Below are 72,089 nucleotides of genomic sequence, written 5' to 3' on the forward strand. Positions count from 1 at the left end.
TGGCACACGCTATGAACGTGCAGTACAAGAAAACTGTAAAAATGCACACCTTACAATTGCTGGAAGACCAGCTTTCGAGGAAAAACGGCAGACACACCAGTACGCCAAACTGTGCACACACCAGCCAGCATGGAAACCAGGCACCAGGAAGAGGCAGGAATATAGATATAGCACTGTAATTAGGTAGTAGGCAGTATTTAGGGCACAGATGAATCATTGAATCTAGCCTGGTGACAATTTAGTGGGCCAGAAGAAAGGAAAAAAACCTAATCTGCCACATAAGCACCAGGCATATTTTGAATTATATGCATAAGTATTGCAATGTCTGTAAGTGGAGACTTTCCAACACATCATGTAAACGAGAGGAAAGAGTTGAAAAAATGTGTTCTGCATTAGATTTCCCCATGCTTTGCTTCAGTGAAGCCTGGTGACTGTGTGTAAGCTGTGACTTAATTGTGGTGTAAAGGGATATTGCCAGAAATGTGGTTATTAAGTCTGTTGCACTGAAGAGTAAACAATTTACAGTTTAGTAAAACATTAGAGGATTATTTTTCTTACCACTGATGAATCAGACTTCCATGCATTGCTCTAACCACAGTATACAGTGAATAATTTTAATCTCTATTTCTAATAAATCTGCTCCATCAGTGCAATTAACATTTGCCATGAAAAGAAATAAAATAAAATGAACAGCACTGAAGGTTGTGCTACTTTTGGCATAAATCATAACCTGCACTGATTTTGTTTGTGTTAAGTGTAACCTCAAAAAAAGTCTTGTGGGCACAGTAATCAGTTCCACCCCATGGAACACACTGCTGAGGGTTTCTCTCACAAAAATATGGTATGGTAGTCCTGACAAGTCATTTATGCAAGGCTTGAGGTATAATATTTACAGAGTACATTCTTTAAAATATCATATCTACTTCACTTTAGCAAATAGTGCACCGTTTGAGACTTGTTCACAAAAAAAAAGAAAATGGTGTTGGTAGCATTAGGAAATCTAGTTGTTGGTGGTGTCGCTGTGAGCAACAATTTAGCAAAAAGGATGAACTTCAGTCCACCACCACCAATATAACTGTCAACTTTGTGTTCTTTATTCCTCCGCTGCAGCAAACATTGTTAGTTTGAAGAGGTGATGTGAGTTGACAATATTCTCCCTCCTCTCTCTTCCACTCCGGCCGCCTCCCCAACCCCTTATCCCCACCCCTCCGCCCATTCTTTGTCTCCCCCAGAGTCTCCAGGAGCTTGATATGGAGCTTATGGGGAAAAGGAGGAAGATCAATCCTGGTGTCAGCAGCTCAGCGCACATCTCTCCCAGTAACGGCAGGACAAGTGTCAGCTGGAGGAGAGGCAGCCGCCATGCAGAGAGAGAGAGAGAGAGAGAGAGTGAGTGAACGAGGGGGGGAGGGCGGGGGCATGGTGGTGTGTGTGTGTGTGGGGGGGGGGGGGGGGGGTGGAGGGGGTGGGGTGGGGATGAGAAAGAGAGCCCTCTGCATGGCAGCCAAGCGAGTGAGCAAGCGAGCGGCCCAGCCCAAGGGAGTGCACCTCCAGTAGACAAAAGATCAATTCTCTCCATTTCACTCTCAGCTCCTGATAACAAGCAAAAGTTCAGCAAGCCCAGGAGCTGTCTTGCCTTTGAAATGTGCATTCTGGTGTGCTACACACATGCAGTTGCACAGTTACACTTTCATATAAGTAGCATACACACACAAACACTCACACGTTTAAATTGAGAGGCCCAGTGGTTTTAAGTGTAATTATAAATAACTGTTATATATTTGTTTTGTAGACATGGGAGACAATTAGGAGTAAAGTCCAGGATACAACAGCAATGTCTAAAACAGATTTTCATTGGATTTAATGAGCACAGATAGTCGGTTTCTTTGAAATTCTGGAGTTACAGTCATTGTTTCCTTGATGATGAGAGTATGTGTTCTCCAAGTTTGTCATCTGCAGTGTCCAACACTTTTGATATGTTTCTAAATGCCCTTCCCACAGCAAAAACAGCATCCTTTTAGTTTGCGTTTGGTTCAAGATAAGAGAAAACAGCACTAGACAGGAAGCTGTTGCATTTGTTCAGAATCAAAACATAATTTATGACAGTGTGCTGTGCCAAGGATGTGTGGTTTGGATCGTGATTGCGGGTAACATTGTTATTGGCAGAGGGCTACGGTCAGTCAAATCAGAAACATGCATCTTGAAGAGCTTCATTTTGTTTTCCTGCAGACACAAGTGTTATTGATAACATTCTCATTTGTGGGAGTTTATGGAATATATTGTTTCCTTCCTGTTTGTGCTGGTACTCAAGTCACAGCACTTGTTTTTGTTAAATTTTAAAGAGTTCCCTCAAAACCACATGTTTGTGGGTGAGCCGTTGGATGTTACTCATTAAAAGTAACAACTTTTTCAAACTTTAAAATTATTGAAATAAATTTGTGATGAGATGTCACATTTATATACGCAATTCCTTGTCCAACACTGACATACTCTTTAAACACTGTATGTCACAGTCTGAGCATCTAAACCTTCTGTATTTTTTCCAGTTCCCATAAAACTCTCCTTAATCTAGGTCAAGTAAAAAAACTTCTGGAACACATTGCCAAGGTTCTAGTACTTGAAAGTCAACAACCAAATTTCACGCAAAAGTGGCCAAAGTTTATCTCATTTCCCTGTTTGGTGTTACTTGATGAGTCCTCATTGTCTATTTTGATCGTTACCCTGCCTATGAAGGTCTAGAAATCTCTGCTGAATTCCAGAGAAGCTGATGTTGTGTGACAGTTCTGTAGCTGGTACTATTTAAGACAACCACAAACAGAGAGCAATTCTGTGGAGGTTAAAACCTTGCCACTTCTCATCAGAGTGAAATCCAGAGAGAGGGTCACTCTGTGTAGGTATTCAGGACAGGCACTGACCCTCTGTACCATTGTGGATTCTTCACACAGAGACTGTGGGGCTGCTATTCAGCAAATGTTGATAGAGCTTGGAATTAGTGTTATTTTCATCCCCCCTTACAGTCTTCCTTCGTTTGGATTCCAAATGTCATAACAGTGTCTGTGTAATGTACCCAATGATTAGGTTTCTCTCAGGGACCCCTAACCATGGCCTCCAACAGATGGCCTGCACCTCTTTGTATATGCAGATTTATTCACTGGGAATGTTTACAGATATCGTCATTACATGGACATCCATAGCTAAATAGGCAGTAATTGAGGCAAAAGCTGTCATCCAGTCAGTGTTGTTTTTGTCATGTTCTGGCTGAAAGGAACAACTTGCAGAGAGGGACAGCCAGTATCACACAATTGACCTTTTACATGATTTTCAATTACTGGAGAGAGGAGAGAAACGGAGGGGTCCCTGTAGTGCAGCTGTCTCTGCTGTCTCCTCTCCAGAACATCTGCCCATCGAACGTGGCAGCGGCTTTTCTTTCTCCCTGTGAGGTCGCCTGCCCTGCCCAGGATGGGCAGGTGTGAGCTGGGCCAGGCCCCTCTGTCATTAAGCAGCCCAGCTGTGCTGTCACGTCTGGCATAGAGGCGGGTGTCATCCATGACCCTGTCTCAGCCCCCTCAGAGGGGCATACACAGACCTTGACAGGGCAGCTAAGGGTAAAGCCATGCATGGAATATCTATGAAGGACGACCATGTCGTCCCCTCCTCGCACCCTGGTGGGCGCCACCTCCGCATGCTTGCCTACCCTCCTGCCAAAGTGCAGGATGGGCCCTCATCAGCCGTGTCAGTCAATAAAAAGAGAGAACATCACACCTCCCCTCCTGCTGTGTCCTGTGTGTCTTTTCAAAGGAGAGTTGCACACTTTGAAAGGAGGACAGTGTGGTGGTAGACATTTTCACTGATGCAATGAAGAAATAAAAAATTCAATAACAACCACATTTACTACTTTTTATGAAAATAGGCTCTTTACTTTACTACATATTTTTCAAACCACTTTATATGATTTGAATTGTTAATAAATCAGATGACAACAATACATAAAAAAATTGCATCACTGTAGATTATTAAAATTGGGTTTGTTTGGTTTGTTCCTCTAAATTTATGTAGAAAACACTATATTCATTGTCACATCCTCAAAAACATTACGCAAAGCATTTTTTCTCTTTTTTAAAAAAAAGAAAAAGATAGTGACGTGATATGTGATATATGAGTTGAACAGTTGAGCGTATAGGTGTATACCAGTGTTGGCAACTGATAAAAGAAACTTGAGAAGATGACAATTAAACACACAAGCAGCGCTGAAATCTACTGATGATAAACTAATACCACTTAGTGTAAGTGCTGCCTTGGAAATGAGCCCCTAGTTTTGCAACCCAAGCTTTCTTGATTGATGTCAGTCAAGTTTCAATCAAATGCTACAGTATGTCTGGTGCAGGTTGCAACTTTTCACAGATTAGTCACAGAAAGAATGTAGAAAAAAAATGATATAGTATGAAACAGATGATGATACCTAGAAATCCACAGTTTGGAGTCATTGGTGAGCTGTTGCAAATGTTTTTTCTTTAAGGTAAAACATGTCAAATGTTGCGTGCTCAGTAGCCGCAGTGTGGTCGGATAATTCAATTTAATTTAGTTGGAATTTGTTTACCTGTAGTCTGTGTCATATTTTGTTTACCTAGTTTTCCTGGGACGAACATGTTATCAATCACATACATACTGACATGCTTCAAACCTGTCTCTTGATTCAGCTTCTACACGTATCATAGAAGAAAACCAGCATCCCCAGTTAGTGAGCCGTTTGGTCCTGTGAGCTGATGGCCCAGCAGATCTGCCTGCCCAGCCTGCTTTCCTGCATTTAAATGTAAGGACCTAATTCACCTCTGGTCAATGTATTTATTGACTCCTTATGTACTGACTTGCTCATTCAGCAGCAGACTGGTAATTCCATTTGATTTCTTTGGCAGAGGAAGGGACAGATATTCAGGGGAGATGGGAAGAGAAAAGTTAGAGATGGTGGACAAGAGAGAGAGAGAGAGAGAGAGATTCAGATATACACTGCTGACCCTAGTGGTCAGCAAACAAGACAAGAAATCTGTCCATAAGTCCATCAGAGTTTGGAATATGGAGTTTTAGTGCCACACTGAAACACAAAGACATTGTGATCAGAGCTGTGGTTTGAGCAGGAAAGGAGATCAGATGTTTTTAACTGATACTTGGAAAGAGAAGAGGTGAATTTGTATTTAGACTGGCCATGTTGCATAGTCACAGCTGTGCCAAAAGCTGATTCAGAGCTCTCAAATTTTTAAAGGCAGTAATGTTTTGCAGAAGGAGGGGCAAACAAACCTGCTTCTCATATGCCTAATCACAAAAGCAAACATGTTTTGTGTTGCATTATACTGTATAGAAGCAAATTACAAAGCATTTTGTCAGAGAAAAAAAAATTAATTTCTATGGTAGCAGTATGTCAATAAAATATAAATGTAATGTAAACCGTGATAAGATGAGTTCATGACAATTTTACACCATTCTGCACATGTCTCCTTGAGGGCATTTTTTTAAAGGAAAAATTATAATTATTTTGCATGAATGAGTGTAGAAAAACAGTCCCCTTCTTTCTATACCGTAGCTTGTGATCTACATCATGCTGCCATTTCCCTGCTCCTTGAAATATACATGAAATTTAAATAATTAGAGAATGTTATGGCCCAGATTATTTGATAATCTGGTATTTCTGTGAAGTCCTCTAGACTGTTGGAGACAGTAGAGGGACACATACGGGGGTTCTTCACAGTGGTCTTATCAAACTAAGCAAATATTTTCAAAGGCAGCTACAGTTATCTAAAGTGAGTGGGGTGAAATAAGTGATCATTATTAAAGGTCACTCTTGAATGTTATTTGTTTCACATTGTGGCCTAGCGTCAAAGGGGAAGCCAGTTTACTCGTGCAGGTCTGTAGGATATATGCTGAATGCAACAACTGAATGTTATTTACTGTATTTAGATTATCTCCATTTTTACGCAAAACATTTTAGTGTGCTAGCTTAATGGTAAAAAATGAGATTCTAAGAGATTCTACCAGTGCCATGACTTGCAGTTTTTCATTCCAATGGACACTGATGCGTTGGTGATGTTCAGTTATATTTGTCTTTTAAAGTAATCAATCTGAATAGTCTGGCCATCTCCAAAGTACTGCTGACAGTTTTCAAGTCCTGCTTGTCTAATATTTTGCAGCTCAGGGAAAAGAACTCTTTGCCCTGCATATTCCAAAGATTTAATTAATTATACTGTGGTTAGTCTGTCTCCTGATGTCAAGAAAGTTGCCAGAACTTCAGGAGTTATCTTTGATGGCAATCTAAGCTTGAATAACTCATGCGGATTAAGTTTTGCTTTTTCGTGCTGAATATCGCTAGAATAAGATTTCTCTCGTGTCTGCAGCTACCTTCTCTGTCAAAAAAAAAAAAATCTCTTGTGTCTACAGCTTGTGCAAAAGCCTTTTGTTAGTGCCCAGAGATGAGACATCACTTCCATCACAACATTTTTTTTTTTTAATTTTTGATTAGTTTATAGTTTAAAATAGACCTCACATGCAGTATGTTACTTTGATACTTGTTCTGATTTGTGAATTAGAATCTGTTTCTCCTTAAGCACAACAGCCGAGAGATAGACTGCAGTGAGATTGTCATCTAAAGACAAATCTGGGAGATGTTCCATTGTCAATAATAGAACAGCTCCTTTTGCACTATGACAGGATGAGAGACAGTTTCTGATTAAGAGCTGGAAGTCTTGAGATCAGATTAAAGTCCTATAGAAATTTAGGGATGCAACTTTAGAGACCTTAAATTTCTATTTCCAGTGGCCACATAGAGCTTCATAATTAAGTTCACAAATGTTTTTAGTCTTGAATGAATGTCATGAATTTCAAAAATCAAAACCCCTCATGTGCAATTTGCTGCATTCAAACCAGGGTGCGCACTGAATCTTCTTTTGACCAGCAAGAAGTCAAGAATGTGGTATTTGTTTGGTCATTTTTGAGTTATTGGATTTTTCTGTGTCAGTAGTGTAATTCTCAGCCTCACCTACAGTGTATACACACACACGTCTGGTGTTATTGGCAGCGCGCCTTCATCCACCGACACCTCCAGCGTCCCTGGTGGCCTTTGTCACAGAAGAAAGAGAATGATCAATATCCCAGTTAAACTAGACTTTCAAAGCTGATCGTGGGGCCTCGTTCTGGGGCCTTCTTCTTTAATGAATTTTCTTTCATTCCACACAAGTTTTTAAACATCAAACAATAAATCGGCCAGGGCACAGTAAAATATTTAGATCTATTGACTGTGTTTGAAAAATGTAGAGGGCAAAAACTCTAGTGGTTTGATGCTGATACATTCTGAACACTTTAATCCACCCGAGTGTTTCCTTTTATCTGCTTGGGTTTCTCCAAAAGAGGGGAAAAGGGCCTCAAGAATGTTCTCAAAGATCCAGCAACTCTTTCTTAAAAGCTCCTTACCTTCAATTGCTCTTTTCTAACTCAGTGAGTCTCAGTGTTCTTGGTACCAAGGCACACTTGAAAAAATATGCACGGCACATAAAGTGATTGATTCTGTGAGAGGTTGAGTCAAATCTTTGAGTGATCGCTCACCTTAAATGACATTGGGTACAGGAAAAAAATATAATTGTAAAGTAAATAAGTAAGTTAAGTAAATTCTGTAGATAATTGCCCTCTTGTCAATAAAAAACAATGCCATGCTGGGTACAGCATGGCATTGTTGAGAACATCTACTATTAAGAATTGGCAGTTTATTGTAGTAGCATAGCATTTCATCATCCCCACCCAAAAAAACTCTTAAAACAAACTCTGAAACAAAGAGGTAATAAAAATAAAGGGCTGCAACTATTTTTTATGATTTAGATTATTAGATTATTTAGAGTCAAAGGTGACGTCTTTAAACGTCTTATTTTGACCGTCCAGTCCAAAACCTAAAGCTAATCAGTTTACTATAATAAATGACAAAGAAAAGCATTAAATCATCACATTTTAGAAGCTGAAACCAGCACATTCTTGGCATATTTACTTAAAAAATGACTAAAATGATATTTTGATTATCTAAATAGTTGCAGATGAATTTTCTGTCAATAGTCAATTAATCGACTAATTGTTGCAGCTTTATAAAAATACGTCTGTGGTGTGGAGGCATATAACTTAATTGCTGGAAACAAGTTTTGACAAAATATCTTTATTCTGCAATGAAAGGTCCCACAAAAAGGCGTTCAGGGGGGAGTGCTGGGGTGGAGTTATTTAAAGTACCTTCTTTCTTTCAATTTTGAAGAGATAGTACAAGCCTGAGATCAAAAAGAGTGTCTTAAAATACATTATGCTGTAGAAACATTTCAGTGGGACTCAGCGAGTTTGACCAGACTACACTTCAGAGTGTTTATGTGTATTTAGTGCATTTTCCCTTCCTATGAAAACTTCAGGGTGAGTGAAATCTTTTTTTTTTTTTTTTTTGGTCAAAGTTACATCAAGGTGAACATCAGTGCCTTGATCTGACCCCTTGTGGAGCCACTCTTCCTAATAAATTGTACTGTGTGTAAGCATGTCTTTGCATAGCTAGGATGTGTGTATGTATAATGTGTGTGTTTGGCTGGCGTGACAGCCTGGCCTTGACGTTAAACATCTGTTGGGTGATTCATTCGGCTGCGGATGTGGAGTGACACCAAGGCACATCTGCCGAGGTGCAGGCGATCCCTGCAACCTGCCCCTCGCAAGGCCCCTGCTTCACCACCCAAACCACTTTTCTGATGATTGCGTCATTTTCCCTTCTCTCCACCGTGGCTAGTTCACAAAAGTGACATCCTGCTTCTTTCCACAGTTGTGCACGTTGGAGAGCAGCAGATGCATAGCCTTGGGGAGATTTAGAAATGGCAAACATAATGAAACTCAAGAACCTGGGAAAAAAAACCATCCCAGGGAAACTTCACTTTGTCCTTTTCTTCCACGGCAGCGTTAACATAATGTTATGTTTTTTTTGCATTTTGAATGGACTTAACACATCAGAATACAGTGGGCAAGATTATTTTTTATTTCGGCTCAAATTAATCATCAAAATACACCATATACTGTTTTTACTTTAGACCTGTATTCAGTATTCAATGAGCGTTTTCTTCAGTGTACTTTAAGAAAAGCCATGTTAGAGTCCGGGCCCATGATAAATTTATTCCACTGAATGGAAAGATTGAGAAATCATTTAAGTGACAGATGCTTCTCTTCACTACTGTGCGGGGCATTGTAATCACTTGAATGAATACAGCTTGACTAATTAAGGTTATGCAGTTGGCTGGCTTTCTCCAAACAAAGCCCAAGTAATGTGGATTGTGTTGTAGTGCAGCCCCCATAGTATAGTACAGATGAGAGTGGAGTTGATATGTTGTTCAGTCTGATGTGTCAGTGCTGGAAAGATCAATCAGTCTAGCACTTGATTTTCAACATCACATCCATGTTTCCACTTAGCTAAAGATATAATTTTGTTGTGGGATAATAAGCTCATAAATTGATTTACTGTACTGTCTAGCTGCACCGCTCTCAGCCCTGCTGTTACCATGACAAAAACACTGAGGAATATGACTGTAAGAAATCAAACAGAAATAGCTGATGACTAACAAACACAGCCAGCGCAGAGGATGATGACTGAAATGCGTTGGATAGTCGTTCTTGAGCTTGCTGTGCATGTTTGGCACAGATAGAGTCCAAGGACGCGCAAGGCCTTTGATCCTGTCTCTGGGGCGTCCCAGATGTTCCAGCGCAGGGCAATGTCAAGTCTGGTTTATTTGCAGAGGTAATGCCCAGCCATTATATGTACAACTCATCCATCAAATAAAAAGGAACATTTCAGGAACGCTTTTTTCTTTGCACGACTGAGCAATTGAGGTTTGTCAGTGAAGGCAGTCTTGATAGACCGTAACCACATCTTCAGCTACATGTGCTTTAAAGGGCCCAGGACACGATGTTTAGTCGGGGCACACATGGGACATTTCCTCTCCTCGTTAATGCAGATGTCTGAGGATATTATATATCATTTGAAGTAAAACTAAATGTAATATTTCATCTCCATACATATCATTGAAGTAGATGCTGTCCTTCCTGAAATCACATAATAATTTTAATCATAAGGAACTCATTTGAGTGCACTCTTACTGATTGAACATCTTTGTGAAAAGTCTCAACCAGTAGGTGGCAGTATGATACCTGAATCTGCAACTTCCTAAATCAAGACTCATCAATCATCACTAAGAATAAGCAGCCTGACTATTTGACAACTTGAAATATACAATAAAATTTGCTGCAGTTATTATATACAAGGTGATATATTTAACCATTATTATTATTTTCTGCTGTTACAGATCAAACATCTATATATGCAAAGTGTGATTTTGCATTTTTATCACAATATAGAATTAAAGCATTCACATTGCAGTTATGATATTTTACTGAGCAGTAACTTCAGGTGTAGCAATAAATCTAAAAAGCAAAGGGAAAAACATAAATATAAAATAAAATACTGTAGCACCTGACTAAAAGATCAGGCTGAATTTTTGGATCCATTGATTAAATTGTGAACAACATGCTCCAGAGTGTTTTCCAGTCAGCTTTATATAATATAACGAAGGTTAGTGCTCAGCTAAAAACCACATTCGTCTTTTGGCTTAATAACTAAAATATAGCATCATGAGATACTGAAGATATTAAGTATGTTTTTTGATTTAGACCTCTATTGTTTTTTTGTTTTTTTAGATTTTTAAGAGATTAAGAAAAAAATCTTTGTTCTCTTTTTAAGGAAAAACAGTAAGAAAAAAAATACAAAAAATCTTAAATACACCTTACTAATATCAGAAAAATATTCACTGATCTCAAACCTTTTGCCTTCTATCAAATGAAATTACTTCGGCAGTTCATCTTCATAATAAAATATTTCCAACACTCTTTTCCACTTTGCAACCCCAGTGCAGTATTTATACTTAATGCTTGAAATCTTTTGTAAATGCTTTTTTTTTTTTTTTTTAACGATATTGACAGTATCACTCTCCCAACTGGCAAGGTGAAGGGATAGGGAGTTTGTGTAACGCAAATGTGACACCATTTCCCCTCTAACTATAACTTCAATCCCCACTGAAAGCAATTAAAAGGTAGCTGAAATTCAGAGGACCTAATTTCTGAGCTTGTTGCTTCAGCAGTCCTAACACAATAAATTCTCTTTGTTTGTTTAGCAACTGAGCTCAAGGTGGACTTTATATTGACTCTTGTCGAGTCGCAAAATGATGAAACTTTGTGGCTGCACTTAAAACAACAGGCCTGCTGGATCAGGTGATATGAGAGGACACTGAATATTTTGTAGCTTATTAAGTTAGTTCTCAAAATGTATTTCCTACAGTTTTTTTTTTTTTTTTTTTTTTAAAGGAAAGTGGTTGCACAATCTGCTACATTCACTGCCTCTACTCAGAATTAGAGATTTATTTTCTAAGGAGGAAAAAAAATCAATTAGTGCTAAATTTATTCATGGATTTCTGCGATCAATGCAAGTCCACTCAGAGGGGCTCGGTGGGACCCAGTTCATCCCAGTTAATGTGTTTGAAGGGGAATTACCATTGATGTTGTTTTCTCTTCCTCTCAGGTCAAAGAGCATCTTGGAGCTGTCACGGCCTGCCTGCCACACGGGAGGAACCTCCAGTCCTCACTGTTACCCACAAGGCACCTGGACAGGAGGGAGTGGCGGTTGATGTGAGGGAAAGACAATCAGGTTGGTTGGCTGTACTGAATCTAACATACCCACTGTCAGGGAGTCTCTTACTAGAGCTAATTGTGAATCCAATCAAGGCTGGGAATACTGCCTATTGATTTACCCCACTAAACACACACAATAAACAAATACAGAGGGAATACATTATGTGTGAATTAACTCACAAATGGCTTTCACGTCCACAGAATTTTCATATAATCTACAGTAGCGCTCAGTGCACTCCTATTATACTGGTCTGCTAGGTTAAAAAACAGCTGTACCTCACTCTCTCTTAATTGGCTGCAACCACTGTAATTTTAATTCACATGACCTTTCATGACTTCTTGATTGTTTTCATAATTCTTGCATACTTCACAATGCTGCTCCGAAAGACATGCGGTGTGATCCTCAGAAATGTTCCTTCAAGGATATTCTTTTCGCTCTTCGTATTGATTTCAAACAGTTCCTGCACACAGGCTATATTTCAGGTCAATTAGACATATTTGGGCATTTGCAAATCATTTTTTTCTCTCAGATCCTGGGGCTCTAAAACTGCACTTTTGGCCCTAACAGCACTGCTCAGATTCTCTGTGGAGCTTGACATTTTGATCCGCAACAGAGACTAAATGATAACCGTTTCCTTGTAAATACTGTTGCCTGCGGGGGAGGGTTTAAATAGACCAAGAAGGACTTTTCACTCACTCACTTGTTTATATTCACAACTCATCTAAATATGGACAACTAAAGCATTTAAAATATAGTGTGCATTACATGCAGCAGTGAGAGGCTGCTGCAGAGAAAGTAGTGTGAGGGGAGACCCATAATTACAGCAAATTATTGTTAGTAATTTTCTAAATTCCTCAGCTTTTACGCTTACAAATTATGTAATTATGGCCATTTCCCAAAAAGATAGCAAATAGGTTGTGATTGTTCAGTTCAGACTTTCTTTAACAGACAATATAATTTCACTATCTTTCATTCTGCCACTCTCTTCTTTTTGTTTTTCTTTAAAGAGAATATCTTTAAAGTTTTTTTTCTGTTCATGTATGAAAGAACAAGCTGCCTTTGTTTGAAGTGTTTGGTCTTGGCATCTGTGATCACTCTCATTAGGGCTCTCCTCTCACTGAAAGCAAAAACACTCCAATTCATTTATTTTTATTTCAAACATATAATTGACTGCTGTCTGAGCTTGCATCCACATCTAAGAGAAAGTATTTATTTGAACCTAACTAACACCCCTTTCTTCAGCAATTTTAAATATAAATGGAGGAGGAATCGATTAGTCGCTCACTGATTTTTGTATGTTTTTCCCCTATCTCCAAAAAAACATAATATGAGTAAATAATTCCTTTTACCAATAAGTGCGGAGATTGGATTGAATATTTATTTTGCCTTGAGAAAAAGTCAGCGCTTAAGTTTGACCCCTGCGTATTGTCATGACAACCTAAGGTCTCTGACACTTCATGGCTAGTAGATGACAACATCCTCCTACTACCGTGTACATGTTGAACCGGCATCGCCCACACAGGGGGAGATTGACATAAACACTCTTTAATTGAGCTGCAAATGTTGTCATAAGATGGAGTCATTATTTTATCATCCCTAAGGGGAAAATCTGCTCGTGCAAAAAGAAAAAGAAATGTATAATTAATACAGCCAGTCACATTATGCCCGATGTGAAGCTGCACAGATAGGATAATATTACATTTTTACAGTGGCGCTCTGAGCCTTTCCCAGATTGCTGATAGTGTTCAGTGCTCAGCAGCTGGCTCCAGGGAAAGATTGCTCTATGTCACATCCTTATCAAAAGAGCGTTTTGTTCCTTCTTGCACACACAGTTCTTATTCCACAAGAAGGCCTGTGATCTGGTATATGTGTGTAGATCTTTCTTCAGCATCCCCCCCCCCCTTTTCTCAATGCTCTGCTGAAGATCAATTGTGTTTGTACTGTATGTGAATGTGTATCAAAGAGTCCCCACAGTCAATGCCTCCACTTATAAGGTAATGTACTGACACGGGAGACTCCACGGGGACTGTACCGAGAGCTCCATGTACAGAAGCTGTGCAGCACAAGGAAGGGTTGGGAGGAGGGGGGAACACAGCAGTCATATAGCGTGGGAGGAGGAAGCTGGATTGATAACACACACTACTTACACAATACTATCTTCAAGTGGAAAGCAAATATATACCTACATGCACAGAAATGCAAACACATATGTACAGGCAATGTTGCCAGTGGCTGGTTTCAATACCAAGGGCTCCCGACCTGAGTGCTAGCCATGCGCATGAATCTCCCATCGAACACCTATTCTGTTTCACAGAGCCACGGGGGAATACACTGTCAATGAGAACTTTCATAGCAGCAGAAACACTCACCCAGTTGTTTTATTAATCCTTCAGACTTATAAAGGTAGCTGTCCACACAGAAGGGGAATTATTCCCATGCATTTCAATATTATATTGACCTTATAACTAGCCAAGTTTAAGTCATAAATCCATAGTTGCTCTTGTCTGAGAAGTGGGCAGACGGGTGCTCACCAGCTCCTCCTTCTCGCTCTCACTCTTTTACAGCTGAGGTGGGAGGCAGGTCAAATACAAGGCTGGGGTTTTGCTGGATTTAACCCAGCCAAAGGAGCGGAGAGGGAGCATGCACGTGATGGTCTGTGCTGTGTGTGAATGTATAGGTATTTAATAGCAATAGGATGGCGATACATTGTCCTTTTGATGTGTTATATGTGCTTCTCTATGTGTCTGTAAGAATATGTGGATACATAAGCAGTGACAGAAGGTGACCCCTGTGTCAGTGCTTTATTATGTCCGGTTCATTTGCTAGGCCAGATTCCATTGGCTGTCAGTTTTACTGCCTGACTGTGTCAGCTGGACAGTGTTAAGTCTGATGGAGTGTTTTTGCCTCTGAAGCCATCCTGAACAGAAAGGCAGGGAGAGCTATATAACAGGCTCAGTGACAGGTTCTCAAAACAGGCGGGCCATGAATATGCAAGCTCTTCCATAAACATCCAGGAAAAAAAACCCCGCTTGATGTGGCTGAATCTGAAAATAAGCAATTTTGCCATATTCAAGCAGCAGCATTGACACTTTCAGCACATTTCTCTGAGAGTCTCACTGTCTCTTCAGTTTTATTTCCGCAGCAAGAGTTAGAGTTTCTTGCCTGTTTCATCACTAAATATTAAATAATGTTTCACTTTACTGTCACAACATAATGAAAACAGGAGAGGCATGTGCGATGGGATAAAAAGAAATCATAATTGGATATTTTTGAGATCTTATGATATTTGTGCATTTTTTAATTATGTGATTTTGCACAAGTAACATGTCTTGATTGATTGGGATAAGGACCTCCTCTTAGCTCCAAATGTGCTTCCAACCTCCCCTGTTTAATGCAAATTAAGCGAACATGTGCCTTTGATATTGAAATGATCTTACTGCATTCCTACAACTATTTCAGCAGATGAAGTGGAACTGTGTGTGCACTTTCTTACTGTAAGTAACATTTACCTTACCAGGACCCTGAGCTTCATTAGGACCCAGACTTACTATTTGTTAAAGAGTAACTGATAGTACAGCTACAAATTAAAAACAGAATAATATAACAACTACACTCACAAATACATTGAAATTTTACTGTTGGAATAAACACAACACGATAAGTGAGTAGACTGGGGTAGTGTTTGAAATTTTTAGATACTCTTGCTGATATGATATCTGAGTGTTGGTACTTTATTATCGATCTATCTTTCAATTATTTTCTTGATGAATCGGTTGGTTTTATAATATCAAAAAATTGTGAAAAATACCACAATGCAATTTCCCAAAGTCCAAGGTGACACCTTGAAATGTCTTGTTTTGTCCGACCAACAGTCTAAAACTCCAAAATATTTAGTTAACTATATTAACTATATTAACTATTATGAGACAAGGAAAAGTAGCTAACTTACACCTTTGAGAAGCTAGAGCCATCAAATTATTGTTAAAAATGAACTGATTATCAAAATATTTGCAGATTAATTTTCAGACTTCAGTGACTCATTGTTTCAGCTATAAAACTAAATACGTTTCAATCAATTACTTTGAGGAATAAAAATGTTTTTCTAGAGCAAAAACCCTTTTTTCCTTTAATAAAGGAAGACAAATTCTTAAATATTAAATGTCTGAACACAATCAGCCATATAAGACCTTTGCCTAAATACAATAGTCTTTTTTTTTTTAAAAAATAATTTTTAAATCAGAAACTGAAAATTAGACATAAAGAAGAATAAGAATATGATCAAGCATTTGATTGCAGCTTTCAGTACTTGACAGTTTTTGACACTTGGTGTTGTGCACACATTTACTGAAAGTGTTGACGTTTGATAACCTCCCTACAAGTGAATCACTCCTTATAAGACATATGCTCAGTCCAGGGAATTTACCAAAGTATGCATATGCTGGGGTTTGGAAAAGCTTGAATTGAGTAATATTTCCAGTGGATGTGCGCGTAAACAAGACAAATACAGTGATTGCATCATATATGTAATAATATGTGTGGTTCCCAGGAGTCATAGCCTTGTGTGTTTTTTCACGCTTAGTGTCTTTTCAGGACATCATGTTGTGTGGCCCTTGGGGTTTTTGTCTGAGGTGATAACAGGACGGTGTGTCTCTGTGTGTGTGTGAGTGGATAGAAGTGTCTTTGTAATGCAAGGACCCCACATGAAAAAATCCACACAGGCCCAGTGAGAGTCTCATTGCAACAGACACAGCACCTCCAACCTCACGACTGAAAAAAATCAACCCACCAACTCACTATTTACCTGCTTTTGTCTGAATATTGGCTCGTCCTTCCCACAACTGTCTGCTTCTTATGTTTTATTTCGCCTTGTTCATATATCCTGCAGATAGCAGGCAAGTAATTTGCAAACAGGCTGATATTTTCATATCTCCTGGCAGGTGCTTTGCAGAGCACAACTTTAGGGGAAATCTCAGGAAATCAGACATTGTGTTGGATATTACTGTGAAAAGTGTTGCGGACAGGATCAGATTGGCCCACAGTTAAAGTTCTGCTGGTCTGGCCACCGTTCTGTAGAAGGGGAAAGGGTGGTGATGCTATTAACTGTGCTCCTTTCCTGTTTAGAGGAAGGGGCTGTACATTCCAGGACACACACACTCACACATGGGCACTTATGAAAACATTCTTGTACATGAGCACAAATACTTTATGCATACCACCTAAACAAACTTTACACTTAGTATACATTTTACTTCATACACACGAGCGTGTACTCAAACATCTAAATGCATGCACACGCCTTCCTACTCCGACACACTCACTCACTCAATGACTCTATCTTCCTTTCGTACTTTGTCTCTCTCTCTCTTTCTCTCTCACGCTCTTTACGGGAAGGCCACTCTGATAGGCCCCCTCATAAGGCGAGACACACCATCCCAGCTGATTCCAGGGGGAGTCCTTCAGAGGCAGCACTTCCAGTGGCTTCAGCGCATTAAAGCTTTTACCTTTTGCTTCTAAAGGCATCGGGACAAAAACAGGCCGACCTCTTTCTCTCCACCAGGGAGAGAGAGAATGCATTGTCTTGTGAGGACACTGATTACTCAGGAATCAGTCATCAATTATTCAAACGATGGCATACTGTATTGCCTCCACCTTTAGCGACAAGACGGCCTTTCAAGGCTGGGAAGTGCAGAGACACACCCTGCTCGGTCCGCAAGAATCAATACAGGCCAGGGTAGTTTGCTTGCTCGCTTTCGTTTTGGTCTGTCTTTTCTTCATACCAATGTGAGTTTGGGATCCTGGCTTTAGACAGTAAGGCATTTTGGAGACCTTGAAGTGCCAGCTGCTGAGGAGGCCACAGGGCTAAGGCAGGCCACCATGGAGGCCTGCAGGGTTTGGAAACATGCCCTTGGCATGTCCCTCAGTCTACAGTGCTGCCCTTTTGTCAAATTCTGCCCATTCGCATTGGTCTCTGCAGTGCCTGTTGTCTTAACTCAGCTGATTAGCTGTAAGTGAGCCTGATGAATGTCCGCAGTTCATCCACAACACCTGGTTCTCCAGAGAGTGGAGGTTGAAGTTGCCTCAAGGATGGAGACAGACAAAAAAAGGGGACTTTCTCTTAGACCAGTCCAAAGATGGGACCACCCAGGATTTGCATACTTGAGGTTTTTACTTTGCTTTTCTTCCTTGCCTCTACTCTACGGTGTTGCCGAGTTTTCCCTGGACCAGACTTCTGGCACACCTCGCACTCCCGCTCCTTAGTCACTGTCACTGAAACACAAAGACCGCAACACACAGCCCTGTGTCCTGTCCCAGACTGTCTGACCTCCCCTCTCTGGAAGCCTTCACCGCCTTGCAATGTTTGCTAATAGAATATCCTCTTACTCTGCCTCGGAGCCAGAGAACTTATTTTGAACGACCACAGACCGCTAAAAAAGGTCAAGCACCGCAGGCCAAAGAGCCAATTAAACAAATGAAGTGTAATTCACACCTAAACAGTTAAAGTGGATGTCATTCTTTCTTTGTTGCTTTTATTGTCATGTATTTCTAACATGTTGGTATTCAAGAGAGCTTTCTCTGACCTTCCTGGTTGTGTCAAGGTCAGTCTGCATGCCAGTACATGCTTATTTGTGGGCCATTTGGCCTCTTAAAGTATGCCTGTGTTGCAGCTTGTGACATGAAAGAGTGAAAGAAAATGTGGAGGGGAGAGGAAAAATCATAAGGGTGAGGAAAAGTTTGGGAGGAGCGAAAAGGAGGGAGGGAGAGGGAGAGGTTGGGAGGGTCGCTGAAGGAGTTGGATAACAATGGCTGGAGTCCAAGGTTGGCTAATAGTATCTGACACACTGCAATTTTGAGGCTTATATCAACATTGTTTTTACAGCTGTAATTAAGCCACCTAATCAGAAGCACATTGGTCGGGACAGTCTGGGGCTGTGAGGGGGCAGACACACAGTGAGCTGTGTTCAGCCCTGCGGCAAGGCAGCAGCACCGCACTGGGCTTGGGCTAGGTGGAGGCCAGCCAATGGAACTGTGGGTGGGAGAGCATCCTGAGTGTGACACACACATATGCACACATATACACACAGATGTACACAAGGGCTATGCATTATGAACCAGGGCCACACTGAATGAGTGCAGATATGGGGAGGGAGCAGTGTGTATGTATGCATGTATGTATAGAACTATATATATATATATATATATATATATGTGTGTGTGTGTGTGTGTGAATGTGAATTCTTGTGGTAAAACATCTGTCCAAATTCTGTGGCTGTGTGTGTTGCAATAGTCTCCTGGTGGCGTGCATATCTGTGTTTATCAAGTGCTCAATTATGCCCAAATCTTACTTATGCACGCATGTGTGCTCAAGTGCATTTCCATGTTTGTTCAGTGGACATTTTATGGTGTGCGTCTGTGTGCAAAAAGAACAGCGTGCAAATGTGTATATGAAAGAGAGAGGGAACATGTGCATGTGTGCGGTCGCTTCAGCCCCACAGAGGTTCACCCCACCCTTGTCAGGGCCCAGTGCCGAGTCACCCAAGTCTCAAATGGCAACAGCACACAGACAGGCACACACAGACACACACATACAGAGCAGGACGCGGAGCTCAGCTGGGGCCAAAATCAACAGATGAGCTGGTCTGAACTGGCTCGCTGTGTGTTCTGATTGTAAATTGCGCTGGTGATGATTAGAGAACTCCAGCACAGGATGTCGACTCTTAAAACTGTCCAGAGAAAATAATTTTCTACTATGTTCAGGAAACTTTTTTTTCTTTCTCTCCTTTACACTGCTCCCCACTCCAACCTGCCCTCCCTCCCTCCCTCTTTAATTTAAACATCATGGGGCTGTATGTGAGGAGGTGGAAGGAGTTGGTGTGTAAATTGGTTTAAGGCATCCAGAGTAAAAAAGGCCAGACAATGAAGGCTGTTTAGAGTTTCATCGCATCTATGCAAGTGCGCACACAGGCCCATAGTTGTCTATATGCATACATACCTATGCATGCACTTGCAAATATCCCTAAAATATCACAATTTATTTGTGTGGACATCTGCATGCACTTTGCCTGATCAGTGTATCTTTGAGAACAAGACATTACCGTGTTATTTTATTTTGTTAAAGGTGCAATGTGCAGAATTTTGTGGCGTCTAGTGAAACGGAGTTGGCAGAAATGGAATATAATTTTCATAAGTATGTTTTCTTTAGTGTATAATAACCTGAAAATGAAAATCATTGTCTTTTCATTACATTATAATGAGCCCTTTATATCATAGGGAGCAGGTCCTCTTTCATGGAGGGAGGCCGCCATGTTGCACCGCCATGTTTCTACAGTAGCTTAGAACAGAGCAAACACTGGCTCTAGAGAGGGACTTTCGCGTTCTTCGCAAGTTTCACGGCCACCGTAGGTACTCTTACACACTTGGAAGTGGTTATTTGTTTTTTGTTGTTAGGGGTATTTAGATGGTTGCAATCTGCACCCCCACCATTAGATGCCACTAAATCCTGCACACTGCACCTTTAAGGTATGTGTGCATTAACAGCATTATCTAGTTGTTTATTCCAGTGTGGCTGTCAGAAAGTGGGAAGTAAGATCAATGAGGGTGTGTGTAACAGAGCCAGAGGTTGATGGGGATGGATGATTATTGTTCTGCTCTTTACCTCCTACTCACTGTGTCATGATGTCATCATCCTGAGACACATAATCCTGGGCCAGCCCAGCTTGTTGTTGTTTCCTCCATCCCCACTAAAAACTTTTTGACCCATCACTTACCGACATTACACTGGGCTTGTCTGAGACACAATCTCTTTCTGATGGACTGAACAGAAAAACAAACCTTGATGGATGGATCCCTTTTGATGTTTCTGATATTGATTACCAACACGAGTGCTTATATGCTGGCATTATAGGTATCTGTGGTTCTTCTTTGATATGAAAAAATATTTTGACATCAACCTATAATGACAAGCCATTAAAGGCAATATATGTGACTGGACACCTGAGTAGAGTTTGCTGAACTTCTTGCAGTCTGTAGCCAGCCGGCAGATTTAGTCCCACATTCCTGCACCCCTGCTGCGTCGCCCAGCTCGGTGACCATGAATGTGTTAGCAACTACTGAGTCCTCTCACCACGTCCTTCTGCCTAATTTAGATTTATGTCCTTTTTAAAGACTTTGCCATTCCCTTCTCCTACAGATGACATTTTTGCCTCTCAGAGTCATATAGTATATACATTATTTTTCAAATGGAATGGAATGCTTTGAGAAAATGAAAGAACGGATAGAGGCAAGGGAGGGAAAGACACGGGGAAGAAGACAAGTTTGTGTGACTTGTCTGGAACAGTGCGTCGCTGCTTGCCTGAAGTTTGGCAGTAGTTACAGTCTCCCTCTCTTGTTACTCTCCCTCCTTCTCTCCCACCTCCACAGAAATGTCCAGCTTGATTTAATCAGGGAGGCAGAGGGGAAATCAAACTGGGCGTGGGACCAAAAGCCTCCATATGGGGACAGGCCTGGTCCTGCGACCTAATCAACCCCGGGGGCAGGCAACAAAGACAGTCAGTGAGTTTGTGAAAGAGTCTGTTTATATTTGTGTAATCGTGTGTCTGTATGTGTACAGTATGAGTGTGACTCAAGGAGGGGAATGAGGCTGGCGGGGAGCAGGGAGGATGTTAATGTGTCCCTCAGGTGGCAGCAACAGCACAGTCGCACACAGACTTGTGTTTGACATGAAGAAGGTGGGGAGAGTATTTCCTATCCCACCATTCCCTCCTCCTCCTTTTCCTGCTGTGCGGTTCAGACGTTAGAGCCGGCATTAAATTCCTGTCGACAAGCTCTGGGAGGGAAATGGGCCACGTTTGCCATCGCTGTGCCCCCAAACCCTGCAGGAGAGTCGCTGTCTTTCTCAAACATGCTACACCTCTGTCTTCCTTTTGTTCCTCCAGTTTTTTTCTCCCTCCCCTCCCTGTCTTCTCTTTTCTCCCCTCCCTCGTGTTTCATGACTGTTTACGCAAAATGACGGTTCCTCCTCAGCTCGCCGGCTTGTGGTTCACTGAAACAAATAAATAAATCCAGGAGGACACACATCCATTCACAAACAGTCTGTGCTCACCCCACAAGCACATAACAAGATGAGAGATGGAGAGAAAATGTAAGCTGTGGGAAGAGAAAGTAAATTAAAAACAAATCATGGCATGACTATGGAATACAACTGGCGGATAGCGGAGACAAATAGCTAAACGAACACGGGATTCTCTGGCTCCCTCATCTATGTTAAACAATAATCAGGAATAGTCTAGATTAAACCCTCCTGCAAATCACTCTGAGTGACTCATGTGTCTCACTGTAGTAATGATGACATGAGATTCTTTATTTAACTTAGCAACATGGAGGACAGTTTAGAGAGGACCAACACCTTGTTTTGCTGAAAGCATGTTATTATAGTTTTAATATAACCCAGTCGAGGTTGGCTCCAACAAGGACCCGGTAGTGTGCAGTATGTATTCAAACTGCAGTCATAGGTCCCAAGGGACTTAGGGCTTCTCAGTATGTGTGTATGTGCGTGTGAGTTCAGTGTGCAGGAGAGGGACTTGGATGTGAAAAGACCCAGATTTATACGTTTTGCTCTTGGAATATCCCAGAGATATGTTAGAGGCAGCAGGGGGATTTCATAAAAGTCTTCTCCGGTTTCTCTGGTTCAGCATTTTGTCGTAGTGAGGACATTACGTGGTGACAACAGGCATTAAAATACTGCCCCCCTTCCTCTTTTCCCATTCACACCCGTCTGTCTCTCTTCCTTACTCAGTCTCTTGCTTAATTCTTTTCCAGACTGCTATTTCTTCCTTAAAAGCAGGGTTGCTGCCAAGTTGCAGTCAAGCTATATAAATGTCATTTTTTTTCTCATATGTAAAATAAAGTAATTAACCCAACTGGACTAAAATGACATTTCATGCAATGGATGAATTGAGCAACATGATTGATGGGAAACCCTGAGATCACACAGGAAAACACCTTACTCTCCTGATATGGTTCTTAGCCACAACCCGCTCCAATGAATAATGAGTCTCTCCCTCTTAGATATGTTGCTACTTCTACTATTACAGCGAGGGCTTCATTTCAAAGGCTTTTTCCTTGAAGCTAAATACTTATCTTATTCTAATGGTACTCCTGAGAACAGACCGCTTATCCTGATATGAATTGAAAATTCACTGAAGGAAGCAGCCATGGCATGGAATTTGAAACATAAAACATAAAATACTTGAGGGGCTAATGCAGAAATATTTACGCTAAGTTACAGTTTTATTATTAATATACATACAGTATGAGCAAGGTTCACATATTACATGTTTGAGAGTCTGAGAAAGGCTTGAAGAGAAATGCAGTCAAAACTGAAATGCATAGGCTACCAGAAGCATATTTCATTATGTGACTAGTGCTGTGTGTGTGTGTGTGTGTGTGTGTGTGTGTGTGTGTGTGTGTGTGTGTGTGTGTGTGTGCTTGCTAAAGACAGTTCTGACATTCAGCCAGATTAAAACCCAATTCATGACTCTGGTTGCTGTTTCCACAGTCCCATAAAGAAATCATTTAGGTCAGAGGAAATGATTAAGTGTTATTAATATTGTGCCAGTGCTCTCTTTGTGGATATGGATGTTAAAGTGAACTGGAAGACCAAAATGGTCTGTTTGGGTGGTTGACTAGATGTGAAACCGCATGAGTGTCCTTGGGACTAGCTGGTTCTTGTGTGTTTGTGTGTGTGTCTGGGCAAGTGCGTGTGTAAGTATGTGTATGTGTGTCTCCACCAGCTCTGGCAGGAACTTGGGAAACCACTGGGAGCTCCTCCAATAGTACCTAGTGTGGACTCATTTGTTGACTCAGTGATGGTTAGAGGGGCAAGTGTTGCCATCTTAACACCAGCACAGCCGAGTGGGAGAAAGACACATACACACACACACGTTTACTTAGGTCACTTTTAGGGACATTACATAGACGTACATTCATTTCCTGGAGACTTACCTTAACTATAACCACTACTTGCCTAACCCAACCGTTACTCTAACCTTAACCTAACCCTAACCTTAACCACTAACCCAAAAATCAGCTTTTTCCCAATTGGGGACGCAGTTTTTGTCCCCAACTGGACAAGCTGTCTCCAATTAAATGGTCTTGAGTCTGAAATCTGTCCCTGAAAGTAGGCCAAGTCAGACCACACACACACTGAAAAAACAACATAAAGTAGTGCTTTAAGAGGCTACAATATATAGCTGGAGTGCAGTTTGCATCTTCCTCATGTAAATCTACAGTTGTTTCATACAATTTGAATGACAAACACTGGTAGCCAAAGGGCCAAAGGGTTGCATCTGGTTGAGGAGAGGAGAGAGACTAGGACCAGCACTACTCTGCAGCTCAGGTGTGCTGTGAAACTCTAGATGAAACCACATGCCTCTTCTCCAATTGCTGTCCTGGACTCTGGGCCTTGAGAAAGGACTTTATTTTCCCTTACCTAAAATGGTCTGGGGTGCAAAAGAAGCTCTGATTCACACATAGCTGGCTGTGTTATTTTTAATTTATTGGACAAAGCCTCAGCTGTGGAAGTCATCAGAGAGATTCTGGCGGTTCAAGCGTACTCTAATGCAACCTGGACTGTGTATTAATAGTTAAAACTCAACAGCACAATCAGATCACCAAACCAAACAACACTTAGGCCTGTGTAACAGTCAGCTTTCTGAGTCTCTTAGTTTTCTCTTTCAGTTTTTAGTGGATGTCTACAGTGAACAGGATGCCTAGAGGTGCAGTGTTGAAGTTGTAAAGGTTTAGGAGTATTAGGTATTACAAAATACAAAAAAGGAAGAGGTTTTATTGCATGGAATAATAAGCTTCATTAACATTTTAATAATTTCCATTTGGGTATTGCAACCAGTACAAACGTATGAATGTCTAATGTTTGCTAATGTTAATTTTCACCTCTCATATCTTATCGTGCCATAATGGGGACCACTGGGGAGCCTATTGTTTAATAGGGAGGGCAGATATAATTTCAGCACACTGTGTTAAAACACAGGAGTTGGAGTTGCATCTAGTGAATGGTCAATATCCTCGATCGATGCTGTTCAAATTTGGGATGCCATAGGGCCTGACAGCTATGAATTGTATTATTTTGGGCAGAGTGAAGAATGGATGAATTGGGATTGTTATGTTGAGGGAATTTAAGCCCAGTATTTATTTTTTGTACATACACAATATGGAGTTTGGGTTATGAGGCATTTGTTTTGGGTCAAATCACTCCAGGCGAAAAAACTTTAGCTCCTTAATTCCATAACAACTCCACATATAATTTAGAAACATAGAAGGCCGGCTACAGTTTTTGCTTTTATCGCTGCAGTTTCTGTCAAAATTACAGTACATGTTTTAATAAGGCAATGTGATTAAATTATGATGAGCTACTTAATTTTTCCTCCCTCTTCATGAAGAAGTTCATCTCCTTAAGAAGGGAAATAAGACTGAAGCATCCCAATGTGCTCTAAATTGGGAAAGAAGACAATTAGGCTGGCTTGTGGCTGTCAGTCAACCCACTGTTGCAAGGTGTTCTATGAGGTGAAATCAAGCAGGCGAACTAGGGGAGAGGTGGTGTAGTGAGATGGAGAGACCAGGCAGCCTGGGGGCTACAGTAGAGTAGCCGAGTGCTGGGGAGGGAAACACCATTGTACTGTTCGTTTGGAGACATTCTGTCAAAGCCGGCCCAGGCTGACACCTCGGATCACAGTTTGATAGATGGAAGAGTATCTCTCGCTGACTAGGTCCTATTAAGGTGGATGTTTTCAAAGTTTGGGCCTGGCACAAGGGAAAAAATAGGAAGGACACAGAGGGGAAGTGGAGCCTGAGCAGAGCTGACATGCTTGAAGACCCTCTTCCCCAACCGCGCAGTCGGGGGTCAAATCGCTTTCCTTCCTTCACCCAGTCTGGCTCGGTGTCCAACTTACTGAATAGAGAGAGAGCTGGAGATAGCCACACAATGCTCTGCAAACACACACACTTGCACAGTCACATTTGGAAATACACACCGATATCATGCATGCGCACACACACAAATACACACACACACACACACACACACACACACACACACACACCAAAGTACAAAACATGCATGGACGCATGTTAACACGTGCTAGTAAGCATTCATCCAAGCATAGATGCACACAAATGTGCATATCTGCATATGTAGTTTTGTATTCTATAGTGAGAAGACTGAGTGGTGTCCAGTAGGATTAGTGTTCGTAGGTTTCCATGCAAGACCGTTTGTACCCCACTGCATCCCCCTCTCCTGGATCAATGCTCTCCCGCTGTCACAGTGCAGTGAACAAGCAGAGGCAGCCAAGAGATGCCTGCTAGACCTACAGAGGCACAAAAGCATTGAGAGGTAGTAGAGGGAGTGGTGGGGGCAACGCTTGAATGTGTGTGTGTGTATGCGCACTGCTAGTCGTCAGAGAGGGGCGAAAGCAGACACACTGCACCTTGACCACCTATTATGAAGCTCTTTGCCGCGATGTCAAGTGAAAGCAAGTTAATTGGGTGAAGCTGTAGAGCATGTTAGGGCGGTGGTTGAGGGCTTGCCGGCTTGACAGTTGAGTGTCAGCGGGACTCAGTCAAGTGTGGCTGAGAGACAGAGCCCTGTCACCGGGCCTAAAGCAGGGCCGCTGGGGCTGTTAGGGAGAGAGACCGACCCCTCCCTGCACACACACACACACATTACACACATTGACACGGACACCCAATTACATTCACTCATTCCCCCTGGTGCACGCCCACACTCTGTCACAAATGAAGATTATTTTAGAAAAGTAAGTGAAACAAGTACCTTTTCTAAAGATAGATTATCCTGATTTTGTAAAGCCACCACAAATTATAGTAGCGATAAAACGATGCAGTAATAGTTAATTGTTGACTTGTGACATAAATTTGATGTTATTTTCCTTGTTAAGTTTGGATTTTTAAAAACATTTTCAGTGTCCAACATAACATTTTTTCCCCACTGGCCCACTTGGCCAGTAGATCAGAATTTTACTGGCCACTTGTACATTTTCACTGGCCCAGCAGCCAAAAAATGTCAATAACTTTTTTCCCATAATTTTGGTGATTTATTCATTGTATACATAATACATACAACAGTGAAGTTCCCTTTATATTTGGTTGTTTTCCTTCAGTTATGGAATATGCATAGTATAAAATTAGGCACATATTGGATCAGTAAATGAATGGTGTATAAAAGTAGGTTTTTCCATATTTTGTGTAAAGTCAGAGAGTGTTGAATACATAGGGAGAAGAGAACAGAGACAGAATTTATGATAATAATATTTCAGTGAGTATGGATGACCTTGATAATAAACTCTTGTGTCAAGAACTGAGTCAATGCTGAGAGATCTATAGAAATGTACTTGTTAGGATAGAGCAGTGAGAGAAAGAACATAGCAGCATTTGTTTGTGTGCGTGTGTTCACTCCAAGCTCCTTCTGTCTGCTTCCACCTGTCCACTACAGACATGGAGTTGAACTGTAATGAATGAATGACTGAATGAAAAGGAGAAATGCAGACAATGGCGATTTTAGGGGGTGGCCTGGGGTCACCCCTGTGGCCACCCCAGATCTGATAGGTCATTGGTCAAGTTCATCAACACAATAAGGTGGGACAAATCCTAGTCAGTCAATGATGACAGCTGATCAGCTGATATAGGGCCAGTTTGCCATTTCCAACTACTATTGTAGTTGTTGGACTGAGGCTGTGAGAGCTGATCTGTAGTCAGTGTACTTTAGACCACAAGTAAGAAAAAAGCAGGTCTCGAAATCGAAAGTATATGCTGGCCGTTAGGACTCAGGACTCTGGTCACAGTCACTGCAAGCTGAGCTAACGCCACAATGATATAATAATAACATTCCTCACAAAAATTTGTTTTGCAAAAGTACTGTATAATCGGACAGTTACAGTGGTATGAAAAAGTTTAGGCACCCTTGACAATTTCCATATTTTAATTTATTAATCATTGGGTGTTTGGATCAGCAATTTCATTTTGATCAATCAAATAACTGATGGACACAGTATTATTTCAGTAGTGAAATGAGGTTTATTGGATTAACAGAAAATGTGCAATATGCGTCAAAACAAAATTAGACAGGTGCATAAATTTGGGCACTCCAACAGAAAAATCTAGTCGAGCCTCCTTTTGCAAAAATAACAGCCTCTAGACGCTTCCTTTAGCGTCTAATGAGTGTCTGGATTCTGGATGAAGGTATTTTGGACCATTCCTCCTTACAAAACATGTCCAGTTCACTTAGGTTTGATGGTTGCCGAGCATGGACAGTGCGCTTCAAATCATCCCACAGATTTTCAATGATATTCAGGTCTGGGGACTGGGATGGCCATTCCAGAACATTGTACTTGTTCCTCTGCATGAATACCTGAGTAGATTTTGAGCAGTGTTTTGGGTCGTTGTCTTGTTGAAATATCCAGCCCCGGCGTGACTTCAACTTTGTGACTGACTCTTGAACATTATTCTCAAGAATCTGCTGATATTGAGTGGAATCCATGCAACCCTCAACTTTAACAAGATTCCCAGTACCGGCACTGGCCACACAGCCCCACGGCATGATGGAACCTCCACCAAATTTTACTGTGGGTAGCAAGTGTTTTTCTTGGAATGCTGTGTTCTTTCGCCGCCATGCATAATGCCCCTTGTTATGAACAAATAACTAAATCTTTGTTTCATCAGTCCACAGGACCTTATTCCAAAATGAAGCTGGCTTGTCCAAATGTGCTTTTGCATACCTCAAGCGACTCTGTTTGTGGCGTGTGTGCAGGAAAGGCTTCTTCCGCATCACTCTCCCAAACAGCTTCTCCCTGTGCAAAGTGCGCTGAATTGTTGAACGATGCACAGTGACACCATCTGCAGCAAGATGATGTTGTAGGTCTTTGGAGGTGGTCTGTGGGTTGCCTTTGACCATTCTCACCATCCTTCGCCTTTGCCTCTCCGATATTTTTCTTGGCCTGCCACTTCTGGCCTTAACAAGAACCATGCCTGTGGTCTTCCATTTCCTCACTATGTTCCTCACAGTGGAAACTGACAGCTGAAATCTCTGAGATAGCTTTTTGTAGCCTTCCCCTAATCCATAATGTTGAACAATCTTTGTTTTCAGGTCATTTGAGAGTTGTTTTGAGGCCCCCATGTTGCCACTCTTCAGAGGAGAGTCAAAGAGAAGAACAACTTGGAATTGGTCACCTTAAATACCTTTTCTCATGATTTGATGGACCTGGCTATGTAGTTCAAGGCTTAATGATCTCACCAAACCAATTTTGTGTTCCAATTAATCAGTTCTAAGTAGTTACAGGTGTTCAAATCAACACAATGACAAGGGTGCCCAAATTTTTGCACAGCCTATTTTTCACGTCTGATTTAATTTCATACAACTTAATATTGCTACACTAAAAATCTTTGTCTGGAAAATACCCCAGTACTCAGCTTTTATTAGAAAATGAATGGCATGCTAATATGATCATTTTCTGTGAAGACAGAGTAAATTATTATGCAGCCTCAGAGGGCTGCCTAAACTTTTTCATACCACTGTATGATGACAAAATAGAGTAAACTGCTGTAAGTGTTGTGGACATTGGTTTGGGGTTGCATACAGTGTACATGTGTATGTGCTGGAAGCATTAGCGAATCGTGCTAGCAATTATCATTAGCAATTAGCTTATATAATTCACAGTCTAATGTGTGCAAATAGATAGCATTAACAGCCATTTTGATACGACAAAGCCTGTGAAAGTCTATGTACACCCACCATAGTAGTTTGTTCTGTTTTGTTTAATAACATTTTACTGTGTCATGTAGATAATATTCTATATGTTCAGAGTGTGTAAGGCTGAGCTTATTGCTAGAATACAGTTAGTTAGCCAGCCAAGTTAAACCTGTGGGCCTGTAGAGATGTAGGCTGGAAAGCTTGTTTCACTGTATTTCCCATCCATTGTTAGACAGTCTACAGTGGGTCATTCAGTAAACACAGTTCAAAGTGTAATGTGATGTTTTCAATTAGTTAAACTGAGTAAGAGCAGTCTTTGGAACATAAAAGAGTTTTACTCATGCATATGAGAAAATATGTTTATAATTGTGTATATATTGTGTTTATTATATTGTTTCTGCTAAAGTTATTACAATGAAGTTCACAGTTCAGAGATAGAGCGGATGCAAGCTGAGTTAATGCCACGATGATATGAATAACATTGCTGACAACTGCTTTAAATATGTTTTGACAGATAACCCATGTGAATAAATGTGTTGCAGCAGTTTGGACCCGGAGCTTCATTCTGAACCTGTAACATATAACATATTTACTCCACCACAGGGAAACGACTCTTAGAAAATGTGTAGCTTTTCCTGAACAGTATTACTGATTGAAAATAGACATGTTTCAATAACCACTGCTTCCCAGAGACTTTGATAGGTGGAAATGGAGAACGTAATGTACATGGAATAGAAGAATGATAACTGCATGTTACTGCTGTTGTAGGTTGTAATATCAACTTCAATTGTTGTGGGTGGTCAGCATGGCACCTTTAGTTTAATGCTGTATTATAAAGTGTAAAAACAACAACCTGGCCTTAAGTACAAACATTACAATGGATGCTAGAGTTCAACTATGATTTATCTGTGCATAGGTTGAAGCAATGTGATGCATTGAACACCTGTATTTACACATTTTGATCACCATTCATTAAGGTTCGTTATGCCAATGGCCACCCCACACTAGCTGTGTCCCATCTTGGCCACCCTAGTCAAAATGTCCTGGATACGCCACTGAATGTAGAGGAGGAAAATGAAACAGAAACTAAGAGCGTTTGTCTCCACAGTAAATCATCTGTTGAATGTTTGATGGTTATTTATTTGTGCTTTAGAAAGTAACCGCCATGAATCAATCAGAAAATAACGTTTTACTTCTCTCATTGACTGCTTTGTTCTCTCTACCGCTGCTCGCTCTCCTTGCTCGACCACAGCTGCACTCTCTTTCTCTCTCTTGCTTGCTTGCTTGTGCTCTCAGCTCGCTCGTGCTCGCTCTCTCTTTTTCTCTTGTCTTTTTTAAAATGAGTTGAGAAGCCGACAGCAAAACCTAATTGTACTTTTAACGTTATCAAATGAAGAGCAATGTCCTCCCCTCATCCTAAACTGTGTGTACTCATAACTCTGATTGGTCTGGGCCAATGACTGGCCAATCAACTTGCCTCGCATCAGCGTTTACTGCATGTTTTTTGTTGTTTTGAAGACCTTTTATTAGACCTTTTCTTTTATTATACTGATTATAATGATAATTATATCAAAAACAAATATTTCTACATAACTCCATTCAAAACATCTTTTGGATGATTTAAAAAAAATAATGTATAAGATACCATTTGATGGTCTGTAATACTTTCTTCTCAGTATTATTGGATGATCACTGATAATTAAACCATACAACAATAACTCAAATTGCTATTTTATGTGTCAAGCAGATACATTTATATTATTGTGATGGTGGTTTTATTGCTGAGCCTTAATTTCAAAAACCTCATTAGAAAACCAATTTCCTTGACAGTATTGAACATTATCTCCATTTTCACTGGTTTGATGGCCTCTTCTCCCCTGCATGTATTCACTAATTTAATGTCAATGAGTGGGGGACCTGACAAGTTATTGACAAACCTAAACAGAACTTAACGAAAGAGGCCCCAAATATTCACTGTTAAGCGATTCCCAGGGGCAGGTTGTAGAGCAGCTTTGCAGATAGTGTCGGAGGGTTGCAGGATGCCCATTTATCTTCCTAAAGCTCACATTCAATCTCCATCACACTGTCAGATGGAAATGAGACCCTCTCTTTTGTACCATTCACTCCCCCAGAAGTGCTACTCAGTGCCCCTCTCTCAGTATGACAAAAAGACCCTAATTAGAGGGGATTGAATGATAGATGAGAGGAAGATGGCCATGGCCCCAGGATCATTGTGTTTTACACCATGTTATGTCTATGGCTTTAATATTTGTGCTGAGCGGTGTGGGAATCAAGCAAGGCAGCAGATCCCCTGCTATGGGTGTCTCAACATACTCAACGATCCATAATGTAGGCCTTATGAAACTGATGGGCCAGAACACAGTCTCTATTCTGAAAGGCACAAAGCATTTGACAAGGTTGTTAAGACTTTCTCCGGCCACAGTCACCGATTAGGCTAATTTTGTGGATTTGTGTTTGTATCAGGCAGTGCAGAAGCATAGAATAGACATTCAGAGCTCTGCCCCCAAGTTTAAATCTAAATGTTATGTATCAAGGTGCTCCTCAATTTTTAATTTAGTCAAAAAGTAATGACTGAATGAATTAAATGTATTTTTTATTTAAATTTAGGTAGTTGTCTTTAGTATAAGGATGTTCAGGATATAACTGATCAAATCTAACCCTGCAGCTAGACACAAGCCCTTTGACACTGAATGAAACACTTGCCTCAGGCAGCGCTGAAATAATTATGTTAATTTGATTATCCTGATAACAGTACAATATTTATGAAGTAACCCATCTGACTAAACCACATTACTCAATTTTAAAGGTCAGAGTGATCCTAAAAATATTCCTTGAAACAAAATAGTTGGATGAACTTCATTTGAGAAGTCTTCTAATTGGTCTTTAGCACTTACTAAGCGTTTCATATAAACCATGCAGTTACTCTTACAGTTTTAACCTCACAAGTATCACCTAAAACCTGAGCATCAGCTTAATGGAATCAGATACACTTTTAAAATCTAATTCCTCAAACATTTCTACCATTGTACAAATGTTCGCTCACACTCTGATTCTACTTCATGACTCCCTTCTTCTCTACTAACAGCTTTGTAAACTGCTTAAAAGACCATTACTTCTCCTTACTTCCTCTGTCATAATGGGTTAAATGTACTATAAGCAGTCAATTCAAGCAGTTAAGTTAAAAGGCTATAAGCAGTCAAGTCTTGAACAATACCTCTGTGATAAAATATTTTTTCATTGCGATCAGTATGTGCCAGTTGTCTTTTTTATATACCAGCTGTCAATACTAGCAACTATAAATCAATGTTATGAAAAAGTAAATTCACCTCATTTTGAAGAATACCTATTAATACTGTGCATGAAATATTTTGGTCACCCTTTAATATTCAATACCAAACTACAGTATTCACAGTAGACCATGGAGATATAATTAAAGCCAGATGAGTTGATGATACTGCAGGATACTGTAAAACTCATTATTAGTTATAATTATAACATAAAACAAAATATTTTGTATGGTTATTCTATCCTTAGCAATTGACCTTCGTCTGTTGCTTTTGATTTGTTACTACTGATGACACACTGAATCAGTCCTTGTCTTTAGGTGAGTTAACAAATTGTGCAATAAAAAAAATAATCATAATTTTACACTCTAAATTTACTGGAACTAATGCCAAAGTTACTAAAACAATAAACAACGTGTCACTTGAAACACAGAACACGTGAAATTAAATAAACTGGTGATAGTGTAAATGACAATTAATAAGGTATAATAATTACATAACCATCATTTTAACTTATCATTATTAATAATGAAGTTATACTATGTTATTTCATCCTACTGCACAATCTTAATGAAATATATATATATGTTGTATTTACAGGACAATCTTTAGTTGGAATAATGAAATGTGGTATTTCCTTAATTACATAACAATTTAGACATATCAATTAAGGTAATTATACAGAAGCTATGATGTCACAAGAGACCACTTTTCCTATTTTCCCCATCTATTGTAATTAAAAAAAAAAAAAAAAAAAAAAAGATAAGTTTGGGGTCTAATTTTCAAAAGTTCCTAACAAAGAAAAAAGGGGTGAGAAAATCAATAAGCCATTTTAGTCTCTATCTATCAAAGCGGATTCCTTCTTGTCTGTTTTAAAGTGGGGATGTGGCACTTTAATAGGATAGCGCGAGGCTGTTTGAAATGTATGCCAATGATTCCTGTCATTTCATGGCAGCCCGGCCATGGTTCACTGAGCGCCCACTTCTCCCCTGTCAGCTCGACTGAAGACAAGCATTTAGTTGCAAACTTTGAGCAGGTTGCGCAAACCAGAAATGATGTGACTGCTACTTCCAATCCCCATCCTTCTCTTTCATGCTGCAATGCCACTGGCGGTCAAAGAAAGGGGAGAGGAGTGTGCTTTCCCTCATTTAACTGAGGAACATGCTGGTTTAGTAAACACCTTTAAAGGTGAATAGACAAGAGGGGGGTCAGAATGACAAGAAGAGAGAGGATGGGTTGGAGAAGGTGAAAGTAAAAGAGGTAGAAAGAGGTTGGAGCTTAGAATAGGGGAAGTCAAAGGTTATCATTTGACCTTTTGTGCCATATGTGTAGCTCACAGGATACCTTCTTTTTAGTTTGTAGTCATTCTATTAATTAAACCAAACACCCCATTTAGGTTTGCTGACTCCCTTTACACTGTTTTATCCAGAGAACACAGGACTACAGCTTTCATTTCTAATGCATGTCCAGCATCATTTTCCAGATATTGATGTAATGTCCCAGCCAAACCCTTTTACCAGTCCCTGTGTCTTAACACTGGGCCAGTAAGTCAGTATCAAGTAGCCCTGCTGGCTAGCTGACAGTTTGTGTGCGTCAAGGCCACGGCCCTGTATTTTCTGCCTTGTAGCACACCAAAGTAAAATCGCTTGTCAGGCCGAGGTGTCTGTGAGCTGACAAGATGCCCCAGTGACATTTCAGCTCGAAAGAGCAAGTGTCTTGCAACCGAGTGGTCAAATATCAGAGAATAGGTCAAGCAGGGCGGAGCTGAGTGCTATCCGGAAGGCCAGTCTCTACCAAACGCCAAACGCCCCCTTGACTTTGACAAGTGGGACTGCTGGGGGGTCAGTGAGGGCAGCGAAGGGGCGGCTGTGCGACGGAACAAAGTGATGTTCTGTTGGGCATGGCCAGACAGTGTGCACCTTATTGGCTTCAAAAGGGAAAAGACATTGACATTGATTAATCTTCTTAACCCTCTTGAACATGAAGAGAGTGGTGGGGAGCTTAGAGTGTGGGGGGGTTTGGCAGCCCCATAAGATGGGCCACTCCAGTGGTTTGTACGGAGCATGGCCCCCTGAAATGTACTCTGACATTCATTAGAATATCTTTGACACCTATCATGGGGGAGCCAGCAAGACTAGAGGAAGAAAGCACTGTCTCCAGTGATCTCAGCCACCTCCAAAACCTTGGGTCATGTGAGTGAAATCACTCCTAGCTAAACAGTGGAAGTTAATCAAGAGAGTGTGTTGGCTTTGCATACACACTCACACTTATTTTATCCTGGTTTATTTAACTGGGACTATATTGATTGGAACAAAAACGTACAAGGTGTCTGGTGAGTTGTACATAGATATGGCTTGAAGGGTAATATTAATAGTATATTACAGTCATTATATAACAGTCACCAATTGGACTTTTGGTACCAATGCACACTGATGCATACAGATTTGAATAAAACAAAGAAGCACCTGAAAATAGTGCATGCCTTCGCATATACAGTAAGGTGTCAATTCTAACGGCCATTTGCTGTTATAAATTCATAAAGGCCTTCTACCTTTAGCTTATGCCTTTGTGTTTTTGTGTTTTTTTATGCTGTGTTTCTGTTTTGTTGAATTTTAATGGAAACAAAGAGAGAGAGCGATAGAGAAAGAGAGAGAGCATGTGTCAAAGTCTTGACAGCCATCAAGGCAATACAGCGGTGCTGACATAAATATTTAACACTGAGGGGCAACCTACAGCATGTCATGTCACGGCCGTGATTAGGGTGAACGGTGACCCCCTCTCATATAACATGGTTTCATGTTTGAGAGTGGCGGGGGGGGGCATGTGTCAGCGCTTCATAGGCTCCCTATCAGAGGACGGACGATGCTCCCTTTAACCCTCATTTCCATAAAGCCATTCCTTTGGAACAATGTTCCCCACAGGTCTCGACTCCCTACCTGCTTATTCTCCATCTCCAGGTGGTGCAGAATCCTTGCAGAATGAGCTGCTTCTGAGACTACAAGATCAGGCCTGTTTGAAGTGTGTTTATGTTTGTGTGTGTCATTCTACTTGACATCAGACCTCTTAAGAACCTGATGGTGTTGGTCTAGGGAGAAGAGCTGTTTATCATTCAGCCAACATCATTTGGTTGTTTCTCATCGATTGGTTCAAAAATGTTTTTCCAATGTTATGTCATTGTTTGCAAGCCGTCAAGGGTGAGCCCCCTGTGAATAATTCCAACCTTAATTGGAAAGAAATCCATACATGGAACTTCACTTGCACACAGGATCACAGTACCTTGAAGAAACAATTACAAAGCATAGAGAGGTAATCAATGGCCAAGCCTAGCCATGAAATGTCACCAGATGAAACTGATATGCCCCTGTAGTATTAGCATTTATTAATGGCTAAAAAGTACAAATGAAATAGCACAAAGGGCAGTTAAGAGTGGCACAATTTCATACGAGCTAAAACATATATATCCATAATATAAATGAAACCTCATTTGTAGTGAGCACTGCCTCAGTTGATGAATCATCAAATCACTTTAGCAGCTGGTATCTTATGGCATTTTCTTTTTTACCCTTTAACCCTCTGGTATTTCTAAACACAGTGCGAATCTGATAATAGAACCAGCTGACACAATCATATGCAATTATGCGTTCCCTAAACACACCTACCTACAACTTGATAGATAGACGGGGAGAGAGGGAGAGAGAGCGAGAGTAATGAGCTTGTTTTCTTTTCTGAATCCTTCCAATGCAACAGGCCACAGCTGCATAATTTTAGAATTTATTCAAGGTTTATTGGGGTCAGGCCTCCCTACTGTAAGTCAACACGTTCATCATACTAATACGTTAACCTCCACTATCGATTTGTTGCACTAGTTGCCTCAGAAGAAAATGGATAGTGGCAAAAACCTAAAAAGACAAACTGAATTTTCAGTCAGTAATTATCAAGAGATCTTAAACACACTGAAAGATAAGGGATGGAGTCAAGAATGAAGCAACTTTTTTTGCTCACATAAAAAAGTTGACCTCATTTTATCTTTACAAGATTGGTATCTATATTAAAGAGAATATTAAACCCCAAACAAAACAAGTTGTAACTAAACAAAAGCCTTGTGATTTGAAAACCAAAAAATTATGTTTGTCTTGGCCACAAAAGTAGGACAAAAGCACTTGACACTTTATAGTTTACCTTCAGCACTTGGGAGTTTACTCCTTTTCCAGTAGGCTGAGCTGATGGCTCTTCCGGTAGATGACATATTACACCAGTCCTGTGGTCATGCCAGGCTCCATCTCTCCAGTTCTTTGTTCAGTCACAAATCATTCTGTGGGCTCCCTTAAGTGCATCTGTGTTTGTTAAGTGCCCAGACCATAGACCGTGGTGTTAATCCAATTTGCCCTTAACATTTTTTTGAGCAGTTGCCATGTGGTTGGCTGGTTTAAGGAGGGTAGTGACACACCTGGGAAAAAATGAAATAACTCTCCCAAGGTACAGGAAGGGAATGAACTTGAAACAAACAACACAAGAGGGGATGAAGATGGGCTGTGAGTGCTGTTACCTGTCCCTGTAGTCGTTTACACTCACACACACATACACAGACTCTCACACACACATCGTCACATAAAGTGAGAGACAAAAGTCTCTGATTAAATTTTAATGGGAAGCCTTTTTAGGCCAGCCCTATTGTCTTTCCCATTAAAGTCTTGGGGATACTGGTATCTCTCTAGTGAACGGTGACAATAGAAGGCCCTCATATACTTTCCTCCCCACCTCTCTAGCAGGGAGACGGAAGTGGGATGTTATTATTATTTCATGCCTCAGAAGAGTCCAGTGCTCACTTTAGGGCTTGGTCACAGCAGTGGAGCATCCTGCTCTGGGAATGCTCTGAGAGGTGCTCTGAGTGCACATACTATTGTTCACTTCAGGTTGTGTGCCATTTTCTTACATGCCCCCTGAGTGGAAGAGAAGCGTTGTTATTTCAGCCTTGTTTCGCATGGTAAGACAAGAAAAGCATTTAGTGCTCCAGAGGAGGTCAAAGGTGACTGGCAGTGTATAATGGACAGGCAAACTGTAAAATCTTGTTCACAAGGTCTACTCCACAAAATAAAGTCCAAACAACAAGTAATTAAATTTCAAGTATGAAAAAATTGTGTTCACAAACCTTAAAATATTACAAAGGCCCAAGCCTGTGTGCAAGAGGGTGCGAGGGACTGCACAGAAACAGGTGATGCAATGTTCCTTTGGATTCCTTGTCCCCAGTGCACACCTACACATAGATCACTAGTTTCAGGTTGGTAAATTGATCGTTTGAGTTTCACACAGCCTCTAACAAAATGAACTCCAAAACAAGACTCAAAAGGACTGTACTGAAAATCTGACTAATCCACTTATGCCTGTGAGCGTCACATCCAACTGGTAAATAAATCATATTCTAAAAGACTGAGTTTGGGGAAATAAAATGCAATGAAAGCCAGGATGAGGGACTACTATACAAATCGAAAAGTTCCAACTTATTCATTTATTTGGTCACTTTAACCACATGAGACCACCACCAGTGGCGACCAGCTCTTTAGTTTCTCCTGTCGTGAAATTCTACAGGCTCAATCTTGCTCAAGTGTGGTATTTTTAAGATGAACGACAGTTGCTTCTGCTAGATGCCAAAGACTGATGGAATTGCTCAAACCCATTGGAGAATGGCTGATTCGAATGACTTTCATGCCGTCTTTACCCAAAGAGGGAAACAACAGCAGCTGTTGATAAGTAAGTTGAGCAAGTCAACCTAAATATGGCTAGCTTAAGTTCCCATGAAGTCCTGCCTTTTAGAGGGACCGTTGCTTCCAGAAGTCTCCCCAGACTAGATAAATCCACCACTTAGTCTGTCAAACCAGTGGTTGAACCCAATGAGCAGAAATCAGAAACCAGATTGGTCCTGTTTCCATTTTGCACTCAGATGTTATGTACCGTATCTTTACCGTCCCTTTGGGAATGAAATGTTTACTGTTTCATTGTATTTCAAGTCTTACATGCAACCACTCTGTGAGTAAAAGTTTGTAATCTGTCGTTGTGATTTTGCTCATCTCAGGGCTTTGCCCGATGACAAATAAATCTTTGGAAACTGGGTCACAAAGTCAATACTGATGGTTCAATTTCAGTTGGCATACATTAGAACAAATATTGTTAACACTTAAAACTGTGTGAATATCAAATACTAAAAGTGGAGGACTGCTATTTTCCTTCAGCCCGTGTCCTCAAGTCCTCCCTGGATTTCTTTTATACAATGCCCAAGCGCCAGAACATCTGATAAAAGTTTAATGATGTTTACATCTGATTACTTGGGAGGCTATGGAAGGCATTCTGTTCATTAGAACACCACCCTTGTAATTGAATTCCTGGAATATGTGGACACTATGAAGGAAAAGGGCATTGTGAGGTGTAACCGGTGGTGTAAAATGTTTTCAGAGTTCTTTTGATGTCATAAAATATTGCAAAGAAATCATCAGGGCTAATGACTCCAAGTAGATGGCCATCGATATCATTATAGATCCACTATCATGTTTAAATTTGAAGACATCTTTGGCTTTCTTCAAATATATATTCTTCCACATGTATAGATAATGTGAGAGATAACTCATCAGAGCAGATTTTCTATTATTCAGAATTCCAGGCATTATGCACATTGTCTAAGAAATTTGCACAATTGACTGAATAAAATGTTATTTTAGGCATGTTGACCACTAAAAGAAAAGAAAATCTCTGGATCTCAGGAGTAAAATAGCATTTATACCTATGAAATTACTGAAAGTGACAGAATGGCACAGTTTTGTCTCTTATTACATCACGTTTACAATATAGAAAGATAGAGGAATGATTACAGAGGGAAAATATAAATCATGGCTTTAAGTCAGATGTGACCAAGCCTTCAGTATAAATGTTGAATTATAAATGTGTGTGTATACCTCTGGTACAACCTTTCAGCTGCGTTGTTTAGGGAGTTGGGATTGTTAGGTGTCTGTGCATTCTGAAGACATCTGAGGGTATAATTAATGAAAAATAGACTAGCTGTGACCTTTGAGCAAAGTGATTGACACAGATAGACAGTTACAATCTTTTAACCTTCAGAAATGTCAAGATAAACCTAAACTCAGTGGCTAGGCCCGCTGACACCTGTCCTCCCTCCTTTCCCGGCCTGCATGCCACAGTATGAGTCTCCTTATGTTTACTATCACCATATTGATTTGTTTGTGAAGAGGCTGTGGTGCCCATTAAATATTCACAGCTTGTTTTTTTTCCCTTTCACCATCACTTTATTCTAAAAAGCAATTTGTCTCCTTGACTCTATATAAGCCATGTTCTGCTTACAAGTTGTAGAAACATGAAGGCAAATCCTTTCCACCATTAATTTTTAAATCTCTATTCTTTTGAATCTCTAAATCCCTTTATCTCCTTTGGCAGTTAGCTCATTTTGTCTGGAGCAGTGCTTCAAATAATAATGTGAAAAGAGGCCCCTCACACTTACAGTTCTGATAACTATCACTGTCTGTGCTGTTACTCTGTACTCTGAGGTAGTTCATAGGAGGGACTATTCCGTCCACCCTTGTAATTGATTCATAGGATCATGCTATGATTTTTCTACAGTGAAAATATCAAAGACTGAAGATATCAGAGCCATAGTCAACTTCATCCACACTTCTGTCAACCAACTCGAAGTTTCCTCATTGATTTCAGAGGGCGGCAAAACTTTTTTCTTTCTCTGCTCGCTGTTTGTTGTTTTGTTGCAACAGAACATTGTTTAAAACGGTGGAAAAGTAGCTGAGGCAGATTAAAGCACTCTTTTGACTTTTTTTTTCTCATTCTTAATTCCGATGTTCCCAGTAGAGCAGAGACTGAAGTCTTTGCTGCCGTCAGAGTGATTAGGTGTGGCTGCGGAGGCCAGCTTCCTACCCCTGTCTTCAGCAGGTCCTAATTTCATGTGAGTAGCTGAAAGGATGTGTTTGCGTTTATTTGCGCCTTTTATGTCGAAAAACTTCAAAGGCGCCCCTCTCCTCTTCACCTATCATCAATGACAGATAGTACACCCTGGGAGAGAGAGGGAATCACTATCTTTCTTTATTTATTTGCTCTCCATCTGAAGATGAAATACACCACACATACACCACAACCCCTCCCCAAAAAATAAAGGAGCTTGGAGCTGATATTGAGAGGGCTGCAGGTGAGGGGCGTCCGTTAATATGTTAATGTAATCCTCCTGTTAGGTGTCTCCAATCCCCTGAAGATGGGCAGTAATCAGTTTGTTCCTGTCTACTGGCTTTCTGGGAGGGAAAGGCGGCACTAATCAGAAGTGGCGTAGCACTCGCAGATGCCAGGCAAAGGGGAGGGGAGTGAGATGACACCTCACGGATTTATTACCTCCCAATCTCCATCCCGAGCTGGGTGAATCCTGCATAAAATGGGCAAAATAAATAAAAATTACTGCCATGTTAGCCAAACATGGCAAATGGAAGGCTGGTAAATTCTAAATCAAGAGGCACCTCTTCAGTAATATTTTACCTTTGTGCTGAAGCAGTTTGTATTTTTCTGCTCTGCTTATATGAATTATTATTCTCAGTTTATTGTTACTATTTCTTAGTCATTTTGATTTTCTGTACCATGCATCCTGGAGAAGGATGTGGTTATTTTTTTCCTCTGCTCATGATAGATACACGATAAAACTCAATCAACTTAAATAATGTATATTCAATATGCAATTGAGGATTATTTTCAGGGTTATTTAATTATCATATTGTCTAAAAAAAAGTCAGAAAATTGTGAAAATAACCATTAACATTTTCTAAAGCCCAAGATGATCTTTTCATATTACTTGTTTTGTCCAATCAAAAGTCAGAAACCAAAAGATTTTCAGTTTACAATAATGTAAAACAAGAAAAGCACCAAATCTTAACAATTGAGAACCTGAAGCTAAAGGGAATGTCTGGTAATTTTGCTTGAAAAAATAGTTAAACAAACAATAATTTGTCAAAATAGCTACGGATTAATTCTAAATCAATCAACTAATCGATTAATACACAAATTGTCTCGGCTGTAAGTAGATATATTTGCCATCTTGTGATTTTGACATATATACCAAATACAGAAGGTACCCCAAATATTGTTATTATATACTGAATATATATATATATATATATATATATATATACATACTTTTTTAAAAGTTACTAGATATGGCAAGAATGAAAATTAGTGTAAAACAAGATTTGGATTTGTGACCAAGTTTCAGTCATGGAGTTATTCATCAGAAATGATATTTTTTGTTCTATTGTTTATGTAATTTGCGTTATCTAAAATGATAAACCCCACACTATGCAGTTTGGTTGTTAGGCCATGCCCCTAATAAGTTTTGCAATTGAGCCTCACATTAAGGCTTTGACCTTTCGATGTAACTAAACTGGCCTTTTCACCCACAGACATTCACCTTTTGACCTCTGTCACTCTCAATACTCTAAGCACAGGTTATGAATTTAGTATTGATTATATCTTGTCTTAAAGATGTTCAGATATTGAGCCCTTTTCAGTTCAGTCATGGTGGATTCAACGGTAGATTACATATTCAGTAAAGTATCTGTGAAATACACATTTCTAGCCTAGTGTTGTTTTGTCATAATACAGGTGCATTAGTTTTATGACAATTTAAAATGCGTGACTTGACTTTTTTACCAACAAGTAGAGAGGCATACCTAATAATACTGGTTTTCTTTTACCATTGTGGTAAGCTGTTTTATAGAGAACATTGTGAGACATTCCTGTTGCTTTGTCTTTGTCTTTATCTGTCTGTCTGTTTGTCAATGTGTCCGTCTCACTTTTCCTCTATCAGTGGTCTGGCAGTGAGCAGTGGAGTCATTTGAGCAGTATGTACTTGGAGCTGTGTCTGTGTGTGTGTATGTGGGTGTGTGTGCTAGTCCATGTGTACACACATACAGCACGTGGCAGGACAGGGCGGTAAAGGTCAGTGCGATGAGTTCAGGAATGACAGGAAACAATGAACCTTCCCGGGTCCAGTAAATTAACCCATGTCACGGGCTGCTCATTCCTACTGATCAATACTGAACACTTTGCTTTCAGAAAATGAGGGTCATCCTCCTTGGGCCCCAGCCTCCCTGGGGATGGACAGTAACGCTGATAAAACAATCACCATAAAGAGGTTCCAGACTCAGAGCTAAAGAGGGAGTGCTGGAGGCTCCTTCAGTGTCAGCGTGTGTGCTAAGAGCCACTTGCTCTCCCTCCAACCTCCCTACCCCTGCCAGCTCCGCTCTGACAGTGGCGCGGTCGATAAAGTGGATTTGAGATATAAATGTTTCCCAGAGCCCTCTCCATCACTCGGAGACACCTGCAGGCCGGGGCACAATGACACAAAGGGAGGTTCCTTTCTACCATCTCTGTCACACCCTCACCCCCCCCAGAGCAGCCTGTTTAGAAAGGTACTCCCAGGATGTAGTGTGTACAACCCTACAAGTACTACTCGTAATCTCTGACTGCTTTGGTACTTACTTTTATCGCTCAGCGAACTTCCTGAAGTAATTGAAGAGCTGAAAAAGTCCATGGAGAGTAATATGCTTGGGAGCCACAGGAGTTAGATAAAATATCTTGGAAACTGACGAAGTATACACAGCGTCCTAAGTGGCAACCGCATTTTTATCCAGGAGTAACTCCTTTTTTAGCCACTCTAGTGGCATGGCTCTAGGGATATGTAGGTTGGTTGATTGGTCGAAATATGTTGTGTGTTGTGAAATGGCCCGCAGAGAATGAATCCTAAAATCTTTGGTGATCCCTGACTTTTCATTTAGCGCCATCAGCGGGTCAACATTTTTTACCTGTTTAAGACATGACAGGATACTTCTAAAACTAATGACTGAATTCATGTCAAACTCAGCTGTACTTTTACCTTAATGTTAACATAGCATACTAACAAGCCAACATTAACATGTCAACATAATAAGCACTACAGTTTCATGATGGAGTTGTATGGGTTGGTTGAAAGGGAAGCTATGGTTTATGCAAAGACTTAATATTTTTCTCAGTGTAATATTAGGAATTTTTGATTTGTGTGTTCCATTCATAGACTCGCCAGATGAACAGTATTACAGTATATACCATTAACTATTCACAAAACACCTCAGATATATATATATATCATAACCGCAAATTTACTGCTGTGAAACTAGAGGCCTTAAAGTCACATGCTCAACATCATTATCTCGACATCCAATAGTTAGAGTGTTAGCATGCCAACATTGGCATGTCAACTTGATAACTGATGAAAGTTGGCTGATGGAAGTTGAGTCAAGTCTGAATATAGAGCTGAACCCGACAGACAGAATCTAAGATATACATAATACAGATTATAAACCCTTTTGATATAGATAACAAAATGGTCATTTTTCATTTTTCCAAACTTTACATTTTGTTGCCCTATTAAGTGGTAAAGATTTAAGAAACACAAAGTAGATTTTTCTGCTTTCATCCATCTAACTTTTTTTTTTTCTGTGTATAATGAGCATTGCAGCCTCACAGGGACTCTTGCATGGCTACAATATTTTAGCCTGGTTTCTTTTTTAATTCATCCTCTATCTTGTTCCTCCTTTTTTCATCTCTGTTGTTTGGTGTTGACATCACAACAGTATAATTTTATAATTTTCTCCAATCTGGTAGTCTTGTATCAATAGTATTTTCTGCTGTCGTTCACTCAAACATGTAGAGACTAGACGCACACACATACACTCAACCACCGATGCCTTCTGACCTCAGCTTGCGGTCACTGCTGGCTGCCCAGAGCATATTAAAGGCTTAGATAAAGGGAGCTGGAAACTGGTTGGGGCTGGCCCATCGGCCCGGAGAAAGTGCTTGGAGCAGCAGATGCAGTGGCGGCTGAGGGAGCCCTTTTTCCATTAGGAGTCATTTCCAGGTCCACCCTCAGCTGGTGACAAAGTGGTCTCTGCGTCTTCATTTTCTGCTGATCCTGTGTGAGCCAGAGGGAGGGAGGGACTGTCATCAGTTACTGCTGCCGCTGCCCCCTAATTGCAGCCAACTGTCGATGCGTGCATTTGGACCTTTTTCAGGCCTACATTATTTATTGGGAGAAAAATATTGTATTGATTTTGGATGGCACGGTGAGGTATAAGTGATGTTGCTAAAGAGCTGACAAGACACTCTATAAACTTTTATAACAGTGTCATAGCCATACTTTGCCCATATAAAATTAACACGTTTGAATATAATGTAGAACAGAGAATGACTGCATTGCAGGGAATCACAAATGCGTGATTCTGTGTCGCTGCCAGATTTAAGTTCACTGTTTCTAGTCTTCACAACTGACAACTGGTGACTAATTCATCTGTTCTTGACCTCCTGTTAAACACCGACTTAAACATAAAAGCAGCTAATTTGCATGTGTTGTTAGTCTATAGTCTAGTCACAATGTTACGTCCATAGCCAGAACAATACAGGAGAAATAGTCTCAGTGTTTCTGATAGAGCTACAGTTTGAAAATCAGAAGTAAAAACCAATAACAGCCCAGCGAGTGACGGATCAGATGTAGGAATGCTTTACAGTATGTTGATATCTCAGTGAAGGAGACCACTTTTCAGTCATCTTTTATTTCAAAAACGTTGCCTGTGAGAATATGTTAAAAGGTCATCCAATTGCTTGCAAAGTTATTTTGGTCGACACCTGATACAGTTACCCAAACAAATGCCCACTGAGTCTTCCCTGAGCACAATGAGCGCATTAAAGCTTTTGGGCGGTTTTTGCCAGAGCCGCACTATATATACATATATTTCTGTAGTAGTCTTGTCAAGCATGATGGCAGGTTGGAAATGAGTGTGTTTCAGCCGTCAAGAAAGAAATGAGATATGCACTATTTGGAAAAGATAGATGCTCGAATGTGTATGACCTGTTTTATTCTTCTTTGAGTCTCCATATTACAGGGGAAGCATGCTCACACAACAGTGAAATGGAGAGTAATGCTTGCCAGGTAGGGAGTATGCCTGACTTTGGCATGGTCAAGGAGTAATTCATTTCTAAGATAGTCCAAGTTAATATATTATAAGAATTAATAGAAAATATGACACCTTTATTTATTTATTTTTTTACAGATCATCATTCTACATAGGACATTTTAGTCTAACACAGTGCTTTGTTTTCACACATTGGTGCATGAGATTGACTTCACAACAACATAGCATTCTAGTTACCTGGCTGCTATTTTTATATTTTCTGAGTTCATCGTTAAACTCCTCAGCTTTGCACCTTGCCCTGTGTGAATTTGAGATTGGTACATTTCAGTGTACCAACGTGCCATACCATCTAATTCCTTCCAGTTGGGTCACATAATAGAAATGTGTTCATGATCCTTTCCCAAAGCGGTGACCTCATTACCTGTAAAGACGCCTAGAAGATGTGTGAGCACATGAGAGCTGTTTAGTGGTGGAGGGGCAATAAGGTACAAGGCCTTATTTTGGCACCAGCTGTGGGCACTCCAGGAGTCCCGAGAACAACGCAAACAGCCAGAATGCTGCTCTGCATATTGAGGATCAGTCCAAGTTCATAATGAAACACATACATGTGTGGAGTGACACATATAATCCAAGTCTAATCTTTTCAGACGTTTTAACAAGGCTGACAAGTCACATAAAATCAAAGGAACCTCACTATAAAATACTACATATAATAGTTAGCATAGCGTTGCTGAAGAAAAAAGAAAAGGAATCACATTGTTACTGAAAACACAACTGTTTGCCAAACTACCACTTTCTTTTGTTTTACAATAGTTTTCAAATAAAACAAGGCCGGCTTTCACAGGCGAGGGAGGGCAAGGACTTTGTAAACCTCGTTCTCCCTCCCTTCCCCTCTTTCAATAAAGACCCTGTGCCTAACATACCTGCAATGTTTGATTCCATGTAATTGAAACAAGGCGAGAGTGGGTCCTTGCCAGCACATGGCCTCACCATATAAGGTAATGTTTGCGCTGCTAAAGCGGCTAATGAATCCAAGTCTTTGGAGCTGGCACAGCGACTCCCCTCACCAGGGCCTGAAAGCGCCTCAGGATGCTGTCCCCTTCCCTTCCACACAGCTGTGAAAAGTTTAAAAAGCCCGACCCCATAACATGAAACGGTGAGGGCGAATACAACTACAATTAAAAAGGGGGGAAAAATATTACTTTGGCATTCTGAGGTCATTATCCACAGTTTATTGCCATTTGTACAGTGCTTTTATTTTGCTTTATATGAGGAGGATTGGCCTTTAATTGCAGCGTTTGCTTGTTTTTCCTTTCAGTGTTTCTAATTTCTGAATGCTTGTATGCGTCAAGGGGGAAAAACCTGTGTACCTTCAATGACCCCATGAGTTTCCCCAACAGAATGATGTGTTCTATCTTAAACTCTGTGCTTCTGGGCTCTCCACAAAGCTCATGACAAATGGACCTGTACGCTGTAAGTTAATGTCATTATTGGTATTAATTTCATTTGGGGACAGACTGGGACTTTGAATGTGTTCACTTACTTTAAAGAAAGACAAATCTTTGGACAGTTAAACTTCATACATGTGTCTTTTCTTTGTCGCAAGACGTGATTTGTCTCTTCCACATTTAAGTTCAGCAGACAGGATAAATTATAATTTTATATGATAAAGATCTCTGGATCATAAATATAACGATTCAGGGTCAAGTGTCAGATGAGAATATTTCAATTTTCTGTAGTTTATTTATATGATTTATGGAGAATAATTGGAATTCCACACATTGCATAAACATAATTACGTCCAAGAGCAGCAGTGCTATACAACTTATTTTTACCAGCTTCTCTGTGACGAAGTGTAACACAACACAGACTCGGTCCGCACAGGACCAGACCACATTCAGCCAACAGTATAACAATTACATCTGTCCTAGGAATTAAGAACACATTTGAGACCACAAGCCACAAATACAGTTCAGAGGAAATATTCCTTTTCAGCTATGCAACCTTTCTTGTGAGGCTTGCTCTATTGAGCCTTTTGAGACAGGATCTTAATCCACTAACTAGACCAGAGAGCACCCTAACTGGCCTAATCCAGAGGCTCTCTGGGGTTCTCACAGGTACTGATTGACTGATTGGTGGAGATGGATGCTATCTGGTGTTGTGCAGCTCCATTGGGCATTTAAACAACATCAACGTTGCTGGATAGGCAGAGAGAGGGAGAGCATTATGAACTATGAATGATGGTCTCCTGACAAATCAGTATGTGCCATGACAAATGCACATTTTATGACACTCTCCAGTTGCTTCTGTCAGCAGGGATGACAAACGTAGCTACTGTGTTTGTGTGCGGTGGGGTTGATGCATGAATGTCGAGTGAAGCACTCAGTAACTGGTAATTTGGTAGGTTGCTGAAAGTGTAATCCAATGGCGTGGTTAGATCTTATTTCAGCCTTCACAATCTCTTTTTCAGTCCTCCTAAATAATCACAAATAGTTTCAATAACATAAAAAAAGAAAAGTATAAAGTTGTTATAATATTAAAGAATGCCTTGTTCTTTCAAGGCTCTCTTGGGGTCCTAAAGAGTCACACCATGCTGTATCAATATGTGTTACCTGAACTCAAAACAATTTCTGAATGATGTATTCTGACCATACAATATAAAGTTATGCAGTTTGCATGTTATGGAGACTTTTATAGAACAAAATGTGTCATTTTAAGTCATGCTGCATATTATTTATATCTACCCAGAATTGTATCTTTTTTTTTTTTTACATCCTTGTTGAAGCTTTTAAGTTCTTCAACCACCTGAAGATTGTATATTTTGTCATTATCCATATATGCAAACTATTTAAAGCTTTCATTTAAACATTATACCAATAACAACAATATCTGGTAATACTACATTAGCATCAGATATCCCTAAAAAAAGTATTTTTTCCCATATTTTTCAAATTGGCATGCTACGTTGATAGCAGGATGTCATGTAAAGTTTTGTTTGCATATTACAAATATTAGCCTACCTTTGAATTATTAATTGAGTTTGAAACACTGAATTTGGAGAACTAAAAACCTTTGTAAGTTGATATGTCACACAAGTATTCTGAGTTTGAAACAAATTTAAACTACGTGGGATTGTATCCAAAAAATTCCTCCCTCTAAAGTTTCAGTTCTTTGTAAAATATGTCTATATCCTTTGCTCAGAACTCATTAGAAAAGTGTGTAATCACTGGAGTGTGGAAGCCCTCTCAGAGCTCAAATCTTAGGAGCACCACTGATGTAATTAGAGATTGGTTCACATAGCACATTATAGTGGTCTTTCCTTTGTGGGCAAAGCAGCAAAAACAACTTCATCTGACATTGTAATCTAAGTGATTTTACTCCCCATTTTTGTTTCAAACATCACAATATTTGACTGTCTTGAAACAACAATTTGGATAATAAAAACGAACATGTATTGCTGTAGCATAATTGAGCAAAGCAATATTGTACCCTAATTAAATTATACCCCCCTCCCCTTTCATAGCTAAATGATAATCATCACAAAGATTCACATGCCCATTTGCTAATAGATATGTTGAAGTTATTAAAGTAATCAGCAGCAAAGGAAATCCATTCAGAATTGATTGGGGAATATGCTGATTGAGGCATGGTATTATTTGGAGGTTGAGTCCAGTGTGGGAGTGATCATTAAGAGATCCTCCAAATGAATGGGAATTATCCTTATTCTGAAGAGGGGGCTTACAGGAGTGAGGGCTTCTCACTGAAACAGACCTTAATTAAGAGCTCCTCCAGTGTTATTATCAAGCAACAGCAGAGCGTCTCTGCTACAGGAGGATTCCTCTCCGAGTGAAGTTACCTGGATACAATAATAGATAAATTAGTTTTTGGCAGGTAAGAAGGAAGCCTGGGCATTATTCATCAGTTTGAACAAAGGAACAATTTTATTTCTAAACTTCAAACCTTCAAGTGCAATCTGTCCTTCAGATTCTTCTGTGTACACTCCTTCTCATGGTTAAAATACCTTTAATTTTATTTGTATGCAGCCTTTTCTATTGTCTTGATCCGAGTGAAAATCAATGCTGATTAGCCCGGTAATATGATTATATGCATCTGGAATTGATGTTTACTCTTAAACCAGTCGATGCAAGTTAGGTATGAAACCATGCATGATCCTTCACACTAAATCACATTAATACCTAATCATCCAGAATGAGGGAGAAATTCAGTTGGTGACAAACTAAATTATTGGTTGCTTTTCCAATTTTCTTTTAAACCTAAGTAGCATGTTGCTGGTTGATATTTTTAGAAATGCAAAAATGCAAAATGCAAAAATGTCTAAATAAATATCTGATTTTTTTGTTTTTGTTTGAATTGCAATTACAGCAATTACACAAAAAATTAAACGTCTAACAAAAAATGCAATTTGGTCAATTGAAGTTTTCACACTTGTGATTTTTAATTTTAATTGCAGCTCATAACAGTAGTGGAGAAAATTGAATTTACGATTAAAGGCAATACAATGTTTTTACAAACTGTAAAATGATTGTGGAGAAATTTTAATTTTAATGACTCGTGAAAATCAAGTAAGGACTTTTTAATGTGAAAATCACCTCATAAAAAAAAATCTTGAAATAATCTGTTCTCTACATTTTTAAAAATATCAAACACACAGTTGTTGCTTTTTCAATAGTGGAAGCAACAGCACATCTCTTGTGCCTGTGCCTCGTTTTAATTTTATACTGTACGAGTGTTGCAGAGACCACAGCAGAAAAAGGGCACAATAGTATTTCATATCTGCTTTGTATTACTGTACCAACAAGCACAGATGCCTTTTTAAAATTCAGAGGAAGTCCAGACGAGCAAAATGCTCAGGAATGAAAAAAAAAAAAAAAAAACGAGTGTAGGCATACAGTCCAGTCTAATGAGATCTGTTATTCTGGCCCATTTTATACCCACCTAATCACACGCTCAAATAGATGCTGTGAAATCCCATCTCCCTTTGAAGACACTCCTACCACTCATGTGATCTGATTAGTATTTTACATGAGATACCAGCCCAGGCCAATTATGAGAGCTGACCAGAATGTTCCAGTCATTTGATGGGGTGGAGATTCACTGAGGTGGAATCATAATTTAGGGCAGTTAAAGACAGACCCCTGGATCAGTGGCCCCCGTAATGCACTGGAAAAAAGGTGGCCCAATTAGTGCCTACCCAGGAGCGCTTTTAGTCTAACCTGGCTTTGCGTGCTCCAGCAAAATGATTAGTTGCCAAATCCTATATGGCAGTCTCTTAATCTTTTGTAGCCCTTCACAACTCTCTGTTTCATTTCTTGTTTTTTTTTTCTTTTCTTAATAGAAGATAATTGCCACAACTTGCAAAGCTAAAAAATATTTCATTTCTTTTATTCTTACAGCAAAATTCTCCTACTATGTTGCACTGAAAGAGCATACTGCATATTATATAAGATTACATTCTGCAGTGAACTTTTCACCTCAAACAATGACATTTTATAAGATATACATTATATTTCGTATTCTTATAATGAATAAGAAAAGCAATGCAAACCATCACATAACAATGTGCTAAAGTTTTCCTCTGTTCTCTGCGGAGAGGGTAGTCAGAGATAGTGGGTCCAGAAGAGGGTGCCATAGATCAGAATCCAAACACACTCTGCCTTTCTTTTGCCTTCTTTTCTATCAGCCGCGGTGCTGTCTGGCAACACACACACACAGACTCACACTCCAATCTACCAGGGTAGCACGCTCCTAGGTAGCTGCCTATTCTTCTGCAGAGTTCATAACTGTCAGCTCCTAATTCAGTACAGTAGAGCAGTGTTAATTATCATCCCGCAAGGCTGGAGAGAGGTAGGCGGGGGGCCACAAAAGGAAGAGCTTTTCGGAAAATAGGAAAAATGTATTTTAGCTGTGAGGGAAGTAATTATGCTTTTATCCTCAACAATATTTTTTTCTTTTCTCATTCTCTCTTCTCTCTCTCTTTCTCTCTCTCTCTCTCTCCTCCAAACCAGTGTGTGTACTCTCCCGCAGGACCTAGGTGAGGAGTTATTTCTGCATCTGGCTTGAGGTTCCACCGAGCTTTTACATAATCAAATCAATATTGCTATGATTCACCCTCTGGCAACGACTGCCTCGTGCAAGTTTCACTGGTGATGTTTGGCAGCTTACGAGATAAAAAAAGACAGAGAGTGAGAGGAAAAAAAACCCTTAGTTAAAAATCTCTGGGCTATTGATTTCTTGCCTTGTTGGTCCTCTCCCTACCACCCGGCTTCTCATCGCCCTCTTTTTCCTCCCTCTCTCCTTTGTTGTGTCCTCTGTGTTCCAAGTGTAATTTTTCAGGTAAATAAAGAAGTGGTCCGACAGTGAGGTGGGGTTTCAGACCAAGGAGGGGCCTGAGGTGTGGCGAGGTTTCTCTGTGAGGAAGCGCGGCAACCCACTGTGTGATCCGTCTTGATAAGTTGACGGGCTATAGACAGGAGCAGCACACCAAACGGAATCCTCAATAAAAGCAAATATGACAGCCAAATGTTGAAAAGAGAAAAAAACACTCCCACCGATATCTAAAACACAAAGACAAAGCCCTTGAAAATACTACAGTGAAAGGCAGATCTCGGCGCTAGTGTTTCACTCGTTATTGAACTGGGTGGTTGAGAAGAGGTGCAGAATGCTAGATATCATTACACAGCTCAGGAATGACATGATGAAAAGCAACAGAACCCGCTGTGCTCCCAAAAATCAGCAGCAAGCATCAGAGGCAGACAAAATCCAAATGCACATTGAAACAATACAAAAAAAAGTGTGATTAAGTTTTCAGTTTGCCGTGTATCCAGTGTAAGCCAGCTTCTGAGTGGTGAATCTCAGATTCACTAAAAAGTGCGTTTTGGTTTAGTAGAGTGGAGTGAGAGATATCCTCTCAGATGATATTCACAGATTTTTTTTTTTTTTTTACCCTCTTATATCTTCATAAATCATGCCCAAATATGACTTATTTAAAAGTTCCTTGAGAGCTTGAAGCTCCATCGGCCTTTTCATCTTAATACACTTGTGCTGTCTGGACAAGTTCAGCGCAGTCCTGTTAGTTGCCGCACCAGAGCATAAATCCTTCCTCTTTGTCACTTTGATCATCCTCCCTTCCTTTCCTCAAGTGTCCATGAGGAATGTGAGAGGGTGGGGGACAGCGGGTGGAGAGGGAGCACGGGGTGAGGTGACAGGAGGAGGGATGAAGAGAGTTTGTGTGTGTGTGTGTGTGTGTGTGTGTGTATGGGGGGGGGTATATAGCACATATCGCATCGCATTGATTCGGTCCATTTGGTGGACTGAACATGAACCCAATAATCAGATCTTGCTTAAGCACGCGCTTCCTCAGTAATTGACTCTCGCGTATTGATTAAGATGTTGATGTGTCCCAGTCCTGCTCCTGTGCTAATGCAACTGAGAATGAGCCTGACCCCCCCACCTCACTTGCACACTGACACCAACACTGACACACAGACACATGAAATGCACACACGCGTACATGCATGAACAAGCACACACAGACACTGCACAGACTCACACGCACAGAAACACACACACACACACACACGCAGCCGGAACAAGGCTGTCATTGGGCTCAGTCTAATAGATAAAGCTGTCATGCCGATGCTGCAGTGTCTCACAGGGCCAGCAGACCAAATTAGCCAGTCAATAATTTATGTAGAATAAGCAAAGAGAAAGAAACACGGACAGGAAAGTGAACAACACTAGGTGGAAATGGCGACGACATACAAATTACTGGTGGATTTGATTGTTGCTTGTGTTAATTTAAATTTTTTTTTATTATTTCCTTCAATCTAATAATCTAATCTTGTTCATGTTGAAAGCAATTCATTTCAATAGGAAAGATGTACACCTTTCCGTGTAAAATGTTGAATATTTAAGAGGCAAACTTGATTTGTGTACTGTTGTGCATTGTAACTGTGCATGTACATGTGTAGGATGTGGTTGTGGGATATGGTGACCACAAATTAATAGGTTCATGCAAAAAAACACACACACACAAAAAAAGAAAAATGAGCCGGAACCCTTTTTGTAATCAGATTATTCGGATGGTCATTATGGCATACCCAAATATAATTTTGTGATTGTAACAATGGTAAAAATGTTTTAATCATAGATCATCGTATTATGGCTTGATCTGAATCTTGTGATATTTCATATATTTAAAGAAGACAAAACAAATTAGAACATAATCAGTTTGAGGAAATGAGTAGTTTTAATATTTGGTCTGATGTATCTTAAACCCTAAGTGCCTTAGCCTTGATATGATATTTGATTTACAACCTTTTCAATGTCTTTGTAGTGTCCCTTGTTTTCTAAAATGCTGTTTAACAGCTGTAGAAACTACAAAAAAATTAATTGTTCTTTTTTTTTTTTTGCCACAATGAAGCAAGACCTGATACGTGGCAACTCAGATCCTGCTGTTATTGTTTAAGATACTTTGGCACTGGCCAAGTACAATTAATGGCAGACTTGAGAAAGTGCATCCAGAGGTTACACAGGCACATGTCCCTATGATGATATTCCAGCTTTAAAACACTTGTCTTTTTAATGTTGCAATCACCTAACAAATTTTCTTTAATATTAAAATTATAGCCACAAATATCTTTTCACTTGGCAGATAGTTAACCTCATTCATTGTCTCATTTTTCTTCAAAATCTTATGCCATCAGAATCATTTCAAAGATGAAAGTTTTATATTAAGTTTTATGGTAAGGCCCCGAGATTCAAGTCTGTGCACTGAAAATTTAATGGCAAAGTAATTGTACACATTATTTGTACAGTATTTCTCCATATAGTTTTCGGTAATCATGATAGGGCACAGATGTGTAAATAAAATATTTGTTATTTTCTCAGCTGTCATAATATGGTACCATTTCTGCATGTCATGAAATTGGTCTGCAGTCTACACATTGGTTAAGAGCTTGTCGATGGTTGGTAAGGAAGAATTGTCATCGAGAGTAATAAAAAATAAAACAAATTCAACCTCAATGCTTATACATACAGCAATACGATCTTCAATGATTTTTACTTGAGTTGGTTTTAGATACTTGCATGAAATTGCCAAATTACAAAAATGTTGACTGGATGGCAACCGTTCCTTACAAAATATTTTGTGTAACTTTTGATCTGACTTTGAAGCATTTTGACCTTTCGCACATAAAGCATCTTTCTTGGAGGTAACGGAATATATTACCCTCACTCTGACATAGTTTATACAGATATTCAATATTGATGCCCCTTAGATATTACATATCTCCCATATGGCCATTTTGATGAGCTCTTGAATGACAGAAGCATCTGTTTTTACATTACGTTGTTGTGTTGGACAGCGTAAATGATTCTTGATTTCCATCACCTTTGAAAAACAGACACGCACTCAAATATACAGATACTCACACTTACAAGTACATCTGCTCAGACTTAACTATTCAACAATGCAAGGTTACAGTGGTAAAGCATACGAGCACTCTTGTTTGATATTAACCCTTATCTTGTTGGGACTGCAAGTCCCATGACAAGAAAAAATGTTGCCAAGGATCTGGTAGAAAAGATCGTTGTGTGTTTGTGTCTTTTGAAAAGCAGAATGCAAGTGTGTATTTCTGTGTGTGTGTGGCCTTCAGGCCTCTCCTAGCCTGCTACTGCCCCAATGGGAGGGCTGCCTGTAGCGAGGTGAACCATCACTGTGAACCACCCACCCCCTCCCTCCTCTCTCCCTTACTCCTCCATCTCTCCCAGGAGTGGACCGACACCTCTCCGCTGGCCAGAGGGAAGACCAGCGCCTCTCCTGGGCCTCCTTCTATGTCTCCAATCAGCCTGCGCTGCCATGGCCCTAGGGCTGCTGCAATGTGATAATCTCTGCCTTTTGCGTTATGCATTGCCCTGATGAATTCATCTTGTGACCACCTGGCACTCGCTGTTAGGAATTCAAGTGTTGTTTTTGCAGCAGAGGCTGGGGCGAATGCTGTGAGGGACTGTTTTCTGACTGTCAGAGAGACTCCTTCTTCTTCTTCTTCTCCTCCCTCCCCCTTCTCTTCATCTCTCCTCCTCCAACATCGGCAGAATGGTTTAACCTCTCTGAAGACCCTGGCGTATCTGCTGTTGTGGTGGCAGGAGTGGGATTCTTCACCTCAGCAGGACCTGTGTGGGAAAAAGCCCTGCTTGGTATTTAAAAACGGAAGGGCTTTTTGCTGTAAGACAAATTGAAACGCAGGAGGCTAGAGAGGAATGTGGCTGTCAGAGTCAACAGCTGCTAGTTTTTTGCTGTGAATAATCACTGAGGTTGACCCATGGAAGCTAAGGATTGTGTAACACACATTTCACAAAATTAAAGGTCAATGCAAACATATGGCGAAGCTTACGCCCCATAAGTTTTGACTTTCTTCAAAGCTGCTTTTGTGACCTCAATTAAATTATGGAAATAGAAACTTGAGGCAGACAGAATCACTGTTGTGTTTCAGTGTCGGGTTTTATAATACAGGTTCAATCGAAATAATGAATTAATAGATGCATTTTTCATAAACCTTCAGCAAAAATGTGCGCCCCGATGCTGAAGAGTCCGAATTTGAATATGGTCTCACATGTACTGTATGTAGTCACACTGCACTTGAAATAGCTTGTGGCTCAAAACATTAGAATTTCATATTTTCTTCTTGGTTGCTTCTGTGTGTGCGTGCGAAAAAGAAAGAGGAAGAAAGAGAGTGTATAAGCAAGTGTCTATGTCCTTGGCATCACACCAAATCTATAATTTACACTTTTACATAATTGGACTTTGCCTTTGCTGCTTATTGATTGTGCATCCTTGTCTTCTCATTTTCTCCAAGTGACAGAGCTGCATGGGTAAATATTTTAATAAACCATCTGGAGAGAAAAAAAAAAAAGCTAGACACTTAACTGAGACTTGTCCCATGTCTCAGAACAAGAAACGGCCTGAGAGACCACCAGGTGATGACATCCATATTGCAGAACCGAGGCATGCGTCAGTTCTTTTGATTCCACACCCATTTAATCGTATTTCATTTGAGCCCGGCCAGGACACTAAACAGAGACACAGTGCACATGGTACGGTCGCTGAACAGGACATTTTTTCATACCCTCAGAAATGTATTTTTCCCACAAAAAGAAAATAATCAAATGAAGGTTTGCCCTGTTTATTATGCCTCATTATGTTTTACCGAAAGTGGATATGATAAATTTTACTTTATACCAGACTCGCTTGCCAGGAAAATCTGATAAGAGAAATATTTACGCCTCTAGTTCTGCCAGTAAACCACCAATGATGAATGAGCAAAGGACAGAATGCAACATTAATTTGCCAGACACTGCAATTTTCAGTCCAGAATCTACAATGACATTTCCTTTTCTGTACAAATTTCAAGACAAAATTGAAATGGTGTATTTTTGTAGTTTCTCTATAAAATATTGTGTTATCGAGCAGTTTTTTACTACATACAATATTACGAAAATCCATGTATAATTATTCATTTTAATTACATACACATAGACATACATATTATTTTTATGTACAGATACATAAAAAAGACATGAATTTAGTTATTACCATCATGTTGAAAATGTGACAAACCACAGCAACAAAAGCAGTTTTCTTTGTTGACGAAAACATTTGACATGCTGGCAAAAAAAGTTGCAAGACACAGATTTTAAATAGGGTTGAAGTCCCTGGTTTTGTAGTCTCAGCACTAAGTCGTCTAAGACTCAGACAAGTATGATACATCTTAGGGCCAAAGTTCCAAGATGAAATATTAATCAGAGAGAGGTAGCTTGCCAGGCCGCTGTCACTCTCCTATCATCCACAGGACTTTGGACTTGTTAGCCAGGTAGCTACAGGCGAGGCCCCGTGGCTGAAACTATACAAGGAGTTGCTGAGTGAGCAGGTGTCTTTGTGTCAAACATCTCACTTGTTTTCCCGGACTAACTGTTTGTATTGCTCTGCCTCTGATCATGAAGGGTAACCTTAATCGTGGTGGGTGAAGCCAATCCTTGTGAGCTGTCATTAAAACGGCCCCCGTGGGCCTGGTAGTGCGGTAGTAATTTTGCACTCAGGGCTATTGAAGTCGCCATCTAAAGAATCACTCTCTTTTTTTTCTTTCTTTTTCTTTTCAACAAGCTGGCTTCAAATCTCTCCCATCTTAATCTTCAGAACAGTGTTTGATTGAACATGACAGCATTGTAACTAAACTTGAAAGGGGGCTCAGAATTCATGCTGCTGTTGTGGCTTTCTTTGGAAGTATCATCAGCTACTTTTTCAGGAAGTTTGAGGAGCCGTGATTAAGTACGTGATTAAGTACACCAAGCACATTTAAAGAGCAGCAAGGACCACCATTTTGTCTAGATTTTTTTTTTTTAATTTACAGTAGGTGCACAGGAGCTACAATAGATCATTTTGCATGCATGTGCACTGATATCCAACAGTGTCCATTTCCACTATATTTTTATGTGGTACCTTGTGTTTTTATGCCTCTTCCTTTCTTCAGAGCAACCGTAGGATGTAAGAATCCAATCAACAAGGTGGGGAAAACAAAAGTAGAAGCTTCAGACCAAACTGTGATGGACTTGGGGCAATTATAGTTAATTGGGCCCGATAGGTTCCCTTAAAGCTTGTCCACTCACTTCCCAGTTCAGAGTGACTTGGCTGAGAGTCAGGACTGGAGTGATGCCATTGCTCCTGGCATCTGGTGAACTTTCACTGAGCACCGGCTCGCATGGTTTCTCCTTAACCAACCCACAGACCATTGTGACTACTGCCTTAATGCTGCCTAGTTCACAGTTACAGCTGCGTATCCTTGGGCAAAACAAGATAGATGTTTAGAAAAGGATTTACAGCTTTATGGTCACCTTACCAAAATACTGTAGATTACTGATCTTTAATTTCATTAGCAGCATACATTTCAAATAATTGGTGAGTGTGTATGTGTGTATTAGATGAGAACAGAACAGTCCCAGTGTGCTGCTGACTTCTAGTAATCTCCCACTATGTTGTGTGTTCTCATTTAGGGTCCTCCTCCTGCTCCTCGCTGCTGCTGCAGACTAATAAGCTTGTCCTGTAATCACGTTAGCCGCCCTGTCGGCCCCAGCCAGGGGACCTAATTGGGACAGAGGCTTGGACAAAGTGAAAATTAATAACTTTTGTCAAGCTCCTGGCGCATTGTCTTATGGAGCAGCGCAGGTCAATTAGAAAGCGTGATACGATAAGGTCCAAGCAGCAGAGGAGAGCTGACTCAATTAGGACAGGGACTGGACTCGTGAGCCCGGAGTCAGAGCGGGAGATAGAGAGAGATTTCATCCCTAAACTGCAGGTTAATGTGCTGCAGAAATGGACTGTTAGTTGCATTTAAATGTCTTTTGTAAGTTAAGGGGACATGGCATCATACAGATCCACTGGAGATATTTACTATCTGGAAACATTTTTATGTCTCCACACCAAACAAGATGTAATGGTTTTAAGCAGCTGCCTTATTCAGTGTGTATGTGCGTGTATGCACATGTGTGCGGGTATGTGTGTGTTTGTAAAGAGCTTGTGGAGCTGTCACTTAGATAGACTGTTCCCATGCAAGCAGTACAAGCCCCCGAAGCACGTATCAGTGATGCGCATCAAAGGAATTGTGTGAAAGCCTTTATAGTTATAATGGATGGGCAGACACCAAACTGGAAACTCTTGATGTTTTCCCTTCCTTCTTTTATTTCTCCCTCCTGAAAATGATGTGTGGGACCAAGTCCAGGAAGAATGTCAGTGAATCAGTGGCCAGGCTTACTGGAATCACCGACTTCCTCTCCTCTTTACACCACCATCATTAACCGTTTGTTTGTCGTTAAGCTTTATTATGTAGCCCACGATAGAAACATGAAAAGCTTCAAACTTGATCTGAGCATGCACACTGTCTCTCACAACGGCTTCCTTCCTCCTTCTACATGTGCTAATGATTCAGAGTATCTCAGGACTGCCACAACACATGTAATTTAATTATCAGCTTTACTTTGTGTCAATAGTGTCTGCAAAACAGAACCGGCTCACCAGCAGCCAAGAAGTGCAGTGCTGCAGATAGTTTTCTCTGGAGAGGAAGAACACACTTATCTTTGATTCAACATATTGTCCCCATGTTTCCTCTTTTCCCACTACCTGCCTCCCTTGCTGCTTCCCCTTGTGCAGATACAGATCTCAGCCTGTCCCAATTTGCTCTGAATGTGACACAATTTAATGCTGCATTGTTATACTTTATTGTTGTGTTGCAGTATTCATTAAGCAGCACAGTCCCCCCCCAACTCTCACTTCCCTGATAGCATGTACTTTAGGACCATGTGTGCCAGTTGGCACAGGTGGATGAGATGTGGCATGGCTGATGGTATCTGGGACAAATCTTCACAAAATGTCCTTTTGAACTACCTCCACAACTGGAGAGAATTTCTCAGGCGAATCACCGTGAACAACGTATTTTGCGGTTTACTTTGGAGGACTTATTGGTATTTAATGAAGTTGCGTGATGTTTCCTCAATTCTCCAACACTTGTGCTTCCATTTAACAAAGGATCATAAGATAGTGCTTGTGCAGACCAGCTATCAAAGGATGTTACAAAACCACTTCCTCTACCCACAAACTGGTATGAGATGGCACTTAGCATACCCTCTGAGCAAATGTGGAAACAGTCACAGTGTAAAGAGTGAGGGTGTGTGGCCAGAATGGGACTGAGCGCACGCTAGGAAAAGGTTTTACATTTAACTATCCACTTGGGGGGTGAAATAGTCAGTTGAATTAAAGTGACCTGAATTTATGTGAATTCAATTGAAATGCATTGATTTGAGTAGTGAATTATGTAAGTTATTATTGAAAATGCTTGGCAAAACCACTAGTATGTTGTTGTTAGGTGCAGCTCCTAATCCAGCACCATGAAACTGATCAAATAGACAGTACATGGTCATATAATGTGATATTGTACGCATCACGCTGTAACATGAGGCAAATGTCTCAATCTGTACTTTCTGAGTATCCCAATTGTTAGCAATTCAATCTTGGGCTACATCTGCGTGTAACCTAGTAAGCAGTCCCTCCTGCCACCACATTATTGTTCTCTCCCAACACTGTTCCTTCTCGTGGAAGTTTCAGCTCCCTTCCATACAGGTAATGCAGACAAATGGGGCTTTAATGCTATTCACAGTCCCATCCTACATTCCCTCGCTTTGTCATCAGTTTGCCTCCCATTTAAACGCATTTCTCAATTTTAAGCAGCACTTTATTGTGGCGTGTTATTTTGTCCAATTGGATTAAATGGACAGTAACTGGGAATCCATTTGAACCTGATCCTTGCTCAGGCTTCCTCAGCCAACTCCATTAACTGTCATACTTGTCCAGAAGCCCTCCTGTGCAATGGCCAAATGTGTAAGTTGATGCATCATCAATAACCATGCACAGAGAATTGTGCAGTCTTTAAAAAGTAAAACCTTATATTTTACGTCTTTCCACTGAGGCAGCAGATCAAATCAGCAACAGCACAGGCCCCGCTCTAATATGTTTAAACACTGATGAGACGCAACTCTAGACTCCCCTGAATGGGACCACGGCACTCTCACTCTCAGTGTCTCAGCGTAAAGTGGTCTCATCCATGAAGTTATGAGTGTAGACACAGAGACTGGTGCTAGTTTACCCACATTAGAGACTCCTTATCAGGGCTTTTGAGACCCATCCCCCTTCTCACATCTCCATCATAGAATACTTTTCTTTCCTATGGAGCTTTGAAAGGGATGAGGCAAGAGCTTGGGCATGTGAATCCCTATGGTGAGTGCTCCTCTCTGGGCTTATTCCATGGATCTCCCCCTGCTGTCTGTTGGGATTCTCTCTTGATGCTGAGGAGTAAAAGGACACCAATGCCCTGAGCAGCCTCTCAGATTTATTGAAACTCCATGTCCTGTCCCGGTAGCTCATTTGTCAGGAGACCTAATTTACACTGGCCCTTAAGACTAATTGCAAATTTGCGAAAAAATGCTGATGTCGTTGGAACTAAAGAGGGTTTTCTTGCCCCTCCCTCAGTGTCCCTTGCCATCCATTCGCTAATGCATTTCATCTGTAGAGCATAAAATAGACAGTGTTTCTTTCCTCTGTGTGTATGAGAGCAAAGAGAGACAGAGGGATAGGGTGTGTGAGAGAGAAAACGCTCCAAGATAAACCCCTAATGGGACTACTAACAAACAGGAAATCGTGACAAAAACACAAACAGTATTTACTGTTTAATTCAATTCTAGGAGACCAATGCCCTCCCATCTTCCCTATCAAGTTATCAAGGCCAGAAACAAACCCCAAGACACTGGGCCACATGGCACTGTCTATTCTTGGCAACCAGCAGACACCACATGACAATTAGCAGTACAATTATCCCAGCCACTGGGTAGCTCAATGTGCAGATGGCAATTGCTCTTAATGAGAGGGCTTCTATAAGGCTGGAGATGCGCATACAAACTAGAGGAATCATAGTTAAATTGCTGCAGTGTACATTTTGTCCATAACATTTTATATTTCTGCATTTTCACTGTACATTGTAGCTCCATGAAATGGCACGACTGCATGTAGTTTTATGGAAATGTCTTAATCGTAGAAGGGCAGATTCCTGAGGTTTTTGCAAATATTCCCCATAAATGCATAATGTTTCAGACAGTTAAAAATCAAAAGGAAGGTCTGTTGTTAATGACAGATCATGGTTTCACCCTGACCATTAGATTACATTTCATTTAAATAATAAAAAGAATGAATACATTTAATATGTACCGCGCTTTTCATTCAAGTACTGCAGTATTAATAACATAGAACACATAACATAAAGAAAATAGTAGTAAGATTTAAGATGAAAAAGCTTTATTTATTTTTTTATTTTTTTTATTTCATTTATACGTCTTCCAACAATAATGTTTATATCCTTAAGAGGGTGTGAAGTATTTTGGGCTAAATGGCAGAGTGGTGTGGTGTGCTGTAGATTTGAGTGTTCTGGGCAGATGTGAGTGCAGAGCACATGCTGGTTGATTTGAGGGATAATATGCAACCACATGACTCAATCAGGAGATCTCCTCCCTTCATCAGGGTTTTGACACATTCAGTATACTTTGTGGCCATTTTCACATGCAAGTATTTAGAAACTGACAGATTCTTGTCATGGAGAACGTGTTTCAGGAAATCTCCTCTGCATGTGTGCACACTATTGAAAGTGGAACCGTGTACAAATTTGAGTGAGGGTTTCCAGTAATTTTTTTTTTTTTTCCCTGTCTCTCATCGATTTACTTGTAGTCCCTGCAAAGACAGTATACACACATACAGAAAAAAATTCCTTTTCCTTTCCCCTATCATGTTTTGATGAAGCAGTTTTGGCACATTATTTCAGCAGCAACACACATGCATAGAGAGAAAAAAACTGTTTAGGGGGAGTTTGAAGGGTCGAGCAATTATCTGATTACGAAAAACATTATATGTCAAAAAGAACAACAACATGTAATTGGCTTGGTGTGTTAGAGCTGCAGAGGGCCAGATGTAGAAACGTGTGCATGCCTGTCAATATAATGGCTAACAGCTTGACCACACAGTCCATAAGGCCTGCACCAGGAGGGCTCAAACAGCAATAAAATCCAATGCTAGCATTTGTTAGTACTAGACACTCCAATTTGATTGGTAAAATTCACACTCTAATGGGCTTATAAAGGATTTCTTGGGCCCAGAACAATGAGCTGGAGGGCTAGAGCAGTGCCAGGTCATGGACACCCAGCGATTCACAACATCCCCCCCTTCTGGGCATGCTTAGTTTCCTCCATATCCACCAGTTACCCTCTGCAGCTCTTTTTAAAAGCCAGTCGGGATGTTCCAAAGGTATTTAATAGTAGTGGTGGTGGAGGTGGGGGTGGGGGGGGGGGGGATTTCTGGACCTCCCACACTCAGGTTCAACCACAGAGCCATGGCTTTTCTGTTTCGCCCCACCCCATCTTTGCCTCTCACTCTCACTCTCTCTCTTTCTTTCTCCCCGACCATATGTGCAACTGTAGAAAAAAAGCTCTTTAACTAGAGGCACCTTTCTCTTGCACCTTGCCCAGTTGCTCCCCTTTCTGGTGAAGACAACACAGAGGGATAGTGAGCCCACACATAGGGAACACATTTACCCAGGCAAAGGGCCAGAGCATTGCATTCCCATGGACCTGCTCGGGGGAAAGAACTGCAGAGCAGATTTTACACGTAAATATTCAGAATTGGATGTGGCACATCCCTTTTTTCTTCTTTGTCCTTTTTTCTCCTCTCTGTTTCTCACGTCTCATCCCCTTCACTCAAATCAGGCTTCCATGTTTTGACTGACCATGTTGGCCACGGTGGCCAAGACAGGAGTAAAACAAAAGCAGAGAGGGGCTTTGGATTCATTTGATTTTGATTTGTATTGCGTCAGGAATTCAGACTTACATTTTATGCCTGTTATTCACAAAAGACAGCCAACTTTACCTCATGGTTCAGATATTTGGGGGTAGGCAGAAGGAAAACATGTTCAACGCTGCCTCTGTGAAACCATGTGTTCTGTATGTATTTGTTTTTCTATATTTGTGTATATGTCCATCGAACTGTCAGTGCTGACTTAAGGCCTGAGGGCTTGTTTCGTTTTGTGTATGTGAATGCGTGTGTACAAGCCTTGTTGCCTCTTTAGACCATTGTGTTTAGTTACATCTACAGTTCCCCTTTGAGGTCCTCACAACTGATACTGATCTTTATAACTGGCACTAATGTCTGCCCACTTCCAAATGTGTTCACATGTGACCGCATTTGTTTTATGCTGCTTGCCTAAAACTCTCCATCAACACCTTCCATTGGCGGCTTTCTGTCCGTTGTTTGTTGTGCCTGTCAGTCTTATGTGCTTGATGTAATGTTGTGTTTAATACTTGCTGCGAGTGCTGGCCACTGGTACCAATAAAGTTTAAACTTGAAATTCAGCTCTTACTGTTTTTGTGTCTGTGTGTCTGTTTATAATAACAATTTAGTATCACGTTTATGTTATCTCAATCACAGTGTGTGTGTGTTTCTTTCTCTTCCCCAGTGGTGGTGATGGTGGCAGTGTGGTGGGATTATGGAGTGGGTGTTTGCTCCCTTTCAACAGTCTCTCCACATGGCCTCCTGCCTCCTTTGTCTTTTTATAGCCTCCTTCTGGGAGACGCTGCACTCTCCCCGAATGCAACACAAGCCAAAACACCTCTCAGTTCCTTCGCCAGAGCCCATTACCTAGGGAATACTGCTATTCCTCCCCTACTTTTCTAAACACACCTTCTCTCATCTCTCATCCCCCCCCACTTTCAATCCTTCTCTCTCTCCAGCCTGGGCTGGACACAGATTTTTGTTTTTGGAGCATGAGTATGAGAGTGATTTGTGAGTCATAGCGTTTCACTTGAAACGCAAGCCTTGGGTTTCAAATATGACAAGTTTAACCTTCTGTGTCCCTGAATTATTACTGTCACCTTTCAGTCACATTCATTTCATCAGCTTCATTTCGGAGTGGAAAGAATGTGGATCATTCTTTGCACTATGAAATCATTTGGACAACTTTGCTGATTTATCGTTAAAGTATGCTGACCAGTATGTCCTGTATACCAAATGTTATTTAGACTTGTCCGCTCCCCATCATTGTTTTAGAGAAAGCTTTTCTCCAAAATCACATTTACACTGCATTTTACTCAATATGAAATTGTGGTTTAAAGGCTATTCAAATGTTTAAGAAACATGCCAGCGGTATTGCCAGTGCCAGGGGAGTTCATTGTTTTAATTCAATTGTACCATACCTCATGATTCTACATTGATTTCCTACTTTCTTGGCAGACTTGTTCATTCATTACAGTACACTATGAAAATCAACTTGGAGAGACTTGGGATAGGTCATCCATCACAGTGAACAATTTGTGGCCTTTATTTTTTATTAACTGGCAAGGTTAAATTGTGTTTGAGAGGTAATGTAATCATGAGTGAGAAAGGATCTCTTGGAGATTTGTTCATGGATGCACTAATATCCACATACTTGGGAGTTATGTGTTGAAGAGCATTACATTCATGTGCTATGCTGTCAGAAAATCAAAGCCGTGCCATCTACAGAACAGACGGTAAGCAAATTAATTTCATCATTCCTTCCATTACAAAGGTTGTTTGGGGGCCAACTCTGAAATCTAGCATGTTGGGTTTAATGCACCAACAAAGGAAGTTTTCAAGAGGGACCTTTTTGCAACTGCATTAGCACTGTGAGGTAATTTCATCAAATAATAAGTGGTAATAAGAAATGATTGTCTGTTTATGTTGTATTACCTTGTATTATTCAATTTAATTTTTATTCCCTGGAAAATAATTTTAAAACTATAGCAAAATGGATTGAAATCAATGGTTGCCTAGTGTATGCTGGGATAGACTCCAATCTACCGTGACCCTGCACAGGATAAGCAGATATAGAAAATGAATGGATGGTGGCAAGTTCATTTTAACATCTTAGTGAAATGAACAAAAATCTATGGGTGCCTGGAAGGTGGCAAATCAATCGAATTTTGAAAGACAAAAGTTGTGGTATGGTGTGCAAAATTGTCAGCAGTAATATTAACTATATGCATAGTTAATGGACCATAAACGAGCCCTTTGAGAGCAAGTCCGTAAGGTGTTTTTTCTGTTTTTCCACACAGGCCTTATAAGCCACATAAGCCATTGCTTAGTTTTGGTATTTCAAATGTCTACAGTTTAGATAACTCATTGCCCTTTTCTCTGTGTGCTAGCAGCTTTTCACACCTATCTCATATTCCTAACCCACTCTGGCCTTCTTCCTGTCTCTGTCCCTCACCACACCCACCCTGCACCCCTGCGTGGCATCAGACATACAGGCGTGCCACTGCACTGACATGGTCGTTTGTCTTCTGACCGCCGTGGCATATGGAGAGGGCTGGCACTGCACAGATGTCCACTAAGTGCTGATGAAGGGAGTGAGGAATGGATGGGCTGAGGCTAAAAGGATCTTTACTGGTGCTGCTGGAGCCTGGTACTGCTCTGCCCTGCTGGTGTTATTAACTTTACTGTACTGAGGAGGGGGGCAATGAGGCTATTCAATAAAGTATGTGTTTCCAGATATCTAGGAAAGTGAGTGAGCATGTGTTTGCCTTTGCTCCCTCTCTCTCTCCCTCTGTGCGCCTGTTTCTATCCTTCTCCCTCGAACTAGTATGAGTGTGTGTGTGTGTGTGTGTGTGTACAGGCTAGTGGGTGCTGTGCAAGCTAGTGGGTGCTGTCTGGTGGAGATCTAGTGTATGGACGAGAAGGAGGGTGTGGATTAAAGCCGTAGGTAGAGCAGAGAGAGCCTGAAAAGAATAATTTGCAGCTTAAGGCCAATAGCTTCAAAGTCATGAATCCTCATGGGTGAGCCAGCCAGGCTCTGAACCTGTCAATGGTAACTTACTCCTCGGATAGCACGCCAAAGACTTCAATAATGACATCACCCAGGCATGGGGGTAGGGGATAGGAGCTGGGGTGGGGTAAGGGAGAGCTGAGAGACGGGCCAGCTTTTTCAGGGGTGCGAGCGTGGCCCTTCAGAGCACTTTGAAGTCCCGCTTGACGAGGGCTTTGCAGCTGCCTGATACCGGCCATGTTGTTTTCTGCGCGGATTGGCCACAGAAGCCACCAGGGTGGCTTATCAGATTTATTGAGGCTTAGCGGTTGACGTTCAGAGTGTGTATGTGTGATGAAGTGTGTGTGTATGGAGGAGGAACCGGGTGAATAGGGAAAGGGTCATCCCTCTAACAATCCACTCGTCCCAGTTAATTTAGACAGCACCCTGGGGTCTGACAGTGAAGAGGCAAGACTTTGCACCACCCCTCACTAGAGTCCTCAGGACTTCAGCTCAGCAATGCACTTATGTAGCTTCTCACACAAACCTCTTTTTTCTTTTAATAATGCTGTTGTGGTTGTAGTCGTGAGGTGAAATTAAATTTGACAGAACTGTATTTATCTCCCCATGTAGACCTATGGTATTGTATACTATGGGCAACATGATCAAATTCTGTTCTGCCTAATACCACAGTCTGCCTGCATCCAATTGGTAAGTTTACCACAAACTAATAGGATGTGGATATATTACCTTGAATCGCGGTGTTCTTGGAGAAGAAAGTGCGCACCGCAATCTTGTCTGTCAGATTTCCCAAGCTAAGGTTTCAGACACACACTTCAAAGTCCCTCTAATGAGTGGAAAAACATTGCCGGCTCCTGCACGACATTAAAGAGTGCCATTTATTTTTTTTTTTGTTGTTGCTGCGTTATATTTCACAAGCTTTCCCTTCCAAATGTTAGCAACTCATTTTCACCTCCAGCACAAACAAACAGTGAAGTATCGCCTATTGTAGCCAGTATCAAAGGCAGCATTTGTTAACAATAAAATGCTGGTTTGAAATAGCTCCAACACAGATTTTTGTGCTCGAACGCTGGCCAACATTTTTTATGCCACAGAAATCAAAAAGGGTAGAAATGGCTGGGAGAAAGGAGGCAATATATAAAGTGTGTAAAGGAATTGCCAGACAAACTACACATAACGTACTTCAGTTTTATTTAATTGCTCAATTGCAGAGGCTTTGTTCTTGTTGCTGTCATCTTTTCAGTTATTTTTCCATTTTGATCGGCACTCTGTTGTTTGGAGAACTTGGCCCCTATTAAAAGCATATCGAATTTGGGACGTGCTTCCCAGCCTCCGTAACAGATATGGAGAATCGATAAGAGCATTACAAGACTGTGACAGAATGGCCCCCACCCCCGCTCCTCTCATGTCTAAAAGGATGGTTGTGTGACAATGTGTCTCGCTCACGCCCCTGAGATCCTATCCAGGACAGATCACATTATCTGTCGGGTGGCATAAGCAGTCATTAACCCTTTAACGACACCATGGGCAGAACATGGTGACTGTCGAGGACTTTTGATTAAAACCTTGAATAGACACAGCTAGTGCATGCACCAAGATCTAAATACATGGGAGTGTAGTGTTACTATTACAAGCTATTTTGACAGAAAGTTTTTGGCCTCATCAGTGTCTGTTTCTCCATGGTCTCAGTCGCCTGAGCCACATTTAGCTCCCTCAATATCAGTACCAATTCCATTTAGGGGTAAAAATGTAAAAATTCTCCCTCGACTCATTCCCAGGTGGTGTTTGTGAGAGAGAGAAGGAGAGGAATAGTTTAGAGAGACATACAGAGAGACGGAGAGGATAAAAAATGAGCAGTGGGGTTTGTTCAGGTTCAAGATGCATTGTGTCTGTTGGCAGCTTGTTGGGCCAACATTGTTTGACGTTCTACCCCTAGTGCGTTTGTGAGCGTTTGAGGGCTTTATGGCTCGGTGTGACTCTGCCGCCAATAGGTTCCAGATGCCGCCGGTGTGGGAACCAGGGAGTAGAGCGAGAGGGGAGACAAGGAAGAAGCATAACCAGGTGTGACCCATTGCAATCTGGGATGTTCTCCATGGATATTCAGACTAATATGAGTATGCATGTGTGTGCGCGTGTGTGTTGAAGAAATAGGGGGATGCAATGTGTTCTCAATCTGACACTGGACAGACAGACAGGTAGACAGTTGTGGAAACACACAGACACTTATAGACTTTTATAAACAATCTTTTTTTGTTAACTGCGTACTTCTCTACTCGTGCAAGTAGCCCATGCACACACCCTCTGCCAAGGCACGGAGTTCATGGTTTGAGTCGCATTGTTCAGCACATTTGCTGCTGGCACCAGTGAGGTCCAACATATGGCAGCACTCTGAGCCTTCAAGCCCAGCGTTGGGGCTCCGAACAGAACCTGCCAGCTCCACAGTGGCCTACTCTAAGGGAAAATTGTCAGCAGGACCATTTAAGGTCCCAAACCACAAGCACTGATAAATGTCTGCATTTCTCTGTGTAATTACCTTCAATCCGGTGTCCCTTTTCCAAGAGGCTAGGAAGGAAACAACAGAGCTTAGAACAGCAACACAGCTTAACTCGTGAAAAAAGAAAAACAGAAATGCTCCGTATGCTGGCTAAATTAAGTATGGTTCTGCTGTGAGTGATTAAAAAAAAAAAGATGGGGTTGGGAAGAGGTAGGATGAGGTGGAGCTGAGTTCAGCCAATGTGTTTTTCATTTAAGAAAAGGTAAAAGGAGAAATTTGCATCAGTAAAAAAAAAATATATATATATGGTCACTGAAGACAGCAGAAGTTTAACGTCAATTGTCTACGTTCATTGTAGGTTTTTGCAATTTTTGGCAATCAGTTTATCATATAGACCTCCAATGAACAAAACAAAAACACTGAAAAACAACATCAGTGATGCCTTTGGAAAATTGAGAGGTGGACAATCAGTATTCTAACTGAATTCACTTGGCAAATTTTCAGGGCAGTATGCAAACCTGACTCAGACCCCATATAGGGAAACTTAAATGTCACGTATCATCATAGCCTATGTGTTATCACACGGTGTGGCTAAACATACTTATTTCATAGCATAAAAATATTGATGGAACAGTGATTTGTACCAGTTTCTGACCTCTTACCCCTTTGTGTTTGATTTTTGACTAGAATGGTAACGCTGCACATAGTGTGCACTGCAGTATTACCATTCTGGGTTGAGATAGCATTTTTTGGATTAAAATGATTTAAGCATCCTTGTTTTCTTTTGAGGAACGAAATGAAAGCATCTGACTGGAAATAGTCTTTTTAGTTTATTTTCTGTTTTTTATGAGACAAAAGGCTAAATCACAGTGCTGTAGCTCACCCAGTGTGCTTTAATGTACAATGAGGAATATTAGAATAACAAATGAATGTCACGAGTCCTCAGTCATATGAAATTTGAAATAGCTGCTATCTGGAGAAATACTTTGTCTGTATAAGGCTTTTTTATAGCAAAAGTAGTGTCTGCTGCTGTTGTCATTCAACAGACTTGTTCACCAGACTGTTGTCGATAATCCCTTCCTCTTCAATCCATCATCTGCAAAATAAACACAAGCCACCCCCACCTGTGTCTGACTTAGAGGGGTGAGGGCCCGTTAACCTGCTCACACAGGCCACCGGCTCAGGCTGCTGATTCCCCGCCTCTCTGTTTAGATTATTTCCAATGAGGTGGGTGACTCTCTTGTGTCACTGATAAGAGCGCAGCAGGGTGGTGGCAAGAGGGTCAAACCACAAGGGGAATAAAAACTCATGAAAATACCAGAAAATATCTTTATCCCCTGGAAAAAAGTACTTTTTCCCCCAAACTTCTTCACCACGGCGCAAGGCTATTACACTGATAGAAATTCTTCTCCCTCCTCGGCAGTCTGGCCCTGAGTACGCAAGGGGCCAGAGTCTTAGCCACATCTCAAGCTAATTTACAAAGATCCTGAATTATTCTCTTATCTTGGGCTTTAAAGGTTGTAAGGTTGATTAACAAGGCCCTGTCCTGTTTATCAGTTTGGGGCTGGGTGTGGAAAATAGCCTGCGATAAGTGCACAGACCATTAAACATTCTATTTCCCCTAATATTTGTCGGCAACCATCTGCTTAACTGATCTCCCTTCACTTTAATTAAAAGGGATTCCCGTCTTGTTGGGGTCATTATGTGCTGGCGGACGCCAGGAGAGGGGTTTGTGATGAGTTCAGCGTTCCCTCTGTCCCTGGGTTGCCAGAGGGCTTTTTTCATCCTCCCTTCCACCCTCTTCTGAGTTAACCCCTTCCTGTCCTGCTGCACTTCCACCTTGTTATTTAGCTGGGAAAGCAGACTAAATCCAACAATTCTAAAAGAGATCCAGTGTGTGCTGGTGCAAACTTTTCTCTTCACTAGGGAAGTGTATAGATATTCACACTATCTCCCTCAACTCTGGGGCATGAGACTCCGGCTGTAATGGTTTGATTTGCCCAACACTAGTTGGATCGATGCGGCTGTTTACAGTTTCTCCCTCTCTCATCCCTTTTGTCTTTTTTCTAATTTAGTGTTCCCAAACCATGGACAGGGGTCTGAGTCTGTCTGCTGTGCTTGCATCTTCGCCCTCCTCCCCACTCTCCATCACTGTCCATTGATGTTTTTCCCCTCTCTTTCTTTTCTCCTCTTCCTCTCTCTTTCCTTGGTTGGTCTTGGAAAAAGAGCTGCATGCCTCCACACTTCTGGACAAGACTGATGGCTCGTCAATAGCATTAGCCAGCATTGCAGGCCTCACTGGTGTAGAACCAAATCAATAAGGCCCAGTAAAAAGTCTTATACGTGTATGCGGTCCATCC

At 40.7% G+C, this 72,089-nt stretch overlaps 1 long non-coding RNA gene across 1 annotated transcript; it reads right to left on the reverse strand.

The window, feature by feature from the left end:
- Positions 1-23,767: 23,767 nt before the first annotated feature.
- Positions 23,768-33,415, reverse strand: LOC122979566. Its single transcript, XR_006402878.1, has 3 exons — positions 33,404-33,415; positions 28,707-28,710; positions 23,768-27,906 (listed from the first exon to the last, which is right to left on the reverse strand). It is a non-coding gene; the product is annotated as an uncharacterized LOC122979566 (long non-coding RNA).
- Between the last annotated feature and the right edge of the window lie 38,674 nt (positions 33,416-72,089).

The sequence above is a fragment of the Thunnus albacares genome, chromosome 3 (genome assembly GCF_914725855.1).
Source record: "Thunnus albacares chromosome 3, fThuAlb1.1, whole genome shotgun sequence".
NCBI classification, from domain to species: Eukaryota; Metazoa; Chordata; class Actinopteri; order Scombriformes; family Scombridae; genus Thunnus; species Thunnus albacares.